At 37.1% G+C, this 60783-nt stretch overlaps 4 protein-coding genes across 4 annotated transcripts; 2 read left to right on the top strand and 2 right to left on the bottom strand.

Annotated features, from left to right (window-relative positions):
• Positions 1-900: 900 nt before the first annotated feature.
• Positions 901-9391, bottom strand: LOC100368583 (2,4-dienoyl-CoA reductase [(3E)-enoyl-CoA-producing], mitochondrial-like). Its single transcript, XM_078010540.2, has 7 exons — positions 9315-9391; positions 8086-8294; positions 7379-7671; positions 5662-5761; positions 5080-5152; positions 2166-2375; positions 901-1657 (listed from the first exon to the last, which is right to left on the bottom strand). Exons 1-7 carry the CDS (start codon positions 9372-9374, stop codon positions 1598-1600), a joined length of 1005 nt encoding a protein of 334 aa, XP_077866666.1. The 5' UTR covers positions 9375-9391; the 3' UTR covers positions 901-1597.
• Positions 9386-36409, top strand: LOC146742747 (bolA-like protein 3). The gene is made up of 4 exons (XM_085500476.1): positions 9386-9568; positions 11603-11714; positions 14367-14455; positions 35710-36409. The coding sequence occupies exons 1-4, from the start codon at positions 9392-9394 to the stop codon at positions 35785-35787; spliced, it is 456 nt and encodes a 151-aa protein (XP_085356602.1). The 5' UTR covers positions 9386-9391; the 3' UTR covers positions 35788-36409.
• Positions 36410-45694: 9285 nt separating this feature from the next.
• On the top strand, positions 45695-48770 carry LOC100370515 (uncharacterized). Its single transcript, XM_002736230.3, has 2 exons — positions 45695-45965; positions 47301-48770. The coding sequence occupies exons 1-2, from the start codon at positions 45790-45792 to the stop codon at positions 48634-48636; spliced, it is 1512 nt and encodes a 503-aa protein (XP_002736276.1). The 5' UTR covers positions 45695-45789; the 3' UTR covers positions 48637-48770.
• Positions 48771-51144: 2374 nt separating this feature from the next.
• Positions 51145-57652, bottom strand: LOC100370664 (uncharacterized). The gene is made up of 4 exons (XM_006818344.3): positions 57419-57652; positions 53156-54358; positions 52693-52841; positions 51145-52166 (listed from the first exon to the last, which is right to left on the bottom strand). The coding sequence occupies exons 2-4, from the start codon at positions 54284-54286 to the stop codon at positions 52112-52114; spliced, it is 1335 nt and encodes a 444-aa protein (XP_006818407.1). The 5' UTR covers positions 54287-54358; positions 57419-57652; the 3' UTR covers positions 51145-52111.
• Positions 57653-60783: the final 3131 nt, after the last annotated feature.

The following is a 60783-nucleotide window of genomic DNA, read 5'->3' as shown; positions in this document are numbered from 1 at the left end:
GAATGAGAAAATACAAAGTATATTTCCAATCAATTACTCACTTGGATATTTGTGTGTATTAATCACTGATAAATAAATCTTATTCCTGAGTCTCAATTGATGTCTTAAAAACAACATATTTTAAATAAATCAGTTTGATTGTCCCAGCGCCCGTATTTTAATTTATGAAGCTAATTAAAGGGTTATGTTACAGTGTTATCCAATATTGCGACTGTCTTGTATACATGTGGTCTAAGATTGGAACTAAACAATTCTCTTGACCTGCCCTTTGTTCTATAATATTATTTCCTTTAGTTTGTTGAAATATGAATATGCATTGTCATAATTAATTTTGAATACAGACAAGTTTTACAATTGAAACAGCAGTGAGAATGCAGTTTAACAAAAGTCCTACCAAAATACATCTTTACAAGGGAATTGTTATTCATATTTTATGAAGGGGTTTTACTCACATCACATATTGTGAGCAGAAAATCTGTTTGGGGAGGGGAATATAATTCATACTGGGAGCAGAATAACTACACACATTAGGGACATTAAAGTAGCATATTTTTCTGTGGGGGGGTATAACTCAGGCACATACTGGGGGCAGTATATCTGCATGCAAGAGGGTATAATTTATGGCTCATATTGTTTTCTGGTAAGCTAGTTGATGCATTTTATGAAAATTTATTAAGCCTGAACAGGTATACAAACACGAGTAATTATTTTTTACCAAATGTATACTGTTAAGACAGCTGAATATTGAGTGATCTGTGAGGCATGTCTTATAAACACTACAAACATCTAAGTATGTATCTCTCTGAAATATTATTGATGTAATAAAATATAATAAATCCTCTAGAAAAGTGACTGTATTTCATTATAATTTTGATCAGACTGAAAAAAATTCACTCAATGTGCAACATATAATGATTATATTTATTGCCAAATAAACTTTGTTCCATGATAATTAAACATAATAAACCCGAAACAAAAAAACAATTGTCAAATAAAATCAAAACAGCTTTTAACACTTTAGACAAATCTCAATGCTTAACAGTTCCTCTATGAAGATACTCCTCCTTATGACAATACACCAATAACTGACATATACATGGTGTCATACTTGTATCATCACCTTTTACATATTAATGTTGCCCATTGTGCAAGTTTTAGAAAAATAAAAATTAACCAGTGTGTTTTTTTTTCAAGATGGAAGACACTTTATATTAGTTTTGATCTCAGGGTAATATACCCTTATGCTGTCTGCCATCTAAGTTAATTTCAGAACCATACAGTTTACCAAGATTCTATCACACAAAGCCAATATTGCATTCAAAATATTACATGCATTTTCTGTTTTCTGAATGCCATTTAAAGTTAATTCATTAAGCATAGTTCTATTTTCCATTATAGTGAATTTGAATCAATGCATAAATTAGCTTAATGTTAATTTAGCTAAAGTACCAATAATCTGACTGTAAGAATATACTCTATTTTAATTAGCGACATCTTAATTTAGTGAAATTGTGAATTAGCTAATTAGCTAAAATAACATGCTAGCTAAAAAGACATTTTACAGTATATATAGAGATATGCATTCTTGACATTTAACTCAGGATCCTTTGGTCTTTCTAATCATAGCTTCCATTACATCCCACTCTTCTTTCTTTACCTAAAGAAATGAAAATCATGTCATATTACAGCTTTCTGAGTGTTGATTACAAGATGTTGATCACCATAATGGTAATGGTATTGAACAGATTTTGTTCTGCTCCAGTGACATGTGACAACTGTGGCAGTGCTAATGACAAACAACAAAATAAAGGACAAACAAATGATTTCATAAAATTTGATAAAAAAGACACATCTAACTAATTAGTGCCAGCCATGTTTTAAGCTGTGAGCTTGAAACTCACCCTCATTATCATTATTCGCAGAAGAATTTCACCTGGGCCTTTCTAGATTGATACCTTGCACTCTGGCTGAGTTGCAAAGTGTGGTCAATTTACAAATTGTATTAAAAACACCACCACAAGAAAGTGTGGGTTTACAGATGAAAAAACCCACTGTTTCAGTCAGAGTCAAGTAAATTGCATGTTTCCATATGAATATGTACAAATGCAGTGGTTTACAATTTGCATAGAGACATAAACTTAAGAACTGAACAATGGGTCACTCACAGACATAAGTGCATTGAACTCTCCTCCTAGATAACACATCTCACCACCATCTATTGTAACAATTTCACCATTCACAAAATTAGAATAATCACTGACAAGATATGCTGCTACATTGGCCACTTCCTCTAATACACCAAGTCTTTTTACAGGCACTCTGTCCACAAACAATTTGCCAAACTTTCCAGTTGGGTCCAGTCTGGAAAATGCACCCTACAATTGAAGAAGAAATGAAGATGTATTACCATAATAAATATATTGTGCTGCACATATTCATGTATATGTGCTTGATTAAATAATTAAGTTAACACTGCCTGATCAATGACTGACAGAGTATTAAAAATGTTGGCATAACAGTTCATGTTATAATTATCAATTTTAAAATATTTACATGTAGTTTTGTTTATAGTAATAAAGTCTGAATATAAACATGTCAGAGATACAAATCCAAAAGCTAATGCTTGATTATGATGATTTTTTAACATTAAAATTATTGACATTCAGTCATCTTGTATCTGGTCGGTTATTTTGAATACATCTGTATATTTATGAAATGTATAACGAATATATACAATTTGAACACAATCAGTCAAAGCATGTCAGAGATATGGCACTAGAACTGCATTAATTAACACAATTGGCTGCCAGTCGGCCATTATAGGTCTGATCTGAAAAACAAAATGATGTGCATCAAGGTCCCATAATGTTCAATGTATGTATCAAGTTTGAACAAAATCCATCTGTAAACAGCTGAGATCCGGTTCCGGATTGCTAGAAATGCTTGATTTGATCATTTTTCTGCCATCTTGAAACAGATTGTGAAACAAATTGGTGTGCATATGTATAATATTATGTATTATGTATGTGTGCAGTTTCAATGTAATTGGTCAAGGGATGTCTAAGATATAGATCTAAACGCGTGGACACACACACTGATGCAAGGACGCACACACAGAGGTCAATCCATAAGTCCTTGTTTTCAGACTGTGTCCGAACGGGAAATAACAAGGCCACTGATCAACTTTCAGTGCTCTTTTTTCTCAAAAATAGTTTCCTTTTTTTTTTGATTAAATATTTAAGTCATAGATTTCCCACAAATAGTATCGTATTAATTCATTTTCAGAGCCAATGTGTGAAACTTCAGTGCTGCTGAACATAAAGAAATATATAGATGGGTAGGTAACCACTGAGCAAAGAAAAGTGTGACTATAATATACCTACATTGTAGGGAGTTAAAAAATCTATCCTTATTAATACCCTGTGTGTATATCCTAAGCACAAATTTGACGTCCCATATATAAATACATAGGGCATAGAATATGTCAGAATACCATAGCCTCACCTGACCTTTGATAGAATTTATTATCATGAGTCATTGTAATGATTTGAGGCTATGACGTTTAGTTTAGTTATTTGCATAATGATATTGATACATTGTCATGGAACATCTCGTGAGTATTTAGACTCAGTTCCACGCCTAGCAGTTGAGCAATAAACATCTTGGCTACAAGTGCTCCTCTCCAGGACGTTATTCTCCTCCCGGATTTGGTGACCAATACTTACTTGGTTCACTCTACCTTGAGAAGTCTGTTCTCAGTTTACAGTCATTCGGTGGTTCATATGACCATATTTTCACAAGCCAAGCGAGTTACACTGCATCACAAGTGAAAACAACTTTTATACAAAGATTAGGTGAGGCCATTCTGTTATTATTACATAATCTGTTCCCAAACATTACAAAGATTGCAAGGATAACCATTTCATCCAAGATGAGTGTGAGTGCGTGAGGGCAGTAACCTAATTAAAATTTGGTTTGCAAGAAAAATGCTGACTGGCAAACACAGCAAAATAAAATTCAAGAGTTTCTCATTATAAAAACAAACAAACATATTCTATGGACATTTATTGTGACACACGACTTCTCCATATTTTTAAAATAGAAAACAAAGAATAAATGCGGCAACAAAACCTTAACCATGACTCGTCATGATCCAGAGCACAGTCAGCTGGTAATCAAACAAATATATACTTGAATGCTTAACTCAAATCTATAAGAAAGTCTCATTCTTATATTTAAGTTGTATTTAATATGGCAACCCCCTCCCTATATAGTAAATATTGGTAAATTTTTAAAATTCTTGCATTTATTTGATTACACTTGTAAGTCAGCTGACTGTGATCAAGAGAGTATCATTGCTGTGGTGATTTTCAAAAATTTTTCTTCGCTTGTGATGTGGGTTTTTGATGCATTTGATGAGACTTTCATTTGATGTTCTAATTCATAAGAAAACAAATAAATATTAAATTTTAACAGAAACATATTACCCCTCCATTGTATACTTCCTAGACTGTCAAAGCACTTTGTTTTCAGAATTTGCTATGAAAATACTGAGAATTACTAAATGTGACTAATTTGCATACTTATTTCATTGCTTGTGGGTGTGTTATTATTCAACTTACACAACCATAATTTGGCATAACAGAGTCACTGTTAAGTTAATTAATACACAAAACTGAAATTAGTTACTTCGAATCAGAAAATGAAACTACTGTAGTTTTTAAAGTTTGACTGCGATCAATCTGAATGTATGTCAAAGAAACGACTCTAGGACGGCATTTGCATTTTGAATTTGATCTGAAAAAAACATCATGGTCCTGTTATGTATGTATGCATGCATGTTCAATGTATGTACCAAGATGAATATTAGCTGTCTTATATGTATAACCAAGATCTGGGATCGGAATGGCAGAAATCTTGATTTTGATGAATTTTAAGCATAAAATGGCTACTATTTGGCCATCTTGAATCAGATTGTCAAACAAATATATGACATTATGTGACACGATTTATCTATAAATTGTGAATGTGATTGGACGAGGCATGTCAAATTTATCTGGAACATGGGCATTTGCATACCTTCGTTTTGAATACGCCAGGTGCAATAACATTGAATCTCATCCCATATTTGGACCATTCCACCGCCAAAGACCTGTAAATAAAAAGGTTTATACTCACTCAGTAAATAAAAAGGTTTTATTGCTATTGAACAGGATTAACAGGATATAGTTCACAGGTTGATGTTGTTTTTTCATCTTGTTTTCGAGAAATGACGACATAAACAAAACACAATTTTGATTGATATTGTATCCAAATCAAGAGATAATCTTCAAGCTTTTAAACAAATTTCTACACAGTTTGACCAGAGATAGTCACTGGTAAATCACTAAAAAACAAAACAGTAAATATTGACATAAACATAATAGTTGAAATGATAGTTCACAGGTTGATGTTGTTTTTTCATCTTGTTTTCGAGAAATGACGACATAAACAAAACACAATTTTGATTGATATTGTATCCAAATCAAGAGATAATCTTCAAGCTTTTAAACAAATTTCTACACAGTTTGACCAGAGATAGTCACTGGTAAATCACTAAAAAACAAAACAGTAAATATTGACATAAACATAATAGTTGAAATGATAAAACACAAAACTCACTTTGATAATGCTTCTACACCAGATTTAGCTGCAGCACTAGGCACTACAAAAGCAGATCCATGGTTGCAATAGATTGTACTTATTGCAAGAAAATTAGCTCCTGACAAAGAAAACAACACTAACAAATACACATGTTGTAGCTGCTTAGGTTCATTTTGTGGTAAACTGTAAATAGTTAAACATATTGGAATGTTGTGAGAGTCTCTGCGACTCCTTTGTTTAATTAATTAGAGAAACACAATGAATATTTCACTGCTAAGCAATTTTCAGATTTTTGAGGATATCTCTCACCCTGTGCAATCTTTAGGAGGACAGGTAATATTTTTGAGTGAGTACTAGAGACAAAACATCACCTGGCACAATCTTTTAGTGCATTTTTGTTATCGCTATTTCAATCCATTACATCCTAAATACAATAGTCAAGACAGGAGTTTGATTTTGTTGGTAAATGAACATATAGAACAAATTTAAAATGAAACAAACACAAATAGTTTGTTTTAGGAGAAAAAGTTCACAGTAGTGTAATCCCGTCATGCTATTTCCCAAGCAAATAACTTAGAGGTAACCAATTTATTACATTATTTTATTTCAAAGTAACACATACATTTAACTACTGAATTGAACACATGTTATCAACTTTTTGGTTTTATTCTCCAAAAGCTAATAACATGCAAAATTTACATTTTTTTAATTCCCTAATAATTTGTGAAAACCTTGCATACCCGTGTTATAACTACAATAATTTCACTAGAAGTAACCAAATAAATTTTAGATATGGAGAACTTTCTACTGTACAAACCAATAGTAAATTGGCTCAAGAATCACCATTTTGGTTTAACAATAAATAAATTCAAAAATGGTACCTTAAAATGACAAGTTGTCTGGAGAGCAATTCAAAATTTTGTGTATTTAACTTGACACAGTGTGACGACTGTGGCCTTCTTAGTTCAGTATCTTGTCAGTCAGAAAATTATAAGAATAATTACTTTTAGTGATAGACATGCACTCTCACCACCATTATTTAGAAAACTGGGAATTTTGGATATATTCAAACAACACAAATTACATCTAGCCATATTTGTCCACGATGTTATTAATAACAGGTTGCCATACATATTCCAAGATTACTACCCCCCATTTGTCATTCACATAGTACCAGACAAAATCAAAGAAATTATGTTAAAATCCCCCAAATTAAACATAAAGCGGGGGAGTTCACCACTAAGTATGCAAGAGCAAAACTGTGGAATAGCAATCCAACTCATATCAGGAATATACCATTGGTAGGATTACTTTTACAAAGGAATACAAAAATTTCCTACAAGCTAGTTACACATAATTTCCAACTTAAAAATTATAAAAAATAATATTCTATTAAATTGCATTCCTTACACTTTCAAGTTTTTTTTTGACTGTCGCACTACTATTCTTATTTTCTATTTATGTTAAAAAGTGATCATAACGCCCAGTTAATAATTTGTAATCTGTGATTTACGGCACAGGGGCTGGACTCGATTAGTTGCTCATCGCAACTACATGTATTTTCGACCTCTATTCAATTTGTATATTTTTGTTTATATATATTTTGTATGTTGTTAAGACTTACTTTTTTTGCTTTTTTGGAATAAACATCCATTGATCATTAAGTTGTTGACTGTATCACCTCATACATAAACTATGTTAAAGTTATAAAGATTCATTCATCATTTGAACTGACCTTGCTTTGCTTCAATGAGTCTCTTGCCAATATCCAGTGTAACATATGCTGTACCATTGAGCACAATATCAACAATTGTTTTCCAGGCATTTGGTGAAAGTCTTTCAAATGGAGCAACAAAATTACCAGCTGCATTGTTAATAACTATATTGGGAAGACCAGCTTTCTCTACACATTCATCGACAGCGTCTTTCACTGAAGTATGGTCTCTAACATCACATTTGATGGCATGTACTTTTTTACCAGTCTCTTGGTTGATTTCCTTAGCTGTTTCTTGTAATACATCCAAGCTCCTTGTATGTACAAAATAGTAAAAACAAATATTACTACCATGCATTCAAATGCACACATGTTAAAAAATGTACGAGTAATATGAGGTTATTACAAGGATACCTCAAAGTATGCATGAAGACAGTACAGATTATACATCGCTTTCTTCCAAGGATACATCATCGGAATGCCAAAATCCAAAATGTTTAGAACCGAATCAGCGAACTTCTTAGTGTGAAGTCAGGTCAAACCCTTGTGGCAGCCATGTTTGTTTTTATTATAATTCATTCCATATTTCTTATAATGGTAGGATGAAAATACCCTGTAAAATACCGCAAATTTACGGCACGCTGTAACTTATGGCGTTATGGTGACAGATGTATAAAATGTATTAATGCACTTGTAATAGAGCAAATAATATTCATTAATGTAGTTACCTGCTAGTAATCACACACTCTGCACCCAAAGCAGACAACATCTTTGTCATTCCTTTTCCTAGACCAGTACCACCACCAGTAATGAAGGCTATCTTTCCATCAAATGTTCCAGCAGGAAGCATGGGATCTGTTCGTGCTTTGTAGAATTTAGAAACATCATTTCGCAGTACACAAGTTGTAGAGACACCTCTCACAATCTGACAATTACTCTGAAGAAAAGCAAGGGAGTAGAATTATTTGAAATCATACTGTCTATATACATTTTTTCATTTTGAGATTTGTATGGCCTTGACTTGAAGTCAGGATCTGATTCACTGACAGGATGAAATTCACTTTCAATTACATCATTCTGGTGCAAAGTGTGTACCAGGTAGTTATTATCACACAGACTTGCAAAACGTGCAGCGATATTTGCATGCCATTGCATATATGTTAAAATGCACATGTGCTAAGTGTTGAATTGTGGGTAGAGGTGTGCCACCATAAGTTGACAAGCTGTTTACGATAGTTTGTTTTAGGTTATGAAGAATTTGTTAGATAGCCAACTTGCGACCAGATATATTTTTTTTAATTGCTATTGATTAAATCAACATGTCTATCAAAATTATCACAATTTATAGTCCAGGCAGTATTCAAGTATGAATGAATCAGAATTATACAAATGCTTATAAATGTCTTACTTGTTTGAAAATTGTGCCTCACATTTACATCATACAAATGTAATTGACCACAGGTGCAATATCAGCATGTGATGGAAACAGAATCCTGTTACTAAACATTCAAACAGTGCGAAACATTCTTGTGACATTTAAGCTGTTTTGTAACCAAATCATTATTATCATGTACATGTATATGCCAAAAAAGGAATGTCAAATTCTACTCTATTCTATTCTGTAAACACCACAGTACCTCTTTCATCGCTGAGAGAGATTACACGAAACAGCTCGAACCCACGGATAGATCGATCTACAGCAAATGATCACTGGTATTCCAAAGTGAACTTGGTGAGCAGACGACAAAAGTGGAGCAGACGACATTACAGTTTACATTTAGATTTATCCAACGTCAAAAACGATATGTTTTGTTGTTGTTTCATGAATCTTTGGTCCTAGGTTTGAAGTATGTTTTGACATTTACGTAACGCAGAGATATAGACGAATTATAACTCATGCCGATGAAATGACTTAACTCTCAAAATTATCAGCGGGTTTCATTTGTGTTTTACTTACTTTAGTTGTCAATGTCAAGAAAGTTCGAGTCGACAGCGGAACAGCAGCACGGTACGCCATATTGTTTTGTTCTGCGCATGTGTGTGAGAATCAGCTGTTACTTCCAACCTTTCAACTTCAGACACGCGTTTTTCCATTTGTTGTCACGGGGTTTTGACGGAGCTCGTTGTCGGGAGTATTGGACTATTTTGCATGAATTGAACTACCGTGGATTTATTATTAATATGCTCCGAACTGTTCTTTCTAGGAAGCTGGTAAGTTTTTCCGCCACAGCGAGTTCCGAAAATGTTAAATAATTGCAATTTTGCTGAAATCCTTCATTCGTGCAGACATATCTGGGACACGGGCACCTTTTCAATAAATATCATAGTGTGAACCAATCTGAACACACTCACTAACTAATTGATAAATTCAATAACTGTTTCCCAGTTATGAGGGCCATACTTGCTACTTGTTTTTTGTTTGTATATTCAGTTTATAGTTTTTTGTTGGCGTTTCATTTTATTTTATTACATGTTTCTGTTACTAACTTCAATTTAGTCTGTTTTTGGTTGTCCTTTAAACTATTAGTCCTTGTAATTTGATTAATTTTTATCTGTAATTTTCTTTTGTAACTTTTAACCTTCTTCAGCAGGTTGTTATGAGTTAATAAAATACTATATAATCATGGCAATGTAAATAGAATAGATTATGGTATGTCACACACAGTAGGTGAATTTATTTAGTGCAAGCAGAGATACAGCGAATGAATTTTAACAGTGATCCTGGACTTATCACAATGGAAAATATTATAAGTATTATGAACTTAAATATTGCAAACGATTATGCCACATTAAGATAGGTAAAGATTTCATAATAAAGATTTCATAATAATTAAGTGACAGTAAGGTGTAGGTAGGATTGGATAAAACATTGTAGCCACATCTAATCAAATTGGAGATTAAGAACTTTACATTATACTATAAAAAAAAGTTGAGTAATGAGGAGTTAAAGCAAAGATGCTTCTTTTCTAGTGTCTTTGGTTAAAGTGGGGGGGGGGGGTAACAAACAAATTAAGCCTGGAACTTACACCAGATTCATATCTAAGAAAAAGAAACCTGAGAATATCTAAACTCTTTAACAAATTTAAGTTAGCACAGCTTAAGCAAGATCATATACTCTAATCGAGCATACAAGAAAAGTTAAACTGTTTCATTCACCACCAGACTTTCTCGTCCAAACTTTTTTTTGCACTTTTTTCTTGTATTCTTAAATGTTTCAGGAAATGAACCACAATTTTGGAACCTTACTGAGTATTATGTATTGAATATGTGAAAAGATGTTTCACATGGCAGGGATACAATGTTGAATTATGTAGAAAAGTAACTAACATTATTAAGCAATTCTTCACTCATACAGTACAACCAAGAAAGTCATGTGTAATTCTCAACAATCGATAGAACTAATCTTCTGTAATTAGTTGTATCTTCATACATGTGTTTTGGTGCTCCTAATTGATTCATTCCTGTATGTATGAGCCCCTGATATCATTTAAAAGGATTGCAACAAAAAAGTAAAATTAGAGCATATTATATCATTATTTGACATACCGGTATTACAGATACCAAGGTAGTGTACATGATTACATACTGTAGAATACTTTATTTTCGCATGGAATTAATTTTCGCTATTTTTGCTGAAGGAATGATTCAGTGAAAAAAAATTCCAGCGAATGTACCTTTTTTCCTATATTCTACATTAAACTTGTCAAAAATCAGTGAATATAAATTCATACAAAGCATCAAAAATTTTCAGTGAAAATTAATTCCAGCTTAAATAAAGTATTTTACAGAAATACACTGTAACTTTGCGTGGTTAGACTAACATGAGCTGACTACCATGTACATTGTAGCCTTGTATTGAACTGTGATGTGTGGCTGCAGAACAGGGTCAGTTATTAGCCAAAGACTGAAAATGGAATGTGGCCGTCATTCTAATGTCAATCTGTGAACACTGTGATGGAAATCATCTTAAAGATAAACAACATCTTGTTATAATTCTGTATTAAACATGAAGGAAAGAAATTGTTTTTAGATGCTGAAAAAATCAATAATATTATTTATTCTATTCTAAATAAATTAGAATGTCTAATGTTGAAACTAATGCCCATGTTGGTTGATACAAAATTTATGTTTGAAATAAAATTGATAAAAATATTGCTGGGAATCTGCATGTCTTTTTTACATTACATTATCTTGATTTTATTTAAATTAATTTTTCCTGCATAATTTGTTGTTCTATTTCACTAGGTTTTTCTCAAGAGGCTATTTTCATCACAGACAGAAGGTGAAAAAAAAATCTCAGAAATTTTAAAGCAAAGATTTCCCACAGCAGAAGCAGTTCAAGTTACTGATGTTTCTGGTAAAAATTTTAATCTAATTGTCATAGTATAAGCACGGTTACTAGAAGAACGGTTCAGAAACTCTATTGTTAAATATGCTAATTATCCATTGACTTCACTGATCCGTGTCCAACAACTATGACGTTATTGCTAATATTGCTAGCGCCGTTCGTTTTCTATGCGAGTAAATTGAAGAAATAGAGCTCATTAAGCCGAAAGATCAATGTGTAAGCGTCACCAACTTCTGTGCAAATGTTGTGTGATACTCGGGGTTTTGTTGTTCTCGAAAAAATGAAAATATAGATTGTTTGTTTTGTTGACAGATTTGCCATCCGTGAATCGAAATAGTTATGTTATTCGTAAGACCAGACTTTTATTATCCCTTGTTTCGCGAATCCACCGAATGAACAGGAGCTGAAAATGAAATAAAAATAAAATTTTATTTCAGCGTGATTTGTAATGCAAAAAATTGCTAAAAAAAATTATTTTTATCTTCCATTTTTTTTTCCACCTGCACATAACAAACCCAAGTTGCATTTTCGAGTATCATGATCAAAGTACCGAAGTCTCACGCAGATGAGAATAACATTTTATTTCATTTCTTCTCTTCGATCAATGATCTCACTTATAATTCTTTGAGAATCACACAAATCTAATGGGGAAAAAAAGAATTAATTTTATTTTTTTTCCGCCCTCCTCAAAAAAATTGCCTTATAAAAAATCGAGAAACAAGGAATAAAAAAAGTCTGGCCTAACCCAACATTAAAACACCCAAACAATAACATAGTAACGAATACTAACATTTTAGAACAATTCCAGACAGAGTTTTTTTGGTACAAATGACATGGTCAAGTTTCAATTGTAACTTTATACAATAATGCTTTTTGTTGAGGTAGTGACGTTAGCCATTTTGTCTGTCTTTGTCGTAACAGTTCGGAAAAATCGGATTAAATTATATATTAGTACAACCAGAGGTACATTACTTGGGGTTTGCAACGCAAGTCTCATCTTGTAGACAGCGAGACGGATGATACTACCTTCTGACATGACATATGTGGTTTGTAATAAAACAATAAAACATGTATTACCACATTCATAGTGAAAAAATGTAATACATCGAAAATGTACAGAAAATATAGTTATTGTAATCCGTAATATCGTGGGCAGCTATTTTGATCCACCTGGACATCTCGGTATCCTAGTTACATGTACCTCGGGCATGCGCATTCGCAATTTTCTGAGTTAGAACGCTTATGTGAGAGCGAGATTGTAACGGGATCTTGGTATCATGTCACCGTAGTTGCAAACCCCAAGTAATGTAACCCTGGTATCTCATTGTTAAATTAATATTTATAGTTTACATTGTTATCATTTCTGTCGATTCAGTAGATTTGCGTCTGCTGATGTCCAACATGGCGACGAAGATTTGTACACCAAAAATTCATCTCTGAACATTTCATAAGTTTATTTTGTACATTGAATTATAATCTGCAAGTCTTTTATGAGAACTCTATGATAGTTTAAACAATGTTACTGGTAGTTTCATTTTATCTCAGTTTGCAGACATTTTACTCCCAGATAGCAATGTCAGCCATCTTTTTTTTCCTGACCGCTGCCAGTGGCAGTGTAAGTGACAGTTGTATGGTGTCATAGTGCAGTTTTAATCTGAATATATATATATTTTTATTTCAGTGTTCATATTCCTACTAAATCCTGACAATGCTGTATAATATTTGTTACAAAAAAAACATTACAGAAAACCCCAATCATCTTCGAACGAATATGTAATTATATGAAAATTATGATCAATGCAACGCCGGCTATATGCTAATTCCCTTTGTTTTAAATGTTTATAAACGAGAGAGTTTCCTAACCATTCTTCTTGTAACCGTGGTATAACTTGTGCACATCGGATGTTGCTTCCGTAATTGGTCACATTACAGAAATTTCAATCCTATATTTCCCCTCAATTACTCACATAACAGAGATTTTAAACGTATAGTTCCTCTAATTGTATAGCTCTTGCCAGTTATGTGGGCAGATGGATTCAGGACCAAATAGCACAATTCTGAGAAACATCATCCTCTATAGCCAAAATCTCAAATGATTTTGTTTTTATGGCTTATCGAAATGCAGAAACATTGAATAAAATCTGTTTTGTATCATTTTGTATTGACAAATCACTGTCTGAAAGCCCTCATGGATAACCAAAATGAATGGGGAAAACATGGTGTCAGCTGCATGGTGACGAAACGTAAACTTCTTGAATCCCCGGACATTAAAAACCACAAATTATAAAATGCAAACCTTTTCCAGCCAAACAAATATTTGGGTTAACTAAAAAATCTGCCAATAAAATTTGACCATATTTGGCATGGGAAAATCCCTTGTGCCTCATTTGGCACATAACCAAACTTCAGCAGCCAATCAGTGATGGTCTTACAGTTGAATGATTATTTAGTTATAGTTTTGTGTATCATATAAATAATTCCATTTAGCTTTTTTTTAATGCATAGTACAAAAATCATACCATAAAAGATTCCATAAAATTTTTGTTGCTGGATTCCAGACAAGAACATATTAGCTTGCTAACGCTGTAATGTTAGAGCAAGCATGTTTAGAATAAAAAAAATGTTATTGTAACTTAATTGATATTAATGATTTGATTGTAGGTGGTTGTGGTGCTATGTATGAAATACAAATAGTTTCTGACGTTTTTCATGGCAAACGAACGGTTATGCAGCACCGGATGGTCAATGAGGTAAGTTTTATTTAACTTTATGAGCAGATTGGCATAGCTTGACTTGAAAGCCACTGAACATTATTTGAAGTTGAAGTTGTCATATCAATTTCTGGTTTTCTCATGCTAAAAATATTAACAGTTGCCATTCAAACAAAGTTATATCTGTGTTTGGGACATACAATGTAATTGTTAATGCAGCCATCAATATTGGTTTCTATCATGTCATATTTAAAATAAAAAATTCTTTAAAATCCAACTGTTCAGAAAAATTTCTAATTTGGCTACATATGAAATACAATTAATAAAAATACATGTACAATAAAAGTTTCAATAATAATAATATTATATGCATGTATAATGAGATAACTGATTAGGTAATAAATTTTTTTTTTTTTAAATCCTGTTACAAGTTTTCAGGTATGATAATGCAACTACATATAATATTGTCTTGATTTAAGTATAAAATGAAATGGTGTTGAATAGCATGTTACATATGCTAGACCAGTTACTATGATATGCAATAATTCACACCTGTGAAACAATCACATGCTTCACAGATGATTGATGCTTCAGACTGTTGGATGTTATTAATTACTTTCTGTTTTAACACATGTATATAGACTGTCAATATAGTAACATACTATATTTATCGTAGAGTGATGCCATGTGCTAAAATTATCTGAAACCTAAACCAATGACGCCATACAGCCAATGATATAACCATGAACAAGTGATATCAGATGATAATATTTTTATCACATGACTAAACCAAAGTACAAAAAAGTCATAATTATACTAGCCATAAGAATCATATGCTAATTTATGCAAATTTATAAGATAAGTCATCTGATTACAATGATGAACGTGCATTTAAAGTTATAGCCGCCAACTGCTATCGTTTACCCTTCTATCAATATTTATTCGAAATAAACTAAGTACAGCTGCACAATTTGTATTTCTCTGTCAAATATTGTGACATTTACCGTACCATATCAACAGTGATATTTCACGGTAAACTCACAATTGTGAAGGATGTAGACCATTGTAATTTAAAAAATAACAGATAACATCATCCATTATGGAATTATTCGTGAGAAAATAACTTGATTTTGAAGTACATTTTGTACAATTATTTTCTCCATGAACTTGAGTAGTTTTGTACAATTATTTTCTCCATGAACCCATGAGTCATGTCATCCCCGTCCAGATCAATCATGAAGCTTGTCAAGTATTTGTAACCACAATCTATCTATGCTCAGGTACTCTCTGACTGATGTAAATACTGCCTCCATCGGTACATGTTGATTAGAGTTCAAAGGTCAAATAAAGGGATTTCCCCATCCCTTCCCCTGTTGAGTTTGATTTGTTCACAGGTTCCTTCTGTTGGTTGTCAATATTTTAAAAATAGAATTGGGTTAGAGTGTAGTTATTTAGATTAGAATTTCTAGGGAAAAATCAGGGAAAAAGTGCTTGCTAGGACTGTAATAGCATTATTATGTTTTTTTTTATGTATATGTTTAGAGGATGTATGTGCGTATAATCAGCAGAACATGGACACATAACCTTCCTCATTGAAGTGATAGGTAAAGGGCACATGTTTACATTTATGAAGGTATTTACCGGTATTCAGACTGGTAGTGATCTATTGATCAAGCCTCTGGTTTTTAATGGTATGTTTTTCAGAAGCCTCATGTCCGTCATGTATCTTTTCACATATGGGAGTACTACATTATACTATGGATGCTAGGTGGAGGGTCTGACCCTGGGGATAGAGGTCTACTACATTATACTATGAATGCTAGGTGGAGGGTCTGACCCTGGGGATAGAGGTCTACTACATTATACTGTGGATGCTAGGTGGAGGGTCTGACCCTGGGGATAGAGGTCTACTACATTATACCATGGATGCTAGGTGGAAGGTCTGACCCTGGGGATAGAGGTCTACTACATTATACCATGGATGCTAGGTGGAGGGTCTGACCCTGGGGATAGAGGTCTACTACATTATACTATGGATGCTAGGTGGAAGGTCCGACCCTGGGGATAGAGGTCTACTACATTATACTATGGATGCTAGGTGGTGGGTCTGATCCTGGGGATAAAGGTCTACTACATTATACTATGGATGCTAGGTGGAGGGTCTGACCCTGGGGATAGAGGTCTACTACATTATACTATGGATGCTAGTTGGAAGGTCTGACCCTGGGGATAAAGGTCTACTTCATTATACTTTATAGGGATGCAAGGTGGGGGGGGGGGGTCTGAAATTCTGATGAATGCAATATACAATGTGCACACAACCATGAAAACCAATAGTAATTGGGTGTTGACATGTTTTTCATGTGCATATTCTCACATTTTTCATTGGTATTTTGTGAGTAAAAAAAAAAACTTTTTGGTGAAATTCAAGAAAATCTGGCAATAATTTTCAATGGTATCCATCTACCTTAAAAACTACGCATGACAAGACTGACACTCAAAGAAACTTTGACATACAATTGAATAGATTCTGAAGGAAGTTCAACCCAAAAAATAGTAACACATTGTGTGTATGAATGAATTGTTATAAGTGGGCTGGCACCAACTAGGATACAATAAGACCTCCATCTCCAGGGTCAGACCCTCCACCAAGCAACCGTAGTACAATAATAGATTTGTCTTAGTATACCTCTAAATTCACTCATGGAATACAAGACATAATGTTTTTATTTCAAATTTGTATAATTGCCCCTTTTCTAGTGTCTTTGGATTAATACATCACTGCATACATGTAGTGTTATCATACTTTACCAATATTAACAATTACCCGATATCTTTGCAGTTAGTTTGTCTGTATGTGTGCGTGTGTGTCCATGTGTTCCACTGATATCTCAAAAACTATACCTCTGTTTTTGATGAAACTTGGTGTATAGATGCTCTTCGTCAATGTGCAGATTAGGTTTTGGTAAAAATCCATGCATATTAATTACCTAATTTGCATGATAATTAGATAATTTTTAGGTGTTCCATGACTGTTCCACTAATGTCTAAAGAACCACTCATTGGATTTTGATGAAACTTGGTACATAGATGTTCTGAACTAATGCGCAGAATTGATGAGTTATGAGTAAAATCTGTGCATATTAATTACCTAATTTGCATAATGATTAATAAATTTTTGACTTTTCCACTGATATCTCAAGTTATTGTTCTCCAGAGACTCCATGCCAAGCATCACAGGTAATTTGCATAACAATACATCTAATTTGCATGATAATTAGTTTCTCCAACAAACATTGTGATACAGTAACTACAATAAAGAAGAGATATTTATATAACTCATATATTTTATATCATTTTTACATCACTTCATTGTATTTTATGTGTGCATCAAGTCAAACAAGGTTTGAAATAGAACAGCAGAAAATGTATTATTATCCATGGAGCTAACTGATTCATCATTATTTTGTGTAAGTACAGTCAGTGCTAATGCCCATGACACTGTCAGTTCATATGACATGTGGAAAAACATTTTTTGGTTAAATTTGTAAAGTCTGCCAGATTGTGGGTTATCAAAATATGACTTAGAAATTAATAAATCAATAATGATTTTTTGTTTCTTACAACGGCATTTCAAAACTCCTGTCAGCGATTTTTCATTGATCTATATATACCTTATACGTAATGGCGCGATCACGGGTATTCTCCACTGCTGTTGCAATCATTGGTCCTTTTTGGTTTAAAAATACACAAATTCAGAATGTTTTAATTAAAACGATTCATTGACGATTATGTTAGAAATTACATCAAAATTGCCAACGAAATGTTGTTTTTAAACATCGCGGAAAAACATGCACTCTGCGTCGCCATCTTTGTTACCTCGATCGGAATCCTCCCTGTAACCCAGCATGCACTGGTTGCAATGTCACACCATGCGTTACGTCGCTTCATTGGCGTCCCATGGTAATGAGGCACTCTATGAATGCGGTATTTCTAGAGGTCAGGGTTCGTTTTTTTTTCGGCCCTCTCTCAGTTGAATAATTTTTTCTTCGATTTATTTACATTTTTTTTCCCAATGCGACTTAATTTCACTTGGTTTTTTTTTAATTCTTGGTAATTAGTGTCATCGGCGATGGAGTAGTAAAAACCGCAATTAACAACTGTGCAGCAATTTGAGATAGATCTTCCTGACGCGATGGGCAAATTATTCCTTTGCAGGCCCGATCCCCTTGAAAGACTTCTTGTAGACTTCCGTTTTATCATTGTTTTTGTAAGGCTAACAAAGGCAGGATTACCTTTTGATCACTACATGTTATTGTTTCAAAGATGTGCAAGACAAGACTGACACTTGTAAACAATACAACAACTTAAGCATCGCAGACAGGATATCAAGAATCACGGGCGAAACGAAAGTGACACGGCTATTTGTCTAAGCGATGCGAGCCCGCGGTGTCTGTCTCAAGTACTATTCGTCACATTGATTTTCAGCTTTTGATATTTCAAGTAGTAATCACTACATTTCAATGAAACTTGGTACATACTCAGGGACTATGCAGAGATAGATTTTTTTTGGGTAAATATTTGTGCATATTAATCACTTAATTGGCATAATTAGTTAATTTCCAGCTTTTCACTGATATCTCAAGTACTAATTATCACATTTCAATGAAACTTGGTACATAGATCCTCTGGGACAATAGACAGATCTGATTAGTTTAAGGTTGAAATCTGTACATGTTAATTACCTAATTTGCATAAATAACCATTGTTAAGCTTTCACACTGATATCTGAAGTACTAATTATTCCATTTCAATGAAACTTAGTATAGAGATACTCTAAGACAGTTCACAAACCTAATTAGTTTTGGGTTAAAATCTTTTCATATTAATTCCCTAATTAGCATAATAACTCATAATTTCCCATGAAACTTGGTACATAGATGGTCTGTTACTGTTATCAGTTTCACACTCAAATCTGTTCATATTAATTTCCTGATTTGCGTAATTATTTTTCAGCTTTTCCATTAAGTACAAGTAATTTTGAATTAATTTATAATGTGTCCCCAATACTCTCAGCACACGGGAGTTCTTTCTAATCTTGCTTTGATTTCTTACTTTGCTATATACAATGTACTAGTCTATTCTGCATATACACCCCACAAATGAAACTATTCTAGCAAATTCAAACCATAATTCAGACAGGAAAAAAAAACTCCCATAATAAACAAAACATTTAACCAATGATGTCCTTTATCTCAAAAATTCACAATACCATGTTAAATTCCTGCTTCTGCACAAACAAGTTGAGTTGAAGTTGGCAGCTATTCTTGAAAAGTCAACAACTAGAAAGCAAAGTTGACTTAAGGTGGTTGCTGGCATTTGACCGATTAAATACCGGTAAGCGAAAAAAGTTTACTACATTTGTTTTGTCTCAAAACGAGTACATGATTGTTGATTTTCATAGCCAGAACAAACTATTTTCCTATTAAGGCATTATTTATGATAAATAAATGGTATTCACCATAATTTCCAAATAATTCATAAACACCCATTTACTACGTACATGCATACATAACTACATACAGTTTACCCAAACGAAACTAAAATTTGACCCAAAAATAAGAATCAATGGCAATTGTGTTTTTGCCATGTTTTTCATGTGAAATGTAGTTTGCTGACCAAACTTTTTTCATTAGTATTTTGTCAGCAATAGAAAAAATCTGGCAATAAATTTCAATGGTATCCATCTACCTTAATAACTACACATGACAAGACTGACACTCAAAGAACCTTTGACATACAATTGAATGGATTCTGAAGGAAGTTCAACTCAAAAAATAGGAACGCCTTGTGTGAATTGTTGTTACTGAATGAATTGTTATAACTTGGGTGGAACCAACTAGGATACAATAAAACTCCATCTCTGGGGTCAGATCCACTGAACATTCATAGTATTATGTAGTAGACCTCTATCCCCAGAGTCAGACCTTCCACCTAGCATCCATAGTACTATAATGTAGTAGACCTCTATCCCTAGGGTCAGACCTTCCACCTAGCATCCATAGTATAATGTAGTAGGCCTCCATCCCCAGGGTCAGACCCTCCACCTTGTATCCACAGTATAATGTAGTAGACCTCTATCCCCAGGGTCAGACCCTCCACCTTGTATCCATAGTATAATGTAGTAGGCCTCCATCCCCAGGGTCAGACCCTCCACCTTGTATCCACAGTATAATGTAGTAGACCTCTATCCCCAGGGTCAGACCCTCCACCTTGTATCCATAGTATAATGTAGTAGGCCTCCATCCCCAGGGTCAGACCCTCCACCTTGTATCCATAGTATAATGTAGTAGACCTCTATCCCCAGGGTCAGACCCTCCACCTTGTATCCATAGTATAATGCAGTAGACCTATCTCCAGGGTCAGACCCTCCACCTAGCATCCATAGTATAATGTAGTAGACCTCTATCCCCAGGGTCAGACCCTACACCTTGTATCCATAGTATAATGTAGTAAACTTCTATCCCCAGGGTCAGACCCTGCACCTAGCATCCATAGTATAATGTAGTAGACCTCTATCCCGAGGGTCAGACCTTTTACCTAGCATCCATAGTATAATGTAGTAGACCTCTATATCCAGGGTCAAACCCTCCACCTAGCATCCATAGCATAATGTAGTAAACCTCTATCCCCAGGGTCACACCCTCCACCTAGCATCCATAGTATAATGTAGTAGACCTCTATCCCCAGGGTCAGACCCTACACCTAGCATCCATAGTATAATGTAGTAGACCTCTATCCCCAGCGTCAAACCCTCCACCTAGCATCCATAGTATAATGTAGTAAACCTCTATCCCCAGGGTCAGACCCTCCACCTAGCATCCATAGTATAATGTAGTAGACCTCTATCCCCAGGGTCAGACTTTCCACCTAGCATCCATAGTATGGTGTAGTAGACCTCTATGCCAGAGTCAGACACTCCACCCAGCATCCATAGTATAATGTAGTAGACCTCTATCCCCAGGGTCAGACTTTCCACCTAGCATCCATAGTATGATGTAGTAGACCTTTATGCCAGAGTCAGACACTGCACCTAGCATCCATAGTATAATGTAGTAGACCTCTATCCCCAGGGTCAGACTTTCCACCTAGCATCCATAGTATGGTGTAGTAGACCTCTATGCCAGAGTCAGACACTGCACCTAGCATCCATAGTATAATGTAGTAGACCTCTATCCCCAGGGTCAGACTTTCCACCTAGCATCCATAGTATGGTGTAGTAGACCTCTATGCCAGAGTCAGACCCTCCACCTAGCATCCATAGTATAATGTAGTAGACCTCTATCCCCAGGGTCAGACTTTCCACCTAGCATCCATAGTATGGTGTAGTAGACCTCTATGCCAGAGTCAGACACTCCACCCAGCATCCATAGTATAATGTAGTAGACCTCTATCCCCAGGGTCAGACCTTCCACCTAGCATCCATAGTATGATGTAGTAGACCTTTATGCCAGAGTCAGACACTGCACCTAGCATCCATAGTATAATGTAGTAGACCTCTATCCCCAGGGTCAGACCCTCCACCTAGCATCCATAGTATAATGTAGTAGACCTCTATCCCCAGGGTCAGACCCTCCACCTTGTATCCATAGTATAATGTAGTAGACCTATCTCCAGGGTCAGACCTTCCACCTAGCATCCATAGTATAATGTAGTAGACCTCTATCCCCAGGGTCAGACCCTCCACCTTGTATCCATAGTATAATGCAGTAGACCTATCTCCAGGGTCAGACCCTCCACCTAGCATCCATAGTATAATGTAGTAGACCTCTATCCCCAGGGTCAGACCCTCCACCTAGCATCCATAGTATAATGTAGTAGACCTCTATCCCCAGGGTCAGACCCTCCACCTTGTATCCATAGTATAATGTAGTAGACCTATCTCCAGGGTCAGACCTTCCACCTAGCATCCATAGTATAATGTAGTAGACCTCTATCCCCAGGGTCAGGCCCTCCACCTTGTATCCATAGTATAATGCAGTAGACCTATCTCCAGGGTCAGACCCTCCACCTAGCATCCATAGTATAATGTAGTAGACCTCTATCCCCAGGGTCAGACCCTCCACCTTGTATCCATCGTATAATGCAGTAGACCTATCTCCAGGGTCAGACCCTCCACCTAGCATCCATAGTATAATGTAATAGACCTCTATCCCCAGGGCCAGACCCTCCACCTTGTATCCATAGTATAATGTAGTAGACCTCTATCCCCAGAGTCAGACCCTCCACCTTGTATCCATACTATAATGTAGTAGACCTCTATGCCAGAGTCAGACCCTCCACCTAGCATCCATAGTATAATGTAGTAGACCTCTATGCCAGAGTCAGACCCTCCACCTAGCATCCATAGTATAATGTAATAGACCTCTATCCCCAGGGTCAGACCCTCCACCTTGTATCCATAATATAATGTAGTAGACCTCTATCCCCAGGGTCAGACCCTCCACCTTGTATCTATAGTATAATGTAATAGACCTCTATGCCAGAGTCAGACCCTCCACCTAGCATCCATAGTATAATGTAGTAGACCTCTATTCTCAGGGTCAGACCCTCCACCTTGTATCCACAGTATAATGTAGTAGACCTCTATCCCCAGGGTCAGACCCTCCACCTTGTATCCATAGTATAATGCAGTAGACCTATCTCCAGGGTCAGACCCTCCACCTAGCATCCATAGTATAATGTAGTAGACCTCTATCCCCAGGGTCAGACCCTCAACTAGAATCCACAGTATAATGTAGTAGACCTCTATCCCCAGGGTCAGACCCTCCACCTTGTATCCATAGTATAATGCAGTAGACCTATCTCCAGGGTCAGACCCTCCACCTAGCATCCATAGTATAATGTAATAGACCTCTATCCCCAGGGTCAGACCCTCCACCTTGTATACATAATATAATGTAGTAGACCTCTATCCCCAGGGTCAGACCCTCCACCTTGTATCCATAGTATAATGTAATAGACCTCTATGCCAGGATCAGACCCACCACCTAGCATCCATAGTATAATGCAGTAGACCTCTATGCCAGAGTCAGACCCTCCACCTAGCATCCATAGTATAATGTAGTAGACCTCTATTCTCAGGGTCAGACCCTCCACCTTGTATCCATAATATAATGTAGTAGACCTCTATCCCCAGGGTCAGACCCTCCACCTTGTATCCATAGTATAATGTAATAGACCTCTATGCCAGAGTCAGACCCTCCACCTTGTATCCATAGTATAATGTAATAGACCTCTATCCCCAGGGTCAGACCCTCCACCTTGTATACATAATATAATGTAGTAGACCTCTATCCCCAGGATCAGACCGTCCACCTTGTATCCATAGTATAATGTAATAGACCTCTATGCCAGGATCAGACCCACCACCTAGCATCCATAGTATAATGCAGTAGACCTCTATGCCAGAGTCAGACCCTCCACCTAGCATCCATAGTATAATGTAGTAGACCTCTATTCTCAGGGTCAGACCCTCCACCTTGTATCCATAATATAATGTAGTAGACCTCTATCCCCAGGATCAGACCGTCCACCTAGCATCCATAGTATAATGTAGTAGACCTCTATACTCCGGGTCAAATCTTTCAACTAACATCCATAATATATTATAAAAGACCTCTGTCCCCAGGGTATCAAGTTGCCAAGTATCCATAGTATAATGTAGTTTCTGTTTCTGTGATTCATACAAAGCAGCAATTGTTAAATATTTTTATAATTTTTCCATAGTATTTTTCCCTGAATACTGTTGGCCATTAAATTGAGTACCCAGATTTAAAAAAATATTGCTATGGAAAATACTTTATTTCAGCTTGGAAGTCATTTTCGCTGAGGTAATGATTCAGTGAAAATAAATTCCATACAAAACACCTAAAAAGTTGTTTAAGCTAAAATTAATTCCAGCTAAAATAAAGTATTTCACAGTAGCTATAAAGTACATTTTTTTTTTATATTTTTATATTGTCAATGTTTGGCATTCATGTTTAAGGAATTCCTCATTTTTATTTCTCCTAATCCATTAGTCAGTGCACTGGATTTGTTTTACCTCTGAATTGCCACTATTGCCTAGAATACTGCTTGCTTACATGAAGACTGTGTTTTTATAAGCAAAAATACATTGATAGTTCCAAAAAATAAATTACTTGCACAAAATATATGTTTCACAGAAGAAGCTTCTATAACAGGAACTCACAAATAATGATTCTGGTGAAACATTTAGAAATGCATACATGTGATAAATAAGAATATTAAAATTTGTTTAATATAATAATATCAGATATGTTAAACATGTCATAATTTTCATACGATGACCTCCATTTTTTTTAAAATTTTGATTAAGATCAACAAGACTTCTTACTTAATATACAAAGCATTTTGACATCAAAATGTTGATTAACTGAAGACAATATTAAAAAAAAATAGTTTCAAGTCAAGCTGGATTATCATGGCATTGAAGAAGTACAGAAAACAAATACACTAAAGGGAACTAAGGAAAACAAAATGTATTTTGATGTGTTACATAGTAACCATCACATGATTGATTCAACACAATACCAAATGCTTAATCATTATTTGTTTAATGGGTGGAGAAAGTAATGTTTTTTTATAATGTCATTTGATAGGAAGGTAGTATGCATTTACATTGTTCAACCTTACACTGTAGGGAAAGTCCCTTTCTGAGTCCCACTTAGGTCACAGTCGTTCTAAACATAGTGAGGGGGAAAAAAAGAAATAGTGTAATTGCAATATGTTTTACAGAAAGCTGAGATATGGAAAAATATCGTTGTGTACTTGCATGTTGTTATTTGATTTAAAATAGTGAGTTACAGAAGTTCCTGTGAACCATGTTTTTAATTTTTTTCTCTGTTAGGTTACAAGATAATAAATTTGTAGTTCTGAAGATATAATCCATGATGGTTATCATGGACATCCATAGTATAATGTAGTAGACCTCTATGCCAGAGTCAGACCCTCCACCTTGTATCCATAGTATAATGTACGTAGTAAACCTCTATCCCCAGGGTCAGACCCTCCACCTAGCATCCATAGTATAATGTAGTAGACCTCTATCCCCAGGGTCATACCCTCCACCTAGCATCCATAGTATAATGTAGTAGACCTCTATCCCCAGGGTCAGACCTTCCACCTAGCATCCATAGTATAATGTAGTAGACCTCTATCCCCAGGGTCAGACTTTCCACCTAGCATCCATGGTATGATGTAGTAGACCTCTATGTCAGAGTCAGACACTCCACCTAGCATCCATAGTATAATGTAGTAGACCTCTATCCCCAGGGTCAGACCTTCCACCTAGCATCCATAGTATGATGTAGTAGACCTCTATCCCCAGGGTCAGACACTCCACCTAGCATCCATAGTATGATGTAGTAGACCTCTATTCCCAGGGTCAGACACTCCACCTAGCATCCATAGTATAATGTAGTAGACCTCTATCCCCAGGGTCAGACCCTCCACCTTGTATCCATAGTATAATGTAGTAGACCTATCTCCAGGGTCAGACCTTCCACCTAGCATCCATAGTATGGTGTAGTAGACCTCTATCCCCAGGGTCAGACCCTCCACCTAGCATCCATAGTATAATGTATTGTAGTAGACCTCTATCCCCAGGGTCAGACCCTCCACCTTGTATCCATAGTATAATGTAATAGACCTCTATGCCAGGATCAGACCCTCCACCTTGTATCCATAGTATAATGCAGTAGACCTATCTCTAGGGTCAGACCCTCCACCTAGCATCCATAGTATAATGTAGTAGACCTCTATCCCCAGGGTCAGACCCTCCACCTTGTATCCATCATATAATGCAGTAGACCTATCTCCAGGGTCAGACCCTCCACCTAGCATCCATAGTATAATGTAATAGACCTCTATCCCCATGGTCAGACCCTCCACCTAGCATCCATAGTATAATGTAGTAGACCTCTATCCCCAGGGTCAGACCCTCCACCTAGCATCCATAGTATAATGTAGTAGACCTCTATCCCCAGGGTCAGACCCTCCACCTTGTATCCATAGTATAATGTAGTAGACCTATCTCCAGGGTCAGACCTTCCACCTAGCATCCATAGTATAATGTAGTAGACCTCTATCCCCAGGGTCAGACCCTCCACCTTGTATCCATAGTATAATGCAGTAGACCTATCTCCAGGGTCAGACCCTCCACCTAGCATCCATAGTATAATGTAGTAGACCTCTATCCCCAGGGTCAGACCCTCCACCTAGCATCCATAGTATAATGTAGTAGACCTCTATCCCCAGGGTCAGACCCTCCACCTTGTATCCATAGTATAATGTAGTAGACCTATCTCCAGGGTCAGACCTTCCACCTAGCATCCATAGTATAATGTAGTAGACCTCTATCCCCAGGGTCAGGCCCTCCACCTTGTATCCATAGTATAATGCAGTAGACCTATCTCCAGGGTCAGACCCTCCACCTAGCATCCATAGTATAATGTAGTAGACCTCTATCCCCAGGGTCAGACCCTCCACCTTGTATCCATCGTATAATGCAGTAGACCTATCTCCAGGGTCAGACCCTCCACCTAGCATCCATAGTATAATGTAATAGACCTCTATCCCCAGGGCCAGACCCTCCACCTTGTATCCATAGTATAATGTAGTAGACCTCTATCCCCAGAGTCAGACCCTCCACCTTGTATCCATACTATAATGTAGTAGACCTCTATGCCAGAGTCAGACCCTCCACCTAGCATCCATAGTATAATGTAGTAGACCTCTATGCCAGAGTCAGACCCTCCACCTAGCATCCATAGTATAATGTAATAGACCTCTATCCCCAGGGTCAGACCCTCCACCTTGTATCCATAATATAATGTAGTAGACCTCTATCCCCAGGGTCAGACCCTCCACCTTGTATCTATAGTATAATGTAATAGACCTCTATGCCAGAGTCAGACCCTCCACCTAGCATCCATAGTATAATGTAGTAGACCTCTATTCTCAGGGTCAGACCCTCCACCTTGTATCCACAGTATAATGTAGTAGACCTCTATCCCCAGGGTCAGACCCTCCACCTTGTATCCATAGTATAATGCAGTAGACCTATCTCCAGGGTCAGACCCTCCACCTAGCATCCATAGTATAATGTAGTAGACCTCTATCCCCAGGGTCAGACCCTCAACTAGAATCCACAGTATAATGTAGTAGACCTCTATCCCCAGGGTCAGACCCTCCACCTTGTATCCATAGTATAATGCAGTAGACCTATCTCCAGGGTCAGACCCTCCACCTAGCATCCATAGTATAATGTAATAGACCTCTATCCCCAGGGTCAGACCCTCCACCTTGTATACATAATATAATGTAGTAGACCTCTATCCCCAGGGTCAGACCCTCCACCTTGTATCCATAGTATAATGTAATAGACCTCTATGCCAGGATCAGACCCACCACCTAGCATCCATAGTATAATGCAGTAGACCTCTATGCCAGAGTCAGACCCTCCACCTAGCATCCATAGTATAATGTAGTAGACCTCTATTCTCAGGGTCAGACCCTCCACCTTGTATCCATAATATAATGTAGTAGACCTCTATCCCCAGGGTCAGACCCTCCACCTTGTATCCATAGTATAATGTAATAGACCTCTATGCCAGAGTCAGACCCTCCACCTTGTATCCATAGTATAATGTAATAGACCTCTATCCCCAGGGTCAGACCCTCCACCTTGTATACATAATATAATGTAGTAGACCTCTATCCCCAGGATCAGACCGTCCACCTTGTATCCATAGTATAATGTAATAGACCTCTATGCCAGGATCAGACCCACCACCTAGCATCCATAGTATAATGCAGTAGACCTCTATGCCAGAGTCAGACCCTCCACCTAGCATCCATAGTATAATGTAGTAGACCTCTATTCTCAGGGTCAGACCCTCCACCTTGTATCCATAATATAATGTAGTAGACCTCTATCCCCAGGATCAGACCGTCCACCTAGCATCCATAGTATAATGTAGTAGACCTCTATACTCCGGGTCAAATCTTTCAACTAACATCCATAATATATTATAAAAGACCTCTGTCCCCAGGGTATCAAGTTGCCAAGTATCCATAGTATAATGTAGTTTCTGTTTCTGTGATTCATACAAAGCAGCAATTGTTAAATATTTTTATAATTTTTCCATAGTATTTTTCCCTGAATACTGTTGGCCATTAAATTGAGTACCCAGATTTAAAAAAATATTGCTATGGAAAATACTTTATTTCAGCTTGGAAGTCATTTTCGCTGAGGTAATGATTCAGTGAAAATAAATTCCATACAAAACACCTAAAAAGTTGTTTAAGCTAAAATTAATTCCAGCTAAAATAAAGTATTTCACAGTAGCTATAAAGTACATTTTTTTTTTATATTTTTATATTGTCAATGTTTGGCATTCATGTTTAAGGAATTCCTCATTTTTATTTCTCCTAATCCATTAGTCAGTGCACTGGATTTGTTTTACCTCTGAATTGCCACTATTGCCTAGAATACTGCTTGCTTACATGAAGACTGTGTTTTTATAAGCAAAAATACATTGATAGTTCCAAAAAATAAATTACTTGCACAAAATATATGTTTCACAGAAGAAGCTTCTATAACAGGAACTCACAAATAATGATTCTGGTGAAACATTTAGAAATGCATACATGTGATAAATAAGAATATTAAAATTTGTTTAATATAATAATATCAGATATGTTAAACATGTCATAATTTTCATACGATGACCTCCATTTTTTTTAAAATTTTGATTAAGATCAACAAGACTTCTTACTTAATATACAAAGCATTTTGACATCAAAATGTTGATTAACTGAAGACAATATTAAAAAAAAATAGTTTCAAGTCAAGCTGGATTATCATGGCATTGAAGAAGTACAGAAAACAAATACACTAAAGGGAACTAAGGAAAACAAAATGTATTTTGATGTGTTACATAGTAACCATCACATGATTGATTCAACACAATACCAAATGCTTAATCATTATTTGTTTAATGGGTGGAGAAAGTAATGTTTTTTTATAATGTCATTTGATAGGAAGGTAGTATGCATTTACATTGTTCAACCTTACACTGTAGGGAAAGTCCCTTTCTGAGTCCCACTTAGGTCACAGTCGTTCTAAACATAGTGAGGGGGAAAAAAAGAAATAGTGTAATTGCAATATGTTTTACAGAAAGCTGAGATATGGAAAAATATCGTTGTGTACTTGCATGTTGTTATTTGATTTAAAATAGTGAGTTACAGAAGTTCCTGTGAACCATGTTTTTAATTTTTTTCTCTGTTAGGTTACAAGATAATAAATTTGTAGTTCTGAAGATATAATCCATGATGGTTATCATGGACATCCATAGTATAATGTAGTAGACCTCTATGCCAGAGTCAGACCCTCCACCTTGTATCCATAGTATAATGTACGTAGTAAACCTCTATCCCCAGGGTCAGACCCTCCACCTAGCATCCATAGTATAATGTAGTAGACCTCTATCCCCAGGGTCATACCCTCCACCTAGCATCCATAGTATAATGTAGTAGACCTCTATCCCCAGGGTCAGACCTTCCACCTAGCATCCATAGTATAATGTAGTAGACCTCTATCCCCAGGGTCAGACTTTCCACCTAGCATCCATGGTATGATGTAGTAGACCTCTATGTCAGAGTCAGACACTCCACCTAGCATCCATAGTATAATGTAGTAGACCTCTATCCCCAGGGTCAGACCTTCCACCTAGCATCCATAGTATGATGTAGTAGACCTCTATCCCCAGGGTCAGACACTCCACCTAGCATCCATAGTATGATGTAGTAGACCTCTATTCCCAGGGTCAGACACTCCACCTAGCATCCATAGTATAATGTAGTAGACCTCTATCCCCAGGGTCAGACCCTCCACCTTGTATCCATAGTATAATGTAGTAGACCTATCTCCAGGGTCAGACCTTCCACCTAGCATCCATAGTATGGTGTAGTAGACCTCTATCCCCAGGGTCAGACCCTCCACCTAGCATCCATAGTATAATGTATTGTAGTAGACCTCTATCCCCAGGGTCAGACCCTCCACCTTGTATCCATAGTATAATGTAATAGACCTCTATGCCAGGATCAGACCCTCCACCTTGTATCCATAGTATAATGCAGTAGACCTATCTCTAGGGTCAGACCCTCCACCTAGCATCCATAGTATAATGTAGTAGACCTCTATCCCCAGGGTCAGACCCTCCACCTTGTATCCATCATATAATGCAGTAGACCTATCTCCAGGGTCAGACCCTCCACCTAGCATCCATAGTATAATGTAATAGACCTCTATCCCCATGGTCAGACCCTCCACCTTGTATCCATAGTATAATGCAGTAAACCTATCTCCAGGGTCATACCCTCCTCCTAGCATCCATAGTATACTGTAATAGACCTCTATACCCAGGGCCAGACCCTCCACCTTGTATCCATAGTATAATGTAGTAGACCTCTATCCCCAGAGTCAGACCCTCCACCTTGTATCCATAGTATAATGCAGTAGACCTATCTCCAGGGTCATACCCTCCTCCTAGCATCCATAGTATACTGTAATAGACCTCTATACCCAGGGCCAGACCCTCCACCTTGTATCCATAGTATAATGTAGTAGACCTCTATCCCCAGAGTCAGACCCTCCACCTTGTATCCATAGTATAATGTAGTAGACCTCTATCCCCAGGATCAGACCGTCCACCTAGCATCCATAGTATAATGTAGTAGACCTCTATACCAGAGTCAGACCCTCCACCTAGCATCCATAGTATAATGTAATAGACCTCTATCCTCAGGGTCAGACCCTCCACCTTGTATCCATAGTATAATGCAGTAGATCTATCTCCAGGGTCAGACCCTCCACCTAGCATCCATAGTATAATGTAGTAGACCTCTATCCCCAGGGTCAGACCCTCCACCTAGCATCCATAGTATAATGTAGTAGACCTCTATCCCCAGGGTCAGACCCTCCACCTTGTATCCATAGTATAATGTAGTAGACCTATCTCCAGGGTCAGACCTTCCACCTAGCATCCATAGTATAATGTAGTAGACCTCTATCCCCAGGGTCAGACCCTCCACCTTGTATCCATAGTATAATGCAGTAAACCTATCTCCAGGGTCAGACCCTCCACCTAGCATCCATAGTATAATGTAGTAGACCTCTATCCCCAGGGTCAGACCCTCCACCTTGTATCCATAGTATAATGCAGTAGACCTATCTCCAGGGTCAGAAGCTCCACCTAGCATCCATAGTATAATGTAATAGACCTCTATCCCCAGGGTCAGACCCTCCACCTTGTATCCATAGTATAATGCAGTAGACCTATCTCCAGGGTCATACCTTCCACCTTGTATCCATAATATAATGTAGTAGACCTCTATCCCCAGGATCAGACCGTCCACCTAGCATCCATAGTATAATGTAGTAGACCTCTATCCCCAGAGTCGGTCCCTCCACCTTGTATCCATAGTACAATGTAGTAGACCTCTATGCCAGAGTCAGACCCTCCACCTAGCATCCATAGTATAATGTAGTAGACCTCTATGCCAGGGTCAGACCCTCCACCTAGCATCCATAGTGTAATGTAATAGACCTCTATCCCCAGGGTCAGACCCTCCACCTTGTATCCATAATATAATGTAGTAGACCTCTATCCCCAGGGTCAGACCCTCCACCTTGTATCCATAGTATAATGTAATAGACCTATCTCCAGGGTCAGACCCTCCACCTAGCATCCATAGTATAATGTAGTAGACCTCTATTCTCAGGGTCAGACCCTCCACCTTGTATCCATCATATAATGTAGTAGACCTCTATCCCCAGGGTCAGACCGTCCACCTAGCATCCATAGTATAATGTAGTAGACCTCTATACTCCGGGTCAAATCTTTCAACTAACATCCATAATATATTATAAAAGACCTCTGTCCCCAGGGTATCAAGTTGCCAAGTATCCATAGTATAATGTAGTTTCTGTTTCTGTGATTCATACAAAGCAGCAATTGTTAAATATTTTTATAATTTTTCCATAGTATTTTTCCCTGAATACTGTTGGCCATTAAATTGAGTACCCAGATTTAAAAAAATATTGCTATGGAAAATACTTTATTTCAGCTTGGAAGTCATTTTCGCTGAGGTAATGATTCAGTGAAAATAAATTCCATACAAAACACCTAAAAAGTTGTTTAAGCTAAAATTAATTCCAGCTAAAATAAAGTATTTCACAGTAGCTATAAATTACATTTTTTTTAAATATTTTTATATTGTCAATATTTGGCATTCATGTTTAAGGAATTCCTCATTTTTATTTCTCCTAATCCATTAGTCAGTGCACTGGATTTGTTTTACCTCTGAATTGCCACTATTGCCTAGAATACTGCTTGCTTACATGAAGACTGTTTTTATAAGCAAAAATACATTGATAGTTCCAAAAAATAAATTACTTGCACAAAATATATGTTTCACAGAAGAAGCTTCTATAACAGGAACTCACAAATAATGATTCTGGTGAAACATTTAGAAATGCATACATGTGATAAATAAGAATATTAAAATTTGCTTAATATAATAATATCAGATTTGTTAAACATGTCATAATTTTCATACGATGACCTCCATTTTTTTAAAAATTTTGATTAAGATCAACAAGACTTTTTACTTAATATACAAAGCATTTGACATCAAAATGTTGATTAACTGAAGACAATATTAAAAAAAAATTAGTTTCAAGTCAAGCTGGATTATCATGGCATTGAAGAAGTACAGAAAACAAATACACTAAAGGGAACTAAGGAAAACAAAATGTATTTTGATGTGTTACATAGTAACCATCACATGATTGATTCAACACAATACCAAATGCTTAACATTTGTTTAATGGGTGGAGAAAGTAATGTTTTTTTATAATGTCATTTGATAGGAAGTTAGTATGCACTTACATTGTTCAACCTTACACTGTAGGGAAAGTCCCTTTCTGAGTCCCACTTAGGTCACAGTCGTTTTAAACATAGTGAGGGGAAAAAAAAGAAATAGTGTAATTGCAATATGTTTTACAGAAAGCTGAGATATGGAAAAATATCGTTGTGTACTTCCATGTTGTTATTTGATTTAAAATAGTGAGTTACAGAAGTTCCTGTGAACCATGTTTTTAATTTTTTTCTCTGTTAGGTTACAAGATAATAAATTTGTAGTTCTGAAGATATAATCCATGATGGTTATCATGGACATGTCCATCATCTTGTGGCCATAACTCAAATCAGAGAATCATGACAAAATTATGATACTTAATTGTTAATCTATTATGATGTAAATAACAGCTGTAGTCTGTGCACTGTTAGTAAGAAAAACAAATTTTCAAAACTGTTTTTTTAATTAGTAATGACATCTTTCTCTAATAATTATGTGACAACAAAGACCCACCTATAATGTCCGGAAATCGCTGAGTATTAGATATAGTGTGAACATTAATGATATGGTCTCTGAGTATGATAAACATATAGCTACAATCATTGATAATTTAACTGTGTCTTTTATTTTAGAATGTGAATTCATGTCTCACAATACACCAATTGCACAGATAGATTGTACCGACCAATCACATTCAACTGATTACGTTGTGTACACATGTTTCAAGCTTTCATTCTTCATACAACATTTACGTATTAAAAACATTGCAATTATATGATGTTACACTGAATAATCAAGTTTTGAAACCAGCCACTAAGATCAAATTTCTAGTAGATGAACACAAGATGACTTTTCATTGAGATAAGTCTCGCACTAGGACAATTGGTCCAAGAATGCCTCAAGAGAGAATTCCGATACTCCCAATCATCTATCTTGTCAGAATGCTTCCATTCGTCTATCTTGTCAGGATGCTTCTATTCATCTATCTTGTCGGGATGCTTCCATTCATATATATTGTCAGAATTCTTCCATTCATATATATTGTCAGTATTCTTCCATTCATCTATCTTGTCGGGATGCTTCCATTCGTCTATCTTGTCAGGATGTTTCCATTCATCTACCTTGTCAGAATGCTTCCATTCCTCTATCTTGTCAGAATGCTTCCATTCATCTATCTTGTCAGAATGTTTCCATTCAGCTATCTTGTCAGAATGCTTCCATTCATATATCTTGTCAGAATGCTTCCATTCGTCTATCTTGTCAGGATGCTTCCATTCATCTATCTTGTCAGAATGCTTCCATTCATCTATCTTGTCAGAATGCTTCCATTCGTCTATCTTGTCAGGATGCTTCCATTCATCTATCTTGTCAGAATGTTTCCATTCAGCTATCTTGTCAGAATGCTTCCATTCATATATCTTGTCAAAATGCTTCCATTCGTCTATCTTGTCAGGATGCTTCCATTCGTCTATCTTGTCAGAATGCTTCCATTCATATATCTTGTCAGAATGCTTCCATTCGTCTATCTTGTCAGGATGCTTCCATTCGTCTATCTTGTCAGGATGCTTCCATTCGTCTATCTTGTCAGGATGCTTCCATTCATCTACCTTGTCAGAATGCTTCCATTCATATATCTTGTCCGGATGCTTCCATTCATCTATCTTGTCAGAATGCTTCTATTCATATATCTTGTCAGAATGCTTCCATTCGTCTATCTTGTCAGGATGCTTCCATTCATCTATCTTGTCAGAATGCTTCCATTCATCTATCTTGTCAGAATGCTTTCAATCATCGATCTTGTCAGAATGTTTCCATTCATCTATCTTGTCAGAATGTTTCCATTCATCTATCTTGTCAGAATGCTTCCATTCATATATCTTGTTAGGATGCTTCCACTCATCTATCTTGTGAGAATGCTTCCATTCATATATCTTGTTAGGATGCTTCCACTCATCTATCTTGTTAGGATGCTTCCACTCATCTATCTTGTGGGAATGCTTCCATTTTATTACTTGTATGGCAGATCAGCTGACAACCCGCCAACCCATAATGGGCAGGAGCACAGAATGTGCTTGAGCCCACTCTGGGCTGGCAATGAGTTCATTAATGTTATTAATGTTTCAAACACATTTGTGAACAGCTCCTTGGCACAAGTGGTCAATACATATTGTAGAGCACAACTAATCTATCTAATAACCAATTACAATCATATTTTCAAACAAATTGTGCACAATACATTTATTGTATAAAACTATTTGATGTGTTTCCAAATGTTGTTTCTTATGCAGGCCCTTAAAGAAGAAGTAAAAGAAATGCATGGTTTGAGGATCATCACTTCAACACCAGAGAAAGACAAACCCACATGATACTAAATTGTTTGAATAATTAAATATGGTGCTTAATAATAGTATCTCAAGATTGATGAACTTGCAATGTTATTGCCCAGTTGTTATAAGGCTACTATAAATATGTAGAATATTGTGAATAATTTCAACTATGCGAGAAATTGTTCAATTGTGTATGAAAATGTAATTCTTAAAATCAGACTGTCATGAAAGTAGTTACTGTCTGCACATGTTGTTTACATTTGATCTGTGTAAAATGCTGAATGACATCTTGTGATTACATCATATTTACTAAAATCTTGTAATAGCAGTCAATGCAAAGCTACTTACAAGATTGTGCCTGATTGGCTACTAAACTTACCATGTCAGACCAATCAGAGATCAGTGTGTTTGCTGACGGGTTTTTTTCTTGGTTGTTATGGATTGGATATAAGTCTTGACTCAACTGGGCAACTGTAGCAATAACTATTTTGACAGTGATCAGTAAGTTTTTTTTATTTCAATGGTAATTTATCATGAGCACAATATTAAAAAAAATAGCTGATACAATAGTGTTAATGGTGCATATAGATGTAAATATTAGAATTAGTTTTGTAACAACTATATATTAACTTGCGGGAATAAAGTTTCAAGCGTTTTAAAATTCTTCTGTCTTGAAATTAATTTAAAAACATAAAACAGCCCAAGATCTTTGCCTCCTTCATTCGTAATTCCAGAAATATACATTTGTCAAGTAATTTTGTGTCAGGTATCAGTTCCATAATCTTGTGTACATCACTGGACTATGTGATTTATTTCACAAGATAGAATTAGGTAAATACTTACCTCATTGTCCAATTATTCTTAGTAGTGGAGAGTCATTAGTTTCTGTACAGTAGAGCACAGATCTCTTGTGGACCTTGTTAAAGTCATGTGCATCTTTCTAGAGTGTATAATTTGTACGAGTGTAAAAACCATGCTCAGAATGGGTGTCTACCTGTTCAGGGTCTGTACAGTCGGTCATATACACTGCTACACACTCTGTTCCCATACCTTGGTGAGAGATGGCCGCAAGCATAGCTGATATAACACCAACAAACAACACACTGCATTGTATACTCCCTAGAAAATGACACCCTTCATGAGAAGTTGCCAAAGGCATGCATGCTCTGCCCACTAACCGAGCCCGGTTTCATGGCCCAAGGATGCATACCTACACATACCAATGCGTCTAGCAAGCCAACCTCTGTTGATGTTTGTGGCAGAAGGAATGGTGCATCAGTTTTGGGTACTTCTGTTCAGCCTCTGCTTGGCCCCATTGATGAGCAAGGCGATTTTAGTTCAACTTCACATGCTGGGCAACTTGGTATACCCAAACATAATTACCTGGTTTCCCCACCATCAACTAAAGGAGACTTCAGACGAATACTTAAAGTACACTTCTGAGATCATTGGCGTCTGTAATCAACATTAATTTGCAGATAACAGAGACAACCCAAAACTTGACGGGTGTGCATCGCTGAGGAAGACTCCAATAAAATACACTGGCCATACAGAGGGGGAAACATCAGTTGCCACTGAGTTGTACCACACTTTCCAGGTAGTCTTTAGAGATGATCAGCTATGCATACTCAAATGCGGATACCCCACTATAGGAGTTACAGCCAAGATGCATGATCTGAGAGCTCTATCTAACTCCCATGCTAGCATCGTGGAACTGAGAATTACGCAACACAATCATTTCTCATTACCCCCTGATCACAGACTGGGTCGGATCATTGTGGGAGAAAGGGTGACAAACTGGCACACACAGACCAGAACACTTACTGGTAGCTTACCTTTACTCGTTTTCTGTATTTTAAATGTTAAAGGTTTATTTACTTCTTTCATTTGCAATAGGCATTGTCATTCAAGTTATGTCTGTTCACTTTGAGATCACTCAATGTGTAGGCATTCGTGTATAACACATTTAGAATAATAGACATTGGTTGACTGTGGTGCCTGTGGCTTCGCTTCTTAGATTTGGACTTAAACCCACTTTATCTAACTTAAAGGGCGGTGGTCGTCGCGCCGCGTCCTGTTCGATATGGGACTCATAAAGTGATTAAAATTGTGACTCCTGACACGTATTTGGATTAGTAGTATTTTTTATGAAATAATACTTTAATCATGGATTCATATGATCTTTCCATTTTTTATCATTTGTTTAGTCATTTTATTTTTTTTAAATAAGTAGGGTAAACAAATCGAAATAATGACATGAGTTTAAATAATTGATTATGTGACACTTTTGAAAAAATTGGATAGCATTTTCACCAAATTTAACGTGAATGACTCGGACCTTTCAACTGTCCAGGTGGGTTCATTGCCACATGCTCCAACGAGTGTTACAGTGACATACTCGTGGCGGTAATCAAATCACTATAGTTGCCAACACGACGGCGAGATCCATTTATAATTTCAGAAAAAAAAAATTTGCATTCTGACCTGCAGACGTGGGAGTATGTTATCGTTCTTTCCTGGTCTAAACTCGGTTCCCGTAATATATAGATTGCGCAATCCCCCACTACACCCGAAGTTCCCTCTATAATTCAAATCAATGAATCTGTCTACATAGTCAATTACGACAGTATTGCTTGTGAATTTAACCAAAGACTATAGAGAATTCCCTTTTATAGCCTTTGATTTAACAGTCCGGTCCGGGGATTACTACAATTATATTTACCCGGATGTACTGGAAACTCTCCTGTCAACATCCGGGAGCACCGATTCTTAATGTCCGCGTCAACCATGCCCGTGTGCAGTGCGTCCGTGTCCGAGTGACATGACTCGTGGCAACGGAAAGGCTTCCCGAGACACTCGCGTACGCAAACGTCTTTTGTCATGCAAACAAAATTCGCGAAGAAAATGAACAATACTTATTTTAACAACACGTCCTATTGCTTTTTATGTTTGAGAAACTTGCCGATACAACTTTTCGTCGTTAGGCAACGAGACGCCCCAGTTTTGACGTCGTATATCAATCAAACAAGTCAAAAGTCGAGGCGACCCCGGGTACCTCGAGGCGGCGACAAAAAGCTCCCCATCCCCGTGCAAACACGTATCGTATACTGGTATTTGTATAGTAACATATATATAACTAGTTTAACTTTTTATTTAGTCAATAATGTTCATAAATACATTTGTACACAACTTGACAGAGATGGTAATAGATGACTAGTTATGCTTACTGTAATAAACAGACTCAGTAGCTGTCTATTGAATTTCATACATACGTCATAGCTGATGAAAAATCTCTTTATAAGAACCAAAAAACGTTTTTTGCGTAGAAGTTGATGTCATTGAGTAAAATACGAAGTAGAACATCAAAGTAAGTACAACATAACATCAAAGTAGTAACAATATTTAAGTGGCACTCTGAGCTCATCCATAAAGATTTATTGTGGTTATATACGTGGTTGTACTGTTATGTGAAGTATTCGAAGGTCTTAATTTGTACGAATTGCGGGAAATACGTGTTTAACTTTGACTGTTAAATGTCTGCACAGTGTGGATTCACAAATATTCGTATCTATTTTGAATTACTGTGACCAACAACAAAACCTCGGATAATTCCTACAATTCATATCGTTAAATACTTCCAATACAATATTTCCAATACCTCAGGAAATCTCAGAGCTCGAGTGTAATATTAAATAACCCCTCTACTAAATTGCATTTCCATTGAAGCCCAGGGGCACATAAACTATAGTACCCAATAAATGATTTCTGTAAAAAAGGGTTTAGCCAGTGTTATCACTTCACAGAAATTTCTTTTGATGTCAATGCACTTTCCTTTCTCAGGGGGTCACTGTATGGCTTGAAATGGCATTCAACTGTTACAGTCGACTTCAGTGTCCCAGTTACATCCCAGCAAAACTACTTGTTTTTACGTAATCATATAATTCGATAGTTGTACAAATACTTACGTTCAAAAACGGATTAAATGAAAATTTTGTTGCTATACTTGGTAACATTGCTTACTGAGAAAATCCGACACAACAAACGCCTTTATGCTGGGTTTGTTACGTGTCGGTAGTTTCTGAAAATTATTTTCTGGCATACTATAGTTAATTTGGATTTAATAACATCATCTAATTTAATGCATAACTATTAGTATTATACATCTGTCACCGTAACGCCATAAGTATACACATACGCATCGATCTCCGCTGCGCGTCGGTCGATACTCCCGCTGTACTGTCTTCGTGCATACTTTGAGGTATCCTCGTAATAAAGTTTCCACACACTATGAATGGTTGCGGCTAACAGACTTTTGGGACAGGGATTTGTTACAGTAGCTTTTTTAAAAAAAATCGTCTTTTGTAACCTCCTAGCCGCACCTATTTTTAAAATACCACCATCATTACATTACACGAATTCTGGTCGTCACGCAACGCGTATTTGAACTTTTGGTAACCAAACGGTGTATTTCACGCGCTGTGTGTATACGGCGCTTTATGGGAAGGGATTTTAGGACGGCATACTTTAAGCAATAAATTGAACCACATTAGGCAAAAAGAAACCTCATGTCATATGTGTATAGTTCGTTGAAGACTGATTTTAAATACAACACTATATTTAATGTGAGGGAGTCGTCACCTGTGCATGCGTCAGATTTCCATAGCGTGTCATTGTTTACAAACAAGCGTCTACCCATGAGCCTTTGCGTTTTTAGCGTGTGTTGTTATCGTTCGCTGAACTGTGCGTCAGATCGCGTGACCCGGCTTTGAGCTTGTGCGTAGAGGCTGGGACCAGCCAATTGTTATCGTCGCTTGTGACTTAATTCCAGCGCGTGCGCAGGTGACGACCCTCCCGCTTCAACGGTAAACATTGAAATTACCGTTTATGACCTCTAAATCACAATATAATTGATGGGAAAACTTGTAACCGGAACAACAACATTCAAATAATTAAAATCTGGTCATATAAACCATGAAATCGACAGTGGTAAGAATTCCATGTGTTCAGACAGTCTATATCTGAATGAAAACCAATCAGAGAATCTGACATGTTTGTTTCAATGAATTCGTTATTATCATTTACCGTCAAAATAAAAAAAGGGACATTCGTTCAAACAACAGTGACAAGGATATTCGTTTAGAAGTACAGCTCGCAATCTACGTTGATTGATCAATCAGCCAACTAATTGCCTTTTGATTGATTGATTGATTGATCGATCGATTGATTGATTGGTTGATTGATTGTTTCATGATGCTTAGAAACATTTAGGTAGTTGCTAAATCATTACTATCACAAGGTTTTGCTTTTGAGTTCTTTCGGTTTTGTAAATTAGCGTTAATTTAAGTGTGTGAATGACTATACAATGAAAGAGTTTTCTACTCAGATGATTGTACATGCCAATGCAAATGTACCGCTTATCCCTAAATGACAGTTGCCCCCGTCACCTCAGAAGGGATGTTGTATAATTCGTTTCCGGCTGCTGACTTCCGTATCGTTGTTTGTAATGATGAATGAAATACTGTTTTGTTTTGTTTGAACCACTTAAAATAAATTGAAGTTGTTAATCGTATGGAACCACGAACAGTGAGTCCACTGTTATAGTTAAATATGGCATTGCGTTTAAATTCAGTTATCAACGAACTATATACATACGAAATACAATTGCTTTGTGACCTGTGTGACTGAAGTATTGATTATGGTGTGCCGCCATGAAGCGGTGTATATTCTATCGGCACAACGTGCCCATATCCTCTATCTTTAAAAGTATTTCAAAGGCAGATAAATCCAACCAGCCAATCAACGGGCGCATTGCGCATCGACGTAATTTAAAATGCTACAGTTACATTGCCCGATAGTAACTTCCTGGTTCAGTTTGAATTGTGATTTTTTTTTTCAATTTTCATAACAGTCATTTTGCCTGGAGCTTGGAACGCATAAAATACGTTGTTTGTTTACGCAAAGCTCGGATACACACTACGTGACGACGGCGGTATTTAAGGGTCGGCACGGCTAGAAGGTTAAACATTGTATAACTACAACAAACCCCTGTCTCAAAATTGTAAGCCGCGACCATCCATAGTGATCATTGTGTGGGACGATAATAATTGTGAATAATATTAACGTTACATTAAAAGTAATATAATTATAGAAAAAAATTGGGTTATCACGTAAATGTATAAAACAGCAAGAACTCATTGTGCCACTGGCGAATTCGTGAACTTAAAATCTAGTGAATATGCTCATATTATCAAAAAAGAGAAATTAAATGCCAGTGAAAATATATGTTTGTTGGATCCATTGTGTCAAGTATTTAACGGGATGAATTGCAGGAATTGTCTGAGGTTTCATTGCTGTTCACAGTGATTCAAAACTGATGCGAATATTTGTTGTGGATACACACTGTTCAGGCATTGAAAACTTTAAATACGTATTTCCCATAATTAGTACAAATTAAGACCATCGAATATTTCACATAATAATCACAATGCCACAATAAACTTGTATAGTTGAGCTCAGAGTGCGGAGTATTACTACTTTGATGTTCTACTCCGTATTTTACTCGCCTTCCCCTATGCAGAGCTTTCAAACAGTTCTTGGTGACAGCTCAGACTATTACTAGTCTGAGGTGACAGGGCGGGCTTGTAAAGTCGGCTGCAACTATTTAATGCGCCATTCGTATATATACATATATATATGTGACTGTTAGGATAAATGTAACTTGAGGTAGTTCACTTTGTGAATGTGTTATATTACAATAAGCCTAATATGTGGGTTCAGATTGGCTAAACGCGGTTTCCGTAATACATTGTATATGAAAATATACTGAGCACGTTCTGAAAATTAAAACAGATTGTTTACTTTCATCTAATCTTTCCAAATATATTTTCATTTGTTTACTCATTTTATTTAAAACAATACAGGGTAGGGTCAACAAGTCGAAACATTGATGACATTATTGAATATGTGACACTTTTGAAAAAAATGAGATAACATTTTCAGCATTGAACGTGAACTGAATATTTCGTTGAAGTCTGGGTGAGTTCATTGCCACGTGCCCCAACGAGTGTTACAGTGACATACTCGAGGCGATAATCAATCACTGTAGTTGCCAACACGACGGCGAGGTCAATTTATGATTTTATAAAAATTAACAAATTTTTAAGTAAATTTTGATTTTGTATTATGACCCGCAGTCGTGTGAGTATTTGATCGTTCTTCCCTGATGTAAACTCGGTTTTTGTAATATATAGATTTCGTAACCATCCCACCCCACCACACCCCTAATTTCTCCCAGGAATTTCTCTCTATAATTCAAATAAATGAATCTCTCAACATAGTCAAATGCGACCGTATCTCTTATGAATTTAACAATCCGTCGTCCTGGGATTACCACGCTTATATTTACCCGGATGTTCACTTCGTATGTACGTATCTGTTTACATCGTCGTCAACAACCTATTCCACTCACCCAATGAAACTCTCCTGTCAACATCCGGGAGCACCGATTCTTAATGTCCGCGTCAACCATGCCCGTAATATGCAGTACGTCCGTGTCCGAGTGACATGACTCGTGGCAACGGAAAGGCTTCCCGAGACAGTCGCGTACGCGAAAGTAATCCTGGGAGTAGAGCCATGTGATTGTATTGGACCCTTGTTATGCAAGCAAAATTCGTGAGGAAAATGTATAACATTTATTTTAACATTTATTTTTATGTTGAGAAACTTACCGATACAACCTTTCGTCGTTAGGCTTCGTTTCCCGAGCTTCCCGGGGTTGCGATAGGGGGGTGGCCCGGAGCGGCCTGGGAGCGCGGTACTATTGGCCACGGATACTGGCCCGAGACGTCAGAGTCATAAACGAGGCGACCCCGGGTACCTCGAGGTAGCGACGCCAATGTAATCCAGGTAGCCAATAAAGCCCCTCCCCCACTTGCTAACATACACCTTCCAAATATATCGTTCTATGTGTTCAATAATGTATAAAATCACAGCGTTTGCCAGTAACTTGTCATAGAAACCAAATAACACATATTCCTCCATTAATGTTTAAACCGTCATTTCCTTAAACGGTAATTGTAAAGTGTGGAAACAAAATGACGTACTTTGGTCGTACTGTTGTGTTCAACGTGGTGTTATCTGGCTTCAGTCACGACTTGTCAATTGTCGTATTGAGAGGCGTCACTTGTGCGATCATTGTCACGATGTTATAATGTAACAAAACCCAGTAACCATGCAGTGTTCTGAAAAGAAGCACTATGAAAGATATATGCAAAACCGTCCCAATGAAAACAAATTATTTTAGCTTTGAAAACAATGCCATATTTTATCATCAATAGCTTATCTAAGTTTTTGACAACATTGTATTTTATGCTAATAGTTTCCAAATATAGTTTTATCAAAAAATGACCACATTTAAACCATGCACTATATTGGGCTATACCATAGAATAAAACAAATACATTATGAGACATATGTTTTTGTTAGAAGCATGTTTTATTGTCGAAGTTATTTTTCTATTTCTAAATAGTTTCGCGTGTATTGATGCGTTCGTAATACCCTAGAGTAGGTACAGCCCGGGGGGCGGTTGATACATAGCTGGGTAGGGAGTGCCCCTGAGTGCTCAAAAGTGTGACCATTTTTATACCTGGATACTGGCAAAATCTATACCCATATTTATACTAAAGTACCATTTCTGTCATCACTGTTTATTTCAAATAAAACAGTTACCGTATGTGCTCTATTAGAAGAGCATCTCCAATAGAAGAACGCGTTTGCCAATAGTTGCCTGTATATTGATTTATTTATTGTTGATTGCCTTGTTTAATTTCCGGGTTGTATATATTGATCTGAGACCGGGATCTGAGGTGGAGATGTTCGCCCATAAACGGATCCATAAGTATACCAAATCGGAAAAATATTACCGATATTTATACCTATCTTGACCAGAAATAAGACCGATATTTATACCTAAAATCTAAAAAACGAGACCCATTTCAGGGGCACGTCCCCATTAGGCAAGTTCTACGTATTGCCCCTCTCGGGTGTACAGCACGCACAGTTTTTGGCACGTACCTACAAGTATTTGCCGTGCCCCATCGTGTGACCCAGGCATCACATTGCAAGATAGTTTACCACAGTGACTGTTGCAATAAAAAAGGAAAACAACTCGGGGCGACAAACACCACTTTATTTTTGTGATTCCAACCACAACAAGTCTGATAGAAATGTCCGTACATCGATGATACCCAACCACTGCCGCATAGTCGTGTAGTTCCCGATACAGTCGTGTATGATCAAAGATAAGAGCAACTCACCCCCAAAATGTGGGTCGATTATTACAATTGTGTGAACTTCGCTCGATATAATATTGAATATTATAAGCGGGCTTATACAATAAATCGAGATCAGTGAATAATTCATAGTTTATGTATAATGGTATGGGCAGTGTCACTTCGTGAAATGTCTTTAATTGACAGAACGTGTGGGAATATGTTTTAGTGAATCAATTAGTTTTAGTTTAGATTCAAGCTAGCGCCGAAGACTGCGACTTAACGATTATAGTAACTACTGTAAAATACTTTTTTTTCTTGGAATTAATTTTCGCTGAACAAAAGATTTAGTGAAAATAAAATCCAGATAATATACCCTTTTCCTATAGTTTACATTCAACTCGTTAGAAATCAGTAAAAATAAATTCTATACAAAACAACCAAAAATTCTTTTTAGTGAAAATTAATTCCAGCTAAAATAAAGTATTTTAGAGTACTATAAATACTATGATTTTTTAGGTAAATACGTCGTTTTAGACATTTTTGTAGTATTAAACACATAAACGCCACGTGACAACTTGGCATTCGAAGGGGTTTCCCCGAAAAAGTCCGCTATCGCCTCAGTGTATGTATAGTGTAAGGTCGGTGGCCCATAGTAGCAAACTGTATTTGACGCTGTGGAGGTCATTTCCTGGTGCTGAGGTCCGATATATTTACTTAAGCTGAGACACGCTTTTAGGTAGCACATGGACATGTCGTCGTCCACAACACGATGTCTACGGCAATCAAGCTGTTTACAATATCTGTCTCCATCAATTTCTCGGTGCTGACGTTCCACTTCTTACCCGGCGTTGTCGTTCTCATTTTGAAACGCTTCAGGGAGCGTTGGGTTGCCACTGACCAACTGCTGAATCTGTGCGACGAAAAACCTTGGTTTGCGGGCAAATTGTAAGTACCTTAGCCATATGATGTGGTTTATTTTTTACTCATGTTATACGAAGAGAATTGATTTATTCCAAAAAAATATAAATAATATAACCCATATTGTGCACATTAGTTTGAATTTATTTTATAATGCCGGTACGGAGACGATGTTTAACTCATTTTCTCTGTCACGCGTTATCGGCTATATCTGTCCCACGGTATATTTCAATGACACGACCATCTATTGTGCAATGCCCTTTATAGCCATGATTCTGAGAATTTGCGGATTTTCAAAGAAAAAGAAAACGCTCAGCTGCTTTCCTTCTTGTGAAATAATAAGCACGAACGACGACCGAGTGATAATTTTATCATGATAGCTGCGCCTACGTCTACTAATTAAAGAAAGTGTCTACGTAGTTACTTCCTTGTAATATGCCGGTGCTATCAGTTTACTTGACATGAGTAATTTATTTATTTCTCAGCATTTTGATAAGCAGTGTGGACGAAATCATTCATTGATTGTTTCCTTGTACTCATATTTACATTTGGATAATTTTTAAACATTATATTCAATAAGAAGTTCTCTACCACAATTCATTGCACATATATGCAGTAGCATTTCAAGTAGAACAAAACATTAATTCGGTCCGAACTCTCTTATTTCTCGTACTCGGACTCTTATCATCAGACTGGCTTACGCGACCCGATTTATCTTAACAGATTATATCACGATAAACACGTAGTTGCCATTTTTGCGACCTACTTGACAAACGCATTAAATCGAGACATCTAACGATTGACATTTACATGGTCTCAATCCAAGCCTGACAAGTGTAGTGTTATCTCATGTGTCCACACGTTTTGCAAACATCTCATCTAAAGAACAGAAATATATATATATGACCAGAGGTACATTACTTGGGGTTTGTAACTACGGTGACATGATACCAAGATCCCGTCACAATCTCGCTCTCGCATAAGCGTTCCAACTCAGAAAAAATGCGAATGCGCATGCCCGAGGTAACTAGGATACTGGGATGTCCAGGTGGATCAAAATAGCTGCCCACGATATGACGGATTACGAGAACTATATTTTCTGTACATTTTCGATGTATTACATTTTTCACTATGATGGTGACAAGAAAAGTTTATTTTTTTCATTACAAACCTTGAACATTGATATGCGTCATGTCAGAAGGTCGTAGCCTCAGTCTCGCTATCTACGAGAAGAGACTTGAATGGGATCTTGACATGATGTCACCATACAGTACTATGCGAGTTGCAAACCCCAAGTAATGTACCTCTGATATGACAGATACTGAAGTCGAGACTAATTTATTATTCTTGATTATATTCTAGTTTGGTTGACCAACTATCCAGTATCATTCTAACAATAACTGCTATTGTGGTTTTCGCCGTTTCCGGAGTTGTTCAAGACCCTTTTGGAATGCCTCTCGCGGTACAAATAGCTGTAGCTATGGACGTGGGGCACTACTCATACAAGCTTGCCCAGGACTTTTTACTTCGAAAACATATAACATCGTTTCGCTTCGACGCGCTCCATCATCTAGTTGCTATTATGACACTATCGGTATTTTTAGCTTTCGAAGAAAACGGTCTAAATTGCTTGGTTGGACTTTTGTTTGAAGGAAACTTGCCGTTTTTTGGAATTTCGCAACTTTTAAAAACCCTTGAGATTGAAAGCTGCAGCAGAGTACACGGAGTAAACAAACACTGTGGTTTCATATCTACGATTATCTTTCGGGGAATCGTACCCGTTGTATTTATAATTGTTTCAATGCAATTTGGCTCTCCGTTCAGCATGAATTATGCCGTGATCTCGTTTTATTTTTTAAGTTGTGTGTTTTTCCTAATTCTGAACATATGGGTGATAAAAATTTCCTTCACCGGTGTGGTGAAATACAATAAAGAGCGTCGGAAACATCTTATGGAAAGAGCCCTCATTGGTCCACGTGGTGCCAACGATGACGAATCAGCGGTTGGAGTCGACGGTACTAGTGCGGTCGAGAAATTCCGAATACAGACGACACACAATAACCTTAGGTACATGAGGCCGTGTGCAAACACAAATTTGAACACACCGTTCACTGATTCTGGCAGGGTGTCAAATAGAACCATAGGGGCGGTAGCGAATATACAAGAAAAACTTTTCCCAGCAGTGCTCAATAATGTAAATGTCTCGGGTAGCATGGCAGACAGAACCAGCTCATTATCCACCGAGTCTGATCGCAGTAGGATATCTTTTTCATTTTTACCAGAAAATGTAGTTGATTCCAGAGACAGTACGCCTGTTTCTTTGGTACCACGGACTGAACTTCAACACCAATTGGATGCCATTAGGGCGCCCCCGGACGGCGAAGATTGTAATGACAGGCAACTACTTCCCCGGCATGGTACGATGGCATCGAAAGTTTCTGTGGGGTTGCCGTGGATAAAGAGAAGTCTTTCTGAAAGCTCGATTTCCGAGAAATCGAGTTTGAAAAGTGAGGAACATTTCTTTTTAGGCGCGACCAGTGCTACGATGCCAGTAACTTTATCCCCAGCGCTTCCCTTGGCAGTGCTCTTACCGCCACCACACGTGCGCATAGACATGCACCAAAAACAGCCGGCAGATTCCCAGACAAGCGTAACAGCATCATCGTCGTCAGAATCGATATCACAGTCGAAATCTTAACTCATTCTTTAAGATGATTTACCAGTTCGAGCCAACGGGGTAGTCAAATATTCAGCTATGGTGTTGTGGCCAGGCCAAGAACATATCACCGAACTTAAATCTATAGAAACACTGTGGAAACATACTGTGGTTATTGAATGTACGTGTTACTGTATCCATGAACACGTTGCTAAGCATGCAAACACACAAACACCGTGCAGCTTAGTGCAACATAAAGGCGGACATGTCAGGACTGCTTCAGGATGTGCGTGATTTAAGTGTATTCCAACTTACAGGTAACCTTTGACCTGGTAAGTCGTATCCCGGGCACTATATAGAAATTACCTATTGGGGACGTGCCATTGAAATGGGTTATGTATTTCAAGATTGTAGGTATAAATATGGTTCACATTTCCTGTCCAAATAGGTATAAATTCAGGGTATGAATATCTGCAATATTTGAGCTGTACAGGGCACCTTTTTAAAATAAACATTGATCCATCCATACGCCTGAATTCATTTTAAATATCGTTAAATTGTTCTGATTACGCCCAGTGACGTCTTTCATGTAGCCCAGTAAAATAGAGGGCGCAACTAGTAACAAAGTGCTATCTTGTCTTTATTTGTTATAACTTGGGTTTAAAAAATTGTACTTTGGAATAAATATGTGTATGGATTGGTATAAAAATGCACACACTTTTGAAGGCTCAGTGGCAACCCTCTACCCAGTTTTAGGTCTGGTGCCCCGGGAGTCTAGCTCCTATGTAGAACCATAATGACCACGTGTTCTATGTGACGTTTTCAGCAGAAGAGCGAACGTTGAAAAAGTGGAATATATTATCCCAATGTAGGCAATCTGTCTGAATATTAGAATATTAGCATACTACGATATGTGAGTGACCCTGAATGACCTGTAGGAGTATGTCGGATATAATAATTTAACGAATTAAATAATATTCAGAAAATCTTTATGTTATGGTCAAATAAATTATGAAGCCAATGTTAAAATATGTATGATATAAGTATTAGCATTTGAATTCTACAAATTTAGTTGCCATATCATTATGGTACAGTTAAATCATAGACAATTAATAAATAATGTATTTATTGTTTGAGGTTGAACCTCGCTAATCCTGCAGTTAAGACTCTTTTTTGATTGTCGTAAAACAAATACGGAATCGTTCTACTATACTCTACACAAAGACTCTAGAAAACACATTCTCTCGTGAATTCTGCTCTAATTGTCGATATATGCTCAGACAACTAATAAATGTATTAGTTGTCTGAGATATAAGCAACAACTGTGATATAAACAATGTGATAGTAGTCGTGCGAGGCGAGAATTGTGTTTACGAACCGAACTGAAAATGGGTTGTTTTGTTTTGTTTCGTGGAATACACAATATAATAAAAATGAGAGCGTGAGTCAAACAATTCTAACTAAAGGTCATATCAATAAATATCCAGTGATTGTTTTACAGTAGATGGCAGATGGCCAATAATTGTGTAAATGTTAGTACAATGTATATATAGTGTCATGTTGTCACAAGAGGGCGTTCTGCCATAAATTATACACCAATAATCAAAAGAGCGTAACGAGTGTGGTTGCTGACTAATTTGTGAATTGGTCATTTTCAGTATAATGGTCCCTAATCTAAAAATTCCTGTACATATCTATGATTCATTCTCAAACCACTAAAAGTTACTATGTATGATTCCTGATGTTGCGAAGATATATTTAAACAACTTTACGAATAACAGGGACAATTTTGTGCGAACCTTTCTTTGTAGAGCATGTACTCTTAAATGCTACTGAAAAAACGACATTGCTTAAATGTCTAGCTATTAGAGCCACATTGTCTGTTATATATCTATCGGTCCGGGAAGTTTTTATTTATTTACCATATTTGACACACGTTGTATTCGTCGCATGGGGTCTATATCGAACACGGCGCGGTGTGTAGAGTGCAGACTCGGGAAGCGCAGAGAGGGATCTACTATCAAGAGATGTAGTACAGAAAGCATGCACACATATTGCACGGATGTTGTCCTGAGAAAGGAATTTTACGCACAAAGTATGTCGTTTTCAGTAACGTCGGTTTGTCTATGAGCGGGCTAACTAAAACAAGTTATATATGGATTCTCATAATATTTCTAGGAGAGGTTGCCTTTGATACAAGCACGAACTCATTACATTTGTGTACAGATATGGGTACAGTTACCATGGAGACATCAATTTCGGCAATGATTTCTCATGTATAACTCAAAAACGTATCGATGGATCCACATTCAATTTTCAGAAGGGTACACGCCGAGACGGGGTAAGCACACACAACACAGCCAGCATGGTAGTTGGAGAGAGTCTGTTGGAGACAAGGTTTGCAATACGAGAGATAGCTGTAACATCATGATCAGAACTATCGTATGTTCACCGGCCCGGTCGTACGTATCTTTGACGGCTGCTTGTCTCGATTTCACACACCCATTGTTAATAATTAATGGGTATCAATGATGCGTAAATACAACAACGTTTCGGTTCATTTCATTCTGCATTTATTACTCATAAATTAGCAATACATAATCACTTGTCTGAGATATCAATACAAGAAGATAAGATATTGCTGAGGTCCAAATAAAGCTGGTGATATAAACACACTAGTTGAAATATTGAACGTGAGTACTATCACGTGACAAAAACTCCAAAAATATATAGTAAAAAAATATACTATAAATATTATAATTTTACGTTTGTCTAAAATAAACGAAATTCATTTATTATGTATTTTTACAATTAGAAATTACGTGGTGGCGCTATTCTTCAAATTGTGCAGTATAGCAATCATTATACTAGTAATCAATCAAAAAATGACTGACAAATTAAGACAATTCTATTAGTCTCAAAGAAACCTGAAATATATACTTATTGCATTGTATGTGAGGCGTCATGGTATATGCTTGAAATACACAAACTTATATTAGTTCATTTTTTGAGTCGATCGTGACGATAATTCTTAGTATTCAGTTCAAATTACTTCTTTGGGCTATTTTTAAATTTAGAAGTAGAAATTACGCGTTTCTCTTGCCATCTTTATATACCCGGTATACCTTTTTTTTTATAAAAACAGATAAACCGAGATATCTGGCACATTGTGCTAAAAATCAGAACGACCCGCTTTTCAGTCTTCGTATGTCCTTAAATTATTTTCTTAAATTATTTGTTTAACCACACTACTCGCCAATATATTTTCATGGAGAGTAGGGATGTACATGTACACACCTGGTAAAGACATGTAACAGAAAAGGCAAACGAAAAAAACCTTGTGGTAAATTAAGTGCTTATGACTAGGCACAGTTCGTGTGTGCGCTGAAGATCTACGTATGTTTATCGTTCATCGTCGTAGAGGGCGATAACTGCTCACGTTTATTATCATTGCCACTCGTGATGACTTGGTGTTGCCCGGTATCCGTTTCCCTACCCCCCAAATGTGAATTTGTCCTTAGCGTGTTGGCGATACTGACGATGGCTTGTTTCGCGACATAACAAGTTGTGATCTGAAAAGACAAAACAAACAACTTTTAGAGTCATCGATAGCATCATAACATTGCCGAAATATTCGGCCGCTAAAGACCATTGGAAACTCTGGGGGAGTGCGACAGAAAAAGTATGCAAAGTATTTTTTCCTTCACTTAGATTTGTTCTATTTTTTCAGTGATGAATTTCCTGAATATTTTGCATTTCCTTTGTGTGTAATATTATTCCCCCTAGAGATAGGTGTCGAGATTTCTTGTCTTTTATTGATCCCAGTTTTTTTTCCACGATTTTTTCCTGTGCATTTTTATCGCCCTCCAGAGTTTCTGAAGGTCCACCCCTAAATCTGCATATTTGTGTTCAAATCAATTAAAAGCACAAAATAAAATTTTGAAAGAATTTATAAGAAGCATACAATTGAGTCATAAAGTAATTAACTGAATTTGCCTGGGATAAAAGAGGAAGTGGAATTAAAATAGATATGATACGTTGGTGGCATACTTGACAGATATTGTCATAGCGCCACCATGTTAGCATAATTTCACTCACTTCAACTGATGTATCTGTCTTTTGCTGACGTCATCTTGCTTGTCGTAATGTGCTTTATAGAGAAGATGCGATATTTTGAACTCAACGTGGACTTTCAACCGCAATGGACCCTCATCGTCTGGAAAATAATTCTGAGCGGGGTCTGATAACTAAATCAAAACAAAAAAGGAAACACAACATAACATTGGCACAGTAGATACAAATCTAACGATAATAAAGAGATAGAAAATTTGAGTCGTTTAAGTTAGAATACTACTCTTGAGTTTTTTTTTAAAATGTGCGCATATTGTAATGCATTTGTAGCAACGCCATATTTTTATTCCATTTTTTCATCCTCGTGACATAAAATATCAATTATGTAAAAATGAAGAAAATTACAATATTTTTACTTCTGTGTAGCATTCTATCTTAAAACGTGTCTATAGGTGGCGCTATATTGTCAAAGTACATGAGATCGTCATACCTCCTTTATTGGTAACTCAGTCGCCATTTCGTATTCGTTTTCGTCTGCTTGCTTCACAAAGTATGCGGAATACGGTCCATCTAGAGTACGTTTACACTGACCTGCAGCACCGACGACGACGATGTCCCAACGCACATATCTGGCGTAATTTGTCGGTAGTCTGTACTGGTCGACGTAAGCAAGGTTTAGTAGCAGGTTTTTGTGGGACACGTTTGTTTCGAGACACCAAGCTTGCCTGTCTCTGTCGGAGAAAAAGACTTGATTTTTCCGCGACTGCTCTTCGAATACGTACATTTTAATCTCGTGTATAACGCTGATATATACGAGTTCAACCACGATTTTCAGTTCCCCGTTGTTCGTGTACCGTTCCAAGTCGTCGTACAACATAAAACCCTGCCCATTGCCGCTGAAATCGAAAATGTGCCCCAATACATCGCTTCTATAGCATTTAGTCTCTACGTCGTCCCCAAGCGTCACCCTGTAGCCAAGTCTACACAGCTGGTTGAACTGAGTGAGCCTGTTTAGATTTATCATTACTCTCCCCTCGTGCTCCGCCCAATCACCATTGGGATACACGGAGACGTTCCAATCGAACCCACCGTACGGAAAATACGTACTTTGGAAACGAGGGAAAGTCTCATGCATTCTGGGGGCGACGTTCACAACAGTACTGAAACTTGTCTTTGCATTCCGCATCTGAAACTCGACCAGGAACTGTTTATTCTCATCAAGGTACCCATCATGTAACAACTCGTCTTTAGTGATAAATGAACGTCGACCATGTTCGCTGGTTTCCTTCGTGAAAAGAGAAACAGCCTCGGAATAGGATTCGTTTCTTGTTACATCGTCTCTGTTCAACACACCAAACGAGAAGTCCAACGAACAGGTCAGTCCCTCCGTGGCCTCTCTCAGCTCCAAGAAAAAGTTAAGATGGTTTTCCGACTTTACAATTGAAGTGCGCCACCTGTTGTGGGCGTACATGAACTCTCTCGACTGCACTTTCTCGAAGTTGTGGTCAAACGGGTTTTGCAGAAGAAACGTAAAGATGTGAGTATCGTGCTCATCACCAACGACAAGGAATCGATGCAGCTCAGCAACCGCGTCGTTGGTTCTGTCTTTGTTACAACCCATATTAACTGAATATGTATGACAACTCCGTCTGTGCAGTGTTCGTGAATTTATGTAGTATAAGTTTCCCTCGACCTATAATTAGAAAAAAAGAGTTAGAAGTGACGTACAAGTTTTGTGTTATACTAGATTGGTTGGGAGTGGCGTGCCACATTGTTAATATGAGGGACGTTATCACATTATTCGTGTACAAGACCCGTATTGAAAATATTTTCACATTTTCGCGTGTTCGAAGTTCATGTAAGGCCACACTGATTTAATTTTATGGATGACATCCTCTGAAGACCCCAAAACTAATGCGAGAGGGCGAAAAAAAAATGTCGACCAAAAAAAAAAATGCTACTAAAACCACAGGACTACGGAGCAATTATTACTAATTTAACCACAGTGTATCAAAAAAACAACAAGTCTTTATTTGTAGGAGGCACATGCTGATGTACACATTTCGTACTGTATTACTGTCACAGGTATCAGCTTTGATTTTGAAAAGGCAAGAGGATAAGGCAGATGTTAGCTTTGCCAAAGGCATACACATCAACTCAATAATAAAGAAAAACTTACTGTGCTGTATTGAAAAAAAAAATAATTAAAAATGAACAATAAGTTTGTCAACAGCAGTCTGGAAATTAACTTCTTTGACATTCAAACTACAGCTTTTAAAGTGACACTTCAGATAGACTAAAGCATAAGTGTAGACACAAATTCTCTAGAACTACTTCAACTATGTAACAAATTATAAGAGGCTCGATATTGAAAAAAAAACACCAACACACATTTGGATGCAGAAAATTATGTACATGTATCTTGATGAAAATGCGTCATATGATCAAAATATTACTGAATGTGTGTGCAAGCAAATTATCCGAATCAGAAAATGAAAAAAAAATAATAAGAAACTTTTCTTCACCCCGTAAGGGGACTTCGGCCAAGGAGCTTCTGCTGCTTTCGTTGCAGTTTTGTCGACTTCAATGCGGACAAAGCAATCGAACTGATTTGTCGCCTGACCGACTTTTAGGCCACCATACACCTCCACTCCTCTCCCATTTCTCTCATCATTGCAGAAGAAACGCGGGACAGCCACTCTGGACAATATGTTCTCAATGTTGTCTGGGCGAAACTCGCTTGCCGCTACCGACCTCTCGTATAGCTGTGTAAACGTCTCCCTGGCCAATGTCAATTGCGTACCAGTCTACAACAATCCCTCCTTTCACCTCTGAACTTTTATGCTCACGTATTTTGGTGGTGTGGTCGCCATGTTGGATCATTTATGGCAAAATTTGCATGTTTTGAGGCAATCTCTTTCCCATAGGTCTTTGCGCTTTACGTAACGCGCATCTAACTGTGCGGAGTTTGGTTTTGAGGTAGTCCAAAACAAGTTTTACGACAAGTCGGCGCTTTGCGACAATATGAGTCGGCAAGTTCCGGACAGAAAACCGATCTGTAGAGACTCGTCGTCGGAGATTTTTTTTTTTTTTGAGAACAGGCGAAAACTAATACGCGCGTGGATGTCATCCATAAAATTAAATCGGTGTAGCCTAAATAAACAATGTATTTTACACGCGTTGTATACGTCGCTATGAGTCCCATATCGAACAGGACGCGGCGCGACGACTGCCGCCCTTTAATACAACAAGTACCATCTCGCTTTACTAAATGTACATTACAGTCTATAGTTGATTTCTATTATTTTACAATACATGTACTAGTATATATGTCAACATGCCTTATTTTGCATTGGCGTGAGCTTGGACATGAGGCAAAAACAAAGCATGTATACCACGTGGTCGCAGCAACTGCAACATTCATAAAAATAACAACCTACATATGTATTTTATTGTTCCTTACATCCTTATTGTATTCTAATCTAGATCCCAGAGAAGATACGATATCAATAAAGATTGTTATTATTATTATTATGAAATAAATGAACCATCCAATGGAGCATGCCGGAGCTATGTGTGTAGATCATGACTATCACGCTACTGTCAACATGCTGTTACACTAACTTGAAGATTGTAACCATCCAACGTTTTTGCATTTAAAACGTTAATGAGTAGAAGGGCGAATGACCGTAACGATTTAATCTAGGCTGCTGTCGAAACTAAGTCTGAGTATTACTCGCCATGGTTCCAATGAATGGAACGCAAACAAAGGTATTCCAACGGTTTCCCGGATACAATACACCCATTTAGACGAACTGTATATGCGTCCATACAGCAGAAGGCGCGACAACGAGTAAATAATAATAAATTACCAAACGAGACACGTAATTTGAATATTGTTCATTGTTACCGACAATAGCTATGTAATTACCCAACAACACTTGTCACAGTGTTGTGTATCAATGTATTCATGGTGATGTTTCATCACGATGTTCCCTAACAATAGCAACAACACGCTACGATATCCTATTTACTATATGCTATCTAGTTTCTCATATTCACACACAGGCACAGAGACAACGTAAACTGCGCTAACACGTTCGTGAATCTAGCTCTACCATATGGTGAAGGAGGTCAAGTCCAAGATGACTGCCATAGTGGATATTCCCTGCTAACTGAGCCGTGTTAAAAATAACATATATAATCATATACTAGTAGTAATGTGCAAATTGATCAATAACGCGATCTAGAATAAATTTACAAAACGAGTGCTAATTGCAATATTAGAGAATGCAACGAAGTAGAAATAGTGACTCGATATTGGACAGTTGGAAAGGTTGGCTGGATATTGGGGAAGAAGTAAATTTTACATGAAATAACCGAGAGACAATTAATGATCCACAGATTCCCCTGAGAATTAACACCTAGGTCATCGCATGAAAGTTGAATACATGTATAATTTTTATAATTAAAAAAAATGCTTACTTTGAAGGTATGTGAACAACCGTCGTTGAAATATCAGACTTAGCTACACCTGAAATACACTGTCAACGATTGGCAGCTGTAACGAACCATGACATTTTGCATGTCCATTCGTCTTAATAGTGATTAATCAAATTATCGAATATAACGACGTACTCGCGTTACCGGGCATTGAAGGATTAAGTGGAGTATTCTGCAAAACTGTTAGATTGTACGTAGTTGGGATGCACATATACATTAATTCACATGGTGTCGATTTCAATGTACTGACCTTAGGCAACCTGTTGGGACTTGTATATAACGACCTCACTCTGTGTCTAGTTGCATTCTTTGCATCTGATCGCCAAAAACAACGAAACTATCCGTCCATTTGGGATTTGTGTTTGTCTTAACCAATGCACTGAGCATTAATAATGCATACACATAGGCGAGATCCTACGAATAGGTGACGTTAAAACCGTATGGCGACGCGTACGGCGTGTACCTTGGTTGCTTCGATGTCAGTGAAAGTTGGTGGCGTTTACGCCGCTACCTCAATAACATACGATGAAAAGACACATTATTAGCAACACAATAGGCATACACAGATTGACTATTCAAACACGATTGACCCTCAGGAAATCGATTTTAAATATTCATTTTCATCGGTACACCGTTGGGGGCGCTTATAATAACAGGTTGGATGTCTACGGATACCAGTCTAGGCTCATCACATTCAATAACGTACACGGCACACTTACATAAGCAGTATAAGTTGCTGCCATTAAATTCATGCAGTACACAAATGGAAAATCAGACTCTATCTAGTACTTAATAAATAAAACTAAACGGAAGAAATGAACAAGGATGGGCTGTATAAACTCGAACTTACCACTGGCGGTTTGTCAGTGCAACTAACATTATTAGAGCCAAGAGGGTTAAATATTAAAAATAACTGCCAACCAACAAAAAAACTAAATAACGCAATCAAAAATAAAAAATGTACCCGTCGCACTAAGCACTAAGTAAGTCAAGGGAAGAAGAAAGAAACAAATTAAATTGGAAATTGTAACTGACGAGACTGGGTTCATTAAACTTGTATTCAAAAACCCCTGCCCAAACTTAAACACTAGTCCCCACAGTAATGTAACTACACTTACCATATCACTATCCAATATGAACAGAAATAGATTACCGCTATACTACGAAACGCGATAAGCAACTTTTGTAATAGCATCATGGAAATATACATGGCAAAGTAAATGCTTTATAAAGTATTCCAAACGTGATTTGAACTGGCAACCACGTGATCGAATCTTATCTTACACACTCCAGCGCGACTTCCATCAAGTTACCATGCAAATCCTAAAAGAAGAATACTTACTGACATAAATTTTTGTTTTTTTGATACATACTACCAGTAATTTGAGTTCCCCTTGCTCAATATCATTTTCTAGTATTGGATAGAAATAAAACAGGTTCCTCCATTCATAGTCCATTGTTCGGGATGATGTGTATCGCGACGAACTCAACACATCGAGAATATATACACTTTCGATAGTTTATAAATATACTAAACTATACATACCGTGGTCACCGTCATACAGTCTCTTGTTTGTTTGTTTTTTGGTGATTTTTCGGTAAAATAAAATATCACGGGAGTGTATATACGATAACCTGGTACATTGCTTTCAAGTCTTCTGTAGTGTCATAAGCCTAATTTAACATAAAGTTTCTTGCATTATTACAATATAACAACAATGATGGCATTAATTTATGCAAATGAGACGATTATTTCAACCAATCGTGTCATGTACCCAATCCCCTCGATGACACACTAATACTTGATTCCATTACCAGTACTCATTCTAAATGAGTGATAGCGCCCTCTTTAGATAAATGATTAATTCATTTAGTTTTAAGTTAGATTTAAGTTTTCTAGATGATCATTTGCAATGTTTTCCTTTATCAAATGCGCGTTTTGTGTTATTATAAATATATACTAGTATAAATAAATTTCTGTTACTTTTCCTATTGGTAGGATTTATCTGTGTATCAGATTACATTTTCCCCACAAGTCGATTAAATAACTAATTCTCCACCACAGACAATAGACTAATTTGGCGGCGAGATCACAGGATCCTTCTAAAACTATTCCTCAGCAGTACAATGAAACGGTATCTGTTCACGAAATTCAATTACTTGTATATAAACACACTATGTTTGATATCTGCCTAATATTGTCTGCATTGCTCAGTTCTTTTGCTTTATCCAGTTCCTCGTGACCAATAATATGTTTTATCCACTTTGATTTAATTGCTTTGTTTTCATTTAAAGCGCATTTTAGAATATTACTGTCAGCAAACATGCTAAGTCTATATTTAATTTTTCTTCTAAATGCTCTAGTTGGATCAGTTTACTGACACCAAGTATAAAGCGGTAAAACTCGACTACCCACTTGCTCTAACATATTGTTGTCATTTGATCGTCAGCCCAAATATCAGCACCATACATTATGCTTGAAACTGGTCAAACAATTTCAAGCATAAAGAAGTTGATATCATTTTATGATTCACTATTGAATGTCAGACACTTTTGTTTTGTTTATGATTCCATTGGTTACAGTAATTTGACAGTTTGTTCAAAGCCATCTTGAGTTTCTGACAACAATACAAGGTCATCTGCTTACAAGATTGAGTTTAGTGGTATGTCGCCAATAAAAGCAGGTTTATCAGTGTTGTCATCAAAATTTCTGGCAAGTCATTCAGAAATATATATATTAAACAGAGTTGGTGGTTGGATGAATACAATTAAAACGGGTGTCTCAAACAGCTCGTCGCTTCCTCTGTGTTTTTGAAACAATGTTCTCTGGGTATAACTAATTACGATGCTAAACACTTTGCACTTTAGTGCTTCTTCCATTGGCTTTGTGAGCATAGACATTAGGTAGTCTGCAAATTTCGCAGGTGTCAAACTCATTGTGGATAATGTTGAACTGGTTCTTGGGTTGAACCAGAGTGCTGGCCTGTATTACTTGCTGGTGAAGGTAAGAGATCTTGAGTTGAGTTAGTTGATACTTCTCTTGAAATGTGTGAAGATTCAGTCACATTTATTGGTGTTTCCATTAGTCAGCTTGATGGTTGCTCTGCTAAAGCAGACTACCTGTGACGATTGGTGGCTCAGCCCGTACAGTTGGGGTCAGATGATGTTGAATGGCATTGTTGAGGTTGGCAGGCTGTCTTCTTTTCTTGTTTATGTGGAATATCTAACTACTAGGTAGGAAAGTTAAATATTTTAAACATATTACGATGAAGGGTTCGCTCCATAACTAGCTTCTGACTGTACAACGTATAAAAGTGAATCTGGTTTCAGTTGTTTGACAATTAAATTCTCCCTTGCTGTAATTGTTCTACCAGTAGTCCTGCCCCAAACCTTCTCCTGGTGCATCAACTTCGGGGTAACCAAGCACTGGGGCAGTAGTCAATTTCTCCTTGAAAGCTACTATCACAATCTTCAGATCATAAAAAAAGTGGTTATGATACTCTTTGCCTGTTTACAACCCTTCTTCTCCCTCCACAGGTCTAATCCTTTCAGCATCCATCAGGTATTGTACATCTCTTATCCATTATGAACTTAATGTGAAGATGTAATGTTGTA

Source organism: Saccoglossus kowalevskii, chromosome 6, assembly GCF_978046115.1.
Source record: "Saccoglossus kowalevskii chromosome 6, keSacKowa6.1, whole genome shotgun sequence".
In the NCBI taxonomy this organism is placed as follows: domain Eukaryota; kingdom Metazoa; phylum Hemichordata; class Enteropneusta; family Harrimaniidae; genus Saccoglossus; species Saccoglossus kowalevskii.
The sequence above is the reverse complement of the archived record's forward strand: the minus strand, read 5'-3'. Positions and strand labels throughout refer to the sequence as shown.

What these genes read in the sequence shown, in the direction of transcription:
- LOC100368583 (XM_078010540.2), bottom strand. Translation starts at nt 9,374, where the DNA reads ATGGCGTACCGTGCTGCTGTTCCGCTGTCGACTCGAACTTTCTTGACA. An exon ending in TCTTGACATTGACAACTAAA is followed by an intron (nt 8,295 to 9,314) that starts GTAAGTAAAACA and finishes GCTTTTCTTCAG; the next exon opens with AGTAATTGTCAGATTGTGAG. An exon ending in AGTTCAATGCACTTATGTCT is followed by an intron (nt 1,658 to 2,165) that starts GTGAGTGACCCA and finishes TCATTTCTTTAG; the next exon opens with GTAAAGAAAGAAGAGTGGGA.
- LOC146742747 (XM_085500476.1), top strand. Translation starts at nt 9,392, where the DNA reads ATGTGTGTGAGAATCAGCTGTTACTTCCAACCTTTCAACTTCAGACAC. An exon ending in CTGTTCTTTCTAGGAAGCTG is followed by an intron (nt 9,569 to 11,602) that starts GTAAGTTTTTCC and finishes CTATTTCACTAG; the next exon opens with GTTTTTCTCAAGAGGCTATT. An exon ending in TCAAGTTACTGATGTTTCTG is followed by an intron (nt 11,715 to 14,366) that starts GTAAAAATTTTA and finishes ATTTGATTGTAG; the next exon opens with GTGGTTGTGGTGCTATGTAT.
- LOC100370515 (XM_002736230.3), top strand. Translation starts at nt 45,790, where the DNA reads ATGTCTACGGCAATCAAGCTGTTTACAATATCTGTCTCCATCAATTTC. An exon ending in CCTTGGTTTGCGGGCAAATT is followed by an intron (nt 45,966 to 47,300) that starts GTAAGTACCTTA and finishes ATTATATTCTAG; the next exon opens with TTTGGTTGACCAACTATCCA.
- LOC100370664 (XM_006818344.3), bottom strand. Translation starts at nt 54,286, where the DNA reads ATGGGTTGTAACAAAGACAGAACCAACGACGCGGTTGCTGAGCTGCAT. An exon ending in CTGAGTTACCAATAAAGGAG is followed by an intron (nt 52,842 to 53,155) that starts GTATGACGATCT and finishes GTTTTGATTTAG; the next exon opens with TTATCAGACCCCGCTCAGAA. An exon ending in AGACAGATACATCAGTTGAA is followed by an intron (nt 52,167 to 52,692) that starts GTGAGTGAAATT and finishes TTGTCTTTTCAG; the next exon opens with ATCACAACTTGTTATGTCGC.